Genomic DNA, 66,962 nt, shown 5'->3' with positions numbered 1-66,962 from the left:
AAGGCAAGCGTGTTTATTCACATTCCTGAGAGTGAAAGCTGGTGACTAGATGACTTGGGTTCCTTAAATGCCTCTCTTCACCTTGCTCTCCTCTCAGTTTTAGCTGGGGTGTTTCCAACCAATCAGTTTTTATTTCTCCATTGTGGCTGTGCAGTAATAGCATGGACACATATGAGAATTCACAGGTTGGTATTTTCTCTTTTCCTAGTGGAGGGTGCCTGGAAAATGAAGCAGCTCTATAAGAGCAAGGTTAGATCTGTACCCCTTTCACTGGAGTTTTGATTTTGTTCTGTATTACCCTCTTATTTCTGGAATGACTGTCTTTCAAAGTGGCTTATGACTAACACAAATGTATATTATTTCCACTGTGCTAAAAGACTAGAAGCACAATAGAAACAATTTCCATATTTACATTTTAGTCTAGTGTTACTTGTTAAAGTGACTGCATCAAAATCTGTCCATTTAATTTTCTTTGACATCTTTATCAAAAACTGCCATTTGCAAGAAGATTTTTTTTTTCCACATGAAAGTGAACTTCAATCAATTGCTTCAGTGAGTTAAAGGTTATAATGAGCAGATTACAAGTAGGCTAAATATGAGCTCTGGCGCCACTGTCATTAGAATGGCCCCAGCCTTTTCAGACTGCTGCTAAGTATTCTGAAGAGCAAGAGTGTATACACTTAGCAATAGATATGCCTCGATTTCAATTGATCAGTAAAGTAGGAAGGAATGACCCTTTTGGCAACCTGGGGATGACAAAGAGCATTCAGGAGGGTAGTGGGGTACATGACCACTATGAAAGGTCAGGCTATCTTGTGGAAATGCTCTTGATCTATTGACAAAATAGCTTGGCTTCATTTGTTCTTTGTTCCAAGACAGACACTGTTATGCCAGGCAATAAACAGAAATCTGCTGAGAGGCAGCATGTCTCCCAGGGGTTTCCAAGGCATTTACCTTCTTGCCCAACAACCCTTATTGCCTAATACATAGCATTTCTCACACACTCTCAAACAAATGAGATCAGTGTCATTATCTCTGTCATTATCCTTTATCAAGGGGAAAAGGGGCTTTGACTCCTCCAGGGTCAAGTTGAAGACAGTGATCAAGCAGCAGCCAGAATCTAGTATTTGGTTGACTGAACATTTCCTTTCAGATGGGCAACTTTTAGCATCACCTACCAACCCTGATCCCTGGTCTTGAGCTTGGAGAAGAAAATCTGCAATTCCCCATTATTGCTCACAATGGACACCTGAGCTACTGGGAAAAAAAAAAAAAAAAAAAAAAAGCCAACAAGAGAGAGAGAAACTTATACAAAATCTGTGGGCCCAGTCCTGCACAGCAATCTGGCTGCCACCAAGCCAGTGTACCAAGTACATCATGAAGATAGCATGGAGCCTGGATCTCTAGCCTGAGGCTTGCCCAGGGGTCCTGCAATGCAGCGAGCCACCTTTCACACAGCCCACCTGTGGGATCTGCCTTCCCAGCTCACTGAGCTGCCACATCTCAGACACACGGTCCGGGGCACGTTTTGTTAGGCAGGTTGGACAGGACACAGCTTGTGTCACTGTTCCACAAGCACTGCCCAGTGAGCACATTCATGAGTTCCCCTACAGTTCTCATTGCTCCCTTCTGGTACCTTGGTGTAGGTTCCAGACATCACTGATTTGTAGCAGTGCCCTTTTAGCCCTGCACCACAGAATGAGCACTTCCTTCTTTGCCATTCCATTCTATTTGACTGACACTGAGAATATGTCAAAACCCTCTAAGCACTCAGCTGAACACCCACAAATCCTCTGACTTGATGATATCATGCCTTTTCCTCCTTCAATCTACCTTTGCAATTGTTTCCCACAGAAATGTCTCATTTGTTTTATTTTTTTAATCACTTAGAATCTAGCAAGTACGTACTCAGTTATTTTAAGCTTATTTAGGAACAAACCATTATCTTTAGTCAGCCTAAGACTGGAGTCTGTGTATCACCTGTTTCATTATAAGCCCTCCCCGTTGTCATGGGTGAAATGTGCGTAGTACAACCTGCCTAGATACATAAATGACCTCAGGCACTGTAGTACATGATTCACTACATCCAAGAAAAGTGGGATGGGATGTTTTTCCCACAATGCAGGTGGGAACAGCAGAGGAACAGAGACACAGGCAAGGAAAATGTCTTAGCCAGAATCACACAAAGGAGTTCTCACAAAGTTGTTTCAGACATTGGTTTCTCGTACCTCAAGCAAATACCCTAAGCAGGGGAGAACTCAGAACTGGAATCACTGTCTCTTAACTCTCAAGACTGTTTATTCCATGCTGCTGAAGAAAATGATGGCTGGCACAAGGCTTATGCTCTGTCTGTCCTTTCTATGCCACTCTGCAGTTTGCTGAAGAAGACTGGCATGTGGCTTACCCTGACAAAAAACCTTTGGTCAGAATAAATGTTGACATTGAGTAGTGGTATGTGGGACTGGAAAAAAACAATTCTGGTATGGCCCTGAGTCCTGGGGACTTGAAACAGCTGGAGCACAACTGCTATTACCTCACTGCCAGAAACAGAATGCCTTATGAGGAAATGAGAACTTGAACGTGACTGCAAGTACTGAAACAACTCAGGGAGATTCAGGGAGATGCAGCAGTGGCTGGAAAGAGATGGTATGTAAAGGCTGCATAATTTGAAGAAATGCTGTTTTCCTCACAGGATAAGGGGATCTGATGGCCTCTGACTGCCAGTCCATGATAGTCCATGATGGCAGTTTTCTTCCTCTGTGGAGTGGGAGGTGATACAGCATATCTTTCATCTTGAAAGCCCTTTGTGTGTTTTTGTTTTGTTTTGTTGTTTGTTTGTTTGTTTCAGGGGGTTTTGTTTTGGTTTTTTTGGGGGGGGTTTGTTTGTTTGTTTTTGGGGTTTTGTTTGTTTGGGGTTTTTTTTGTGTGGTTTTTTTTGTTTGTTTGTTTGTTTGTTTTTTGTGGGGTGAAGGGGTAAGTATCTGGAAACAGGAAGTATAAGATGAAACATGGCCACTCAACTAAACTAACAGTGGCCACCCAGGTCTGGGCACAAAATGAATGGTTCCATGCTGGTCCTTCAAATTCAAAGACTATCTGAAAAGGTTAATTCTCAAAGTACCAGCTGAAGAAATGACCCACAATCCTTCTGTTACAGGCATTTGGATGTAATGAGGCAGTAAATTCAGCTATGCTTGGCAGTCATATGTGTTGTCAAGGCTTTCTTTATTCATGTGGTCAATAGAGACATGGGAGAAATTGTCAACAACTTTGAAGGCTTCTCCAGAGACCTTACCAACAATAGGCAACTCTGCTGCAAGACACATTTTAAGGTGCCGCTGTGAAAAGGATGGTAACAAACATGTAAGTTGTGAATTTTCACAAAATAATTCAATTTGCATTCTTAGAAATTGGGAACATGTATGGTTCTCAGCAAGCCAGTGTGAAAGTGACTGGTCAGAATTCCAGGGGCGTATCTGATGCAAGTTGAACATTTCTGCACTTTCTCTTTTTTTGGAATTTTTAACCAATATGATTTGTTCCTTTTTTTTTTTTTTCATAGTGACTTTTCTGCTTGCTGTGCTATTAACAGTGCAGTCTTTTAAATTGTGGGGAACAAAATATCATTTAACAGAAACTGAGACACTAGTGAGTATCAAACCACTGTGGATGACACTTGAAGGCTCTACATTTTTTTACTTAGTAGATTGGACCAGAGAAGGGCACTGTCCCCTTGACTTTAGCTTCTGTCCAGAAAATTCTGTGGGCCAAAGAAGAGGGAAAGGTGACGCCCATGGGACCTCAATGTAAGAATGCTCATTAACTCAGAGAGATCCTGGTTGTATGTGGTCTTGATTTTGAAATAATCTATACATACGATTGGCTTTAAAGTATCAAATAAAATAGAGTTATTGCTGAGTTCTTGGAGACTCTGCCCATGCTTAATTTTTGCAGGATGGAAAATTGTAGCCACTGCACAGTGCTTAGTGCTGGAATTGGTTGGAACATTACAGTTTTGTGGAACTCTGGCATTTATGAAAGAAAATATTTTTGATGAGTCCTGTTTCTTTGTATACCTTTCTCTTGATTTCATCTTTTTTATTCACATATTTTTATCTGAGATATTCACTTTTTAGCCACTACCCTACTGAATATGCTGTTGATCTGGGAGCCAAATCTTGCATACTTAACATGTTAGCATTTATTTAAAATAGTCTTTTTAGGCAGTGATGTGCCATAAAGGCAGCCTGGTTAGAAAGGAAAATTAGTGAACAAAAGACACATCTGCACAAAAAAAAAAACTGACATAGAAAGAGCTGCCTGGAATTGTGAGCCTGGGGACCAGCCCTGTGAACTAGAGAAAAACATCCTTGAAAAGGGCAGCTGGCCTCTTTGAAGTGCAGCTGAGGTACCTAGAAACCAGAAACATCCACAGATACCACTGATAAGCACCAAACAAGGAGACTGTAACAACAATTTGCCATGTGAAGATGGAAAACAGTCTGAAAAAATAATAGCTCTGAAAGAACTGAAAACAGCATCCCCAGTTGTCTGTGAAAAATAGAAATTAAACAGGATCTATTGGTTGCTCAATGCCCCACTTCCTTTTACGACTATGTGTTATTAAAACACTTTATGTTTATCCAAAAATGAACCTGAGAACTTCTTGGTTAAATCCCATACAACCTTTCTATGAACATTTGGGCTCCCCTCAGGGACACCTGGCTAAAAAAGTCTGTGATACACATCTTTTTGGAAATGGGATGCTACCAGCTCTATTACTGTTTAAGTCTGTCCTCCTCTCTTTCAGGAAGGGTTGGTCCCCCAGGCTGTTCCCACCTTTTGAGATGGATTTGCTGATTTTGGAATCTGGTGAGTTCACTTCATATGAATAACATAAATATTAATATAAGTAAACATAAAAAAATCTGCTGTTATATCATTGACAAATTTGCTTCATTCATTATAAACAGTAATCTAAAATATTCGATAACTACTTGGCTGCTGCTGTCATTGGTTGTACCATAATACTGATTCACATTATTATTAATTGATACCATGCTCTTGTTTGATAATATATATTATTGATGGCAGATATTAATTTGAAATAACTTGATAGCTATTCATTCATATTCATTTTACTAACAACAGATATATTTTCTAGTGGCAACTTTTGTTGTATTTGTGGTAATCTGTAATAAAGAAAAGAAATTCAGTGGGCAAAGCTTTCACATCCTCATGTATTACAGACTCCCACAAACCACAGCTATTATCTCTCCACACCTTTTTAAATAATCACTCTACCAATACTGCTTCCATAATGAAACCAGGTTAATATGGATGCTCAGTCCTTAATGATTTTCAGGAGAAAGTGTCAAATGTTCTTGCTTGGTGTTGAGAATGATTTTGCTTTGGTGTGAGGAATTAATTTTACATGCCAAATGTAAATGTTACTTGCATTTTGTGACATTTCATCATAAAGAAAAAAACATCTGTGTGTTATGGCATCACTGTGGTTCAAGTTATTTAATTTGGATTTTTTTCTAGTTTATGTGAAAGTTAAAGGTCAACATGGTCAGAAAGTCTAAAGGAACTGGGCTCCATTAGAAGAGTACATGTTTTACCTGGAGTCCAAACTAAAATGGTTTTACAGCTCATTTCAGACAGAAGCTGTGTCACTGGCAGGGAGTGTTGCTTTCTGCCCAGAGGAGTCCTTCCCTTCCAACATGCCCTCTTCCAGTGTGTGTTCTTGAGCAGAGATGCAAACTGGCTCCTCTCCCATTGGAGCTCTACAGCTTCTCTTTGCCTTTCTCAGGTCACAGCCAGCAGCGGAGACTGATGTCTGTGTTCTTAAAGAAGGTGCTTTAATCTGTAGGTCTTTGCTTAGGGTTTGGACAAGAAGCTGCTTTTATTTAAGTCTGGATAATTGGGAGTTTGTTTTCTTTTTTTTTTTTAATGGCTGAGGGCTTTTTCACAAAAACAACTCCTTACTGAAATCTACCGACTTGGTAATTTAATTGCCTGTGCTACCGCTGTCTGCTAGTAAACATTTGACCTTCATGTGTTGATCTGTTTGCTAAAGTGAGCAGTCAATTATGGGGAGGAATTCCCTTCAGTATTAAGATCTAAAAGATCTTAATATAAGTTATATATATATATAAATTTATTTATTTATTTATTTATTTATCTTAAAATAACTAGGTATTTCCTTTTCTGAGAGCAGAAGGTATGAGAATAGGGGTGCTTCTCTGTTTTAATTTGACAGCTAAAATAGTGTGACTTGGCTTTCCTCTTTAATATTTTACTCCTTCTTGGATAGGGTTTAAAAAGAAGCTGAAAAGGGCTTATTATCAGCCACTCACAACCATGAAATTAGGCAAACACACATTTGGCAGTGCAACACACACTGATGAGGGAACGGTTGTGAGGTTTAGAATATCTGCTGTTTCAATTCCCTGATTGCTTCAGAAAAATGGGGAAAATATTGACAGGCAATCCTCAACTGACTAGCATTACTTAATCTTTTTTTCACCATGCTGTTTTTTCATGCTATGTTTTTTATTTATTTATTTATTTTATATGTCATGCTTGAAGCAGGCTGCCAAGCATTTGCTATCTGCATGGAATACAGATACATTACTGGTGTGCTACCAGAGGAGGAAACTTGTGGTAAGTCATCTTTCATTCAAAGCTGGAGTTTTGGTACCCTCCATTTTTCTAATCCTGGACTTGTCTCATCAGTGTTGATGGGAGTAACTCTGTCAAGAACACACTATCAGCCTGTGAGACTGACAGGATGGAGGAACAATGGTAGTGATGAAACCTGGGATGTGAGGAGAATTTGATCCAGTTCCGTGTAATTTGATATTCATTCTTGTTCCCCTACAGAAATACTCACTCCAAAATGGACTGCTTGGGAAAAAAGAAAGGTGTGATCTTAAGTACATCTCTGCCTGATGAAATCAGTTACTTCACATCTCTTAGAGTGGGAAGGGGATTGTGTGAGATGAAACTTGTTGTTTGCTTGCATCTTCTTGTGTGCCCCAGAAGTGCAATGTCAAACATCAGGCTTGTGTGACAGTGGTGTGTTTTGCCATGTAACTCGTTGCATTGGGCTAACAAGGAGCTTGTGCCCATCTCTGCTTCTTCCAAGGATTTATCTGCTTTGCAGTTCTTTTGCAAAAATAGAAATAAAAAAGCTAGGGAGAAGAGGGAAGGGCTTATTTGGCCAAATTTATCTATTTGATTAAAATGCCAGGTTTTGGGAAAAAATAAAGAAGTAAAGAAATGAAAACATCCTTCAGTTTTCCCAGATAATGTATTTTGATGCATTATTTAACAAAATAACATGCTGTTGACTAAAACACAGCCTGACTTCTAATTATTCTTATCTGCTTCAGAACAGAAAATGTTAAAGTACGGACATCTGACTTGTTCAGGATCCTATTCCTGTCTGGGCTACTCTGACCAGCAGTTAAAACAGGTTTGAATGTTCAATTTTACAGCTTTTTAAGTAAGATTTTTAATAGTATGTGGAATGGGAAATGATAACAGATGACGATCAATTCTCACTGCTTACTCCTAAACACTTACAAGTTTTGCTGGATTGACTGAAAATCTATCATTACCTTTTGGGGAGGTAAAAAAGTGGGCTTAATAGCATTTCAGTGATTTTCCTAGTTAGGCAGAGTTTATGAATGAATATATATCCATGGAACTAACATAGAAATGGAAATTTCTTTGTTGGTATATTGTGTGTAACAGTGAGTTTGCATGGGTACAGCTGTTATTGGTTTATGCAAGAGGCTTATGCACATGGGCATTCTCAGGGGAGTGCTATGAATTAACCAAAAGTATGATCATTAGGAGTGTTAGTGAAAGTACATAAAGTCTGTGCTTCAATAGCTACACTGAGAAGCACAGTACTCTTATCCTGTGTTAACTTAATGGATGAGAAATGGGGATGCCTTCTTCAGAGTCAACATGAACCTCAAAATTTGATAAATGCTGGTTTAATCTAGAAATTCTGGTTCCCATCACTTTGAGGGATACTCTGGAACTGTCAGTAGTAGAGTGCCCTTGGCTTTCTTCATAAAGAGCACACCTATTGCCAGAGAGAGCTGCATGTGCTTGACTTTCTCAGTTTATTGGTGTCAGATCAAGTTAATACTGGTATTTTTATGAAAGAAAAATACCTTGATATACCTAGCAATACTGTTGCAAAGTTATGGGATGTTCATACCTGGATTAGAAAAATGTATTATTTGTTACAGTTAGCTGGGATGAGGAGTTTGGTTCAGCTGTATGTTACTGATATATCTGATCTCATTTTCTGATGGTTTCTTCTAGCTACTTGTGAGGAAAAAATAAAAAGCTTATTCAAATTACATGTAAATTAATATTATTCTAGATGCAGTGTGATGGAGTTATTTGGAGATGTATAATTAATTGATCTAACTTTGCTTGCAGTTGCACACATAGGCCTTGAGAGAAGGCTGGATAATGTGTAGTAAACTCTTGAAGTGAGTGTTCTGCTTCTGTATTTTGTGCTTTGAAAGGACAAAGTGGGCTTAATCTGACTCTTGCAGGTCTGTGCCATGGGCAGTGATGACTTTGTTTCCATATCTCTCCCAGACACTCCCCCTCTCACTACTGCATAATACTGCATTGCAGGAAAGCAGGAGAGCTGAGGGCTGAGCACAAGTGAAGATAAACCTGTTTCCCCTGACTTATAAAACACCATCACCACATTATTTTCAGGGTAGGATGAAGTTTACTCACAAGGGAGGAGAAGTAACAAAGAACTTCTTTCTGTAAGACAGTCATGCTAAAATTGTAAAATCTAGTTTATGGATTCCAGTTTATGACCCCATTAATCATTCAGAAGTGATCTATTTCATGTTCCAAGTATGCATATAAGTTCAAAGTAAAAGTGGGTGCTTATCTACAGGATATTTACAGATTGAGATCTATACAAGAAATGATTGGCCAGACAAAATAATTGTGAATATAATTTTTTGCTATTACTATGTTATTTTCTATTTAAAAATAGTGAAATATAGTGAAATATTAACCTAAAATTAGGTGAAATATTTCTTATATGCATTTATTGACAAATATTGGCTTTTTAAAATCCTGAATAATGATATCAACAAATGCTGATATATTTCAACAAATAGCAGTATTGGATATAGCTGAAGTAGATTTATTACTAAGAATTTTAACCTGTATTTCTGAGCCAGAAATTTGAGCCTCTGGGGGAGCCCCACTACCAGGATTGTCTTCTAGAAGATTTAAAGTGCCTTTTATATCCAGAGAGGCTTTCTGTTAATAATTTTTAATGGATATTTGGCCAAAAATAAGCTGGAAAATAAGTTACTCAAACTAAAATATTTGAGTGAAAATGAAAAAGTAGATGGAAGTCACTCATTTTTATTTTGAAAGGTTACTCTGTTGACTGCTGTGGGTCAGATTCTTTGCCCCATATGTTCACTGACACACTACAGCTGCTGACCTACTCTGGGTGCCGCAGTGCAGCACAAAGCTTTCATGGGATGCCAAAAATCATGGAATGCTGAACCTGGAATTGTGTCAATATAGGATGGCAAGAACCTGAAGAGCCTGCAGAGGAATTATGATGTAATTTTCAGATGATTCATTTTTTTTTGAAAAAAATTTTCCTTGTGTGGGAGAGAAATGCTGCTTCAAAAACTCATCTTATTTAAACTACTGCACTTTTTTTTTTTTTTTTTTTGGCCAGGAAGCTTTTCTACTGAAAATTTCAGTCAGCCATGTCCAGGTTTTAGGGTGCTTTACTTACATATATGCTGCCAAAGATATACCCATTCCCACAGAAGACTGCCCTACTTCCTACAGGTCCTGATCTGCTTAGTTTGAACCTAGTCTGGATATTGACATAGTCATTGCAACGCTGCATAAGCGCAGCTAAAAGTACAATACAGACAGAACAGCAATTCCAGCTTTTCATTTGCTTTCTATTTCCTGAACTTCTAACTCCATAAAAATTTTGTAGTTTGTCAGGAAAAACAACTCTCTAGAAAGCGTCACTGTATTTGACTCTTATTTTTCTTATCCCAGACGCTGAATGCAAGGCAAAAATGGGAAATAAAGGAAGCAATACAGTGGGTCACTGAACCATCTGGGTTTAAAGCCTCATGTATTAAGGAGCCAACTTTTCCAGATGAGGATATACATATCCAGATGGGACATGCAACTGTTTCAAAGCTTGGAGATTTAATATTTTATTTCAATAATACTACAGTGACTCCAGTACTGATGTAATGTTGATACTGTTCCTTCACATATTCAGAGTTCAGTTTGAGCTAGAGATTCAGAATACTATTAAATGTATTTGCTACAGGATCTTAATACATATTCTGCACCTGTATTCCCTTAAGATTAATAAATAGTTTCTTTCTAAAAAAATATGTAAAAGGACTGCAGTGTTTGGATAAGGAAAGCAGCCAACATTTACTATGAAATGGGAATGGACTTCTTTTTTTTTAATGTATGATTTCATGTGAAATTGGAAGTTTGGTTCAGAATTTGTGTTCTCAACATGCTATACTTAGCAGCACTGTTAAAACCCCAGACCTACTGCATGCATATTTCTTTACCGCTGCACACACTCTGTTATTTAATGCTTTTCATTGCTTATGGACAAGAGAAAGCAAAAAAAAAATCAATAAAAAGTTTTATAACATGTTATGTTTTCTATAAAACACATAGAAAACAGTGTGCTGTTATTCCATCCTTTGTGCTACTGAGTAACTCCACTGGGAATTTGGAAAACCAGAAGCAAACCTTGAATGTTTGTTATTTCCTTGAAGACCTTAACGGTGCTAGGAATTAGTGCTGCAACCAGAGAACATGTGAGTATATGTATAAATACTTTGGGCTTTTTCCTAATTACTGTTTGTTTAATGAATCTACTGCATAACCTTTGGAGCAGGTGCCAAAACTATTTTGCATGAAGTTAAACACTAAAGCTGAAAATTACTTGGTCTCTATTTCAGCAATTCCCTACCAAGGTTGCCTCTCTTCATCTTATCTCCCTGGCTCATTTGTCCCTACACAATTTCTGTGAACAACCAGGAAATATCTGGGGTTTTTTTTGTTGGTTTTTTTTTCACTAGTATTATGAAAGTAATTGCTAAAATTTCATATTCCTACATCAGTGAGAAATATGAAAGAATGCATCCTGTGATTGCTTATATGAAGGGTAGAGAAGAAAGGTACAGAGATGAAATCCATGCTGCTCCATGGAGCACACTGCAGGTCCATGAGACAGCCTGGATAATGCCTGTGCAGAAGAGTTCAGGCTGGACAATGTGGTCTGTAGAGCACTGAAGGGCTGTAGCCCAAGGATGATTATCCAGCTCTCATTTTCATTTTGCTCAGTGGGTTTCACACTTCAGCCAGTGTTTTGCTGAAGCAAAACACTGCACAGCAGTGCATGTGTAGACATTCAGTGGCTGTATGAAGGAGTGGAGTTTAGAGGGGAGAGGTTCAAGGCTCCTCCAATTGCACCAACTCTATTTGAGCTGCCCTAACTCAGCTGTAAATATCAGCATTCCAGGAAATCATGCTGTTAACAAGCTGCAAGTCATCCCTGGAGCTCCCTCTCACCCAGCAGAGAAGTAAGTGGGCTCTGATGGGATTCCTCTGAAGGGGAGTTTAGTCGCCATGGGGTCTAGGGGGCATTTCAGGGGGCACAGAACCAGGGCAGGGACATGGAAATGGGAAAGGGACAAGGATTGTTGGAGCCAGGTAGAAGGCTCAGGCAGACCCTGCATAGCCCCAGAGCCCTGGCAGGGTTATGTGTGGGGGCCAAGTGGCCCCTGGAGATCATCAAGTCCCCCCTGTGAGGGGCTTAGTCAGACTCAGCATTTAGGCAAGGTCCATGCTGTGGGAGGTTGTGCTGGTTTTGGCAGGGCTAGAGTTCATTTTTTCACAGTGGCTAGGGAAGGGATATGTTTTGGATTTGTGCTGAACACAGCATTGATAATATAGAAATGTTTTTGTTATTGCTGAGCAGGGCTTGTGCAAAGCCAAGGCCTTTTCTGCTTTTCATACTGTCATGCTGGCAAGGAAGTTGGGAGTGCCTGGGAGTTTGGGAGGAGACACAGCTGGGACAGGTGACCCAAACTGACCAAAGGGATATTCCAGACCATGTGGTGTCATGTTCATTGTATAAAGAGGTGTGTGGGGGGGAATATTTAGAGTGGTAACAATTGTCTTTTCAAGTAATCATTATGTGTAATGGGGCCCTCCTGGGGGTGTGTCTCTCATGGAGATGGCTGGACACCTACCTGCCCATGGGAAGCAGTGAATTCATTCATTGTTTTGCTTTGTTTGTGTACACAGCTTTTGCTTTCCCTATTAAACTGCCTATATCTCAACCCATGAATTTTCCAGCTTTTTCCCATCCAATCCCACCCCCGACCCCGATGGTGGGGAATGAGTGATCGGCTGCTCAGGGCTGGGCTGCTGGCTGGGGTTAAACCACGGCAGAGGGTCAGAGCCCAGAGTCATGCCAGCTTTGTAGGGCAAGGTCTTGTGCAGCTGCAGGCCTGGCTCTGCACTGCTGGCTATGGGCTTGAGGCAGCCTGAGATACCTGGCAGGCAGGATGCCATGGGTGCCAGCTGCTCCCAAGGACTGGGAGCTCTCGGGGAGCCCCATGGGCACATCAGGGCAGAGTCCTCCCAGCCAAGCTTATCCCACCTCCAGGGGTTGCAGGGGGCAGTGAGGTGGCCCCAGCCTCATCTCCCTGGGGATGGGGATGAGCAGAGGCCGGGAGTGAGGAGAACCACGGTCAGACACAGCCCAGGGTGTGCCCAGCCAGGATGGGGTGCTGTGCCATGGCCAGACACACCCACAGCTGTAGCACAGCTGGAGGCAGGTACACCTGCCATGCAACCCAGGTAGAAACTAAGGCCCGTGGGCAGAAGGTGTGAGCCCCAGGTGAGACTGGTCATGGTGAGATGTGTCAGTGCACTCAGTGCCCTGTCTGGCCCTAGGAGGAATTTACCTGAATCATTTGAAGCTATTTAAAAAAGGTGACACCTCTCTTTTCCCCCAAGGAACCTCATTGCTAGCATTAGTAGTAAGTCACTGCCATCAGCTGTATTCAAAAACTTTTTGCATGAAATATTTTTAATGAGTCCAAAGACCAGAACTAACTCCCAGATATATAGCAAGGTGTCAGCAGACAGGCTGATACTTCTTAGAATACCAGTCTCCAGATTAAAATAAATTGATTTTTATTGCACCCATCTTTTTGCCAAGTATTGACACCAAATCTACAGAGCCAAACAATGTGAATTAACAAATTCTTGGTTCTCTGCAGCAACTGGAAACAACAGTGATGACATTAGCATAATTTCTCTGCTGCCAGTTTCTCATGCCAAGTCCTGCTATAAAAATATTTTACTTCTCACTCAGCTGTTGTCTACCAGTAGATAGGACACTTTATTTGCAACAGGGGGTGTTTTATAATGAATATCTAGTAGTATGAGTTTGAATTACCCATTAGTATAGCCTTGCTTTACAAATTAAAGGCCAGTCCTGAATTTTGGCTTTATTGGATGTTTTATATAACCTTTCTCTTCTTTTCACCATAGCATCTGAGAACCATATAAGCATTTAATGCATTTATTCGCAGAATTCCCATGTGAATAAGGGGAATACAATTGTCTGTACTAGAAACACAGGAAATTAATATGAGGCCTGAAATGACAGTACAATTTAGTCTAGCTCCAGACAGGAAATCTGTAGCACAGCTAGAAACTGAATCCTGACTCTTATCCAAGTGTATCTCAGCTACAAGACCATCTCTCATCTGGCTGGACTGGTCTCCAGGAGGAAGGATGATTTCCTACAGCAGAATCACTACTATTTTCACTTTAGCTGCCTCAAAATGGAAAGAGCTGCTCATTCATGTAGGCAAGCACATCCCAAAACGGTGCCAAGCATGCTGAATCCTGTCCTCAGCGTGCCCCTAGCTCCTGCCTGTGGTCACAGTTAGCTGACCAGAGGGGTGTGAGCTGGCTCCCAAAGCAGCCTACATGCTAAAAAGATTTTGAGGGAGTGTGTGAGGCAGTTATCTGGCAGAGCTGCCCATCAGTTTGTGTGTGCATTACATAATAGTCTCACTACAAACTCGCCGTGCCTTTGTGCACATTAAGCCCTTGGCCTGGAATGGAGCAGCCATTTTCACTTGGCATTTTCACTTCACTATCACTTATGGGATTAAGTGGCAGTAATTTCCAAACTTAATCCAGTACAACTATGCCCTTTGGCACACACTGATTTTTATTCAGTGCACCTCAGTTCATTGTGTCAGGTGTAGTGTTCTTGACATTACAAGTATAAGCTGATTTTTAATACTGATAACATCTTGAAGTTAATTCAAATTCTCATGTGATCTCTCATTTAAATTTAAATTATTTGGATTTATAGAGACACACACAGGAGGGACACTGTACAAATGCTTTTGTATGAGTTGCCAGCAGCTCTTATAATATGTTAATTTGGGAGTCTCCTGGTCTTAACTTTCCTTTTTCTCCCTTACACTGCCACAACAGAGTGATATTTAAACATCTTCTACAAGCCAAGGCCTTGAGTTGTTTCCAAATTGACAGCTGCAGGCTGGGAAGTGTGAATGAAAGCTTGTCTGTGCTGCTGATGGCCAAAAAGTTCCAGAGAAAGGCTCTGCAAATGCAGCAGAAATGAGAAAATCTTTCTCTCCCCATCCTTTGAGGCAGTCTGATTAGTTTCTTCAGCTGTCATGATTGTGATTTCTGAGCATAAGCTTGCATGCACTGCTGTAATTTTTCTTTCATGTTATGCACCAAAAGGTTTTGCATGTCCCAGTGTGGCAGTCATCTCTAGTATGGATTTTGGGGCCTCTGTCAATTAGTCCAGCACTTGATCTGTTTGATCATATCCAAGTATCTGAAAGGCTTGAAAACAGGTTAGTTATATAAAAAAATTCCAGTAACAGCTCACTATGGTAATTGCTCTTTTTTTTTTCCTTAAAAGTCATGTTGCTACATGGTGGTCACAGCATGTATTTGTGTTGTTACCCTACAAGCTCACCTTCCTGTGGGTTGCAAAGGGAAGTTAGAAGTGTGGGTTGAACTTCAAGCAGGTGGATATGAACTGTTTTAATAAAGGCATTTGAAACCTGGGCTGCATTCCACATTCAGACACTTCACAGGTGCTAGTCACTATGGTGACAAACTCACCAAGTCAGGCTCAGTAGAAGACTTGGTTCTGATGGTTGATGAGATGGATGTTTGTCTCAAAAATTCAGCAGTTCTTTCTTTTCTGATCCTTCATCTACCATAATCAGATAATATTCTTTGTGTGATAATCAATATTCTGCAAGGCAAGTAAGGCAAATTTTGCAACATATCATAAGATGTCAGAAATAGTATGGGTTACAAGTTGTCTAAGAAGGTAGAATACAGAAGTTGATATTTGACCAAAGGGTTACAAAATTTCATTGCTATCTCTAAGTGGTTGAATGGCCCTTGGAAAATGGAGAAATGATACAAAGATACATCTCTTGAAAGTATCAAGCAATGTCCCATGTTTTGTCTAAAATACTGCACTGAATATGGCTTGCAATTATAGTAGTCATCTTTGCAGCATGAGCAGTGTTCATATTCTGCACATCAAAATTCCTTGAGTACCTCCTGTTTAGCTCTATATATTAATATCCTTCAAATATTCATATTTTGGCTGAAAGCTCCTAGAATTCTCATACCTACAAATTTTTAAATGTATTTTTAATTTTACTCACTTTAAAGTGTGCTGTTAAAATGCTTTTTTTATCTTTCTGGATAAAAAAAGATATCTTTCTTTATCTGAGCACCATAAACCTTCTTGGTCTTCAAGGTACAAGCTTCACTTCAACTGCTATTGGTAGTAAATTGTGCTGATAAAGGGAAACAGTGAAGTTGTAATTAATTCCTACACTTAAATAGCTCTATAGCTCTTCCAGAGCTATAGAGACTGGTCTGCTTATGTATGCTATGTATGTCCATCCACCTAACTCCTCTGTAATTTATGAAGAGAAGCAAATGATTTCCATTCTGAATTCTTCTCTGGGATAGGTATTCCTGTCCTGGATAACCACTGAGTCTGCTAATTCCCACTAGTAAAGCCTTGAGGCCAGTTTTATTTCACATCCTCTCTGGCTGCATTTCCTAAAATGTCCTGCAGAATCCACCTTATCTGCAGTGTTACATAAAGTGGATTCCAGCAAAAGGAATTTTACTTGCTAAGTGTAGGCAGAACTGTTAAGTGAATGTGCAGCTTAATCTGTTTCCTTGTAGAGGACTGTAGGAACACTCAAGAACCTTTAGCTTAAAAAAGTATACACATGGTAAGAAGTGGCTGACAACCTACAGCTGGGACCTACCATTAATGAAAAGGTAACACCTGGACCATCTGAGCTAGAATAGACTAGTCTGACTTTAGATTATCAGACTAGTAGAGGTGAGATGAAGTTTATTAGGAGGAGCATGTGATAAAGCTCTCAGGCTGCTGCTACCTCTGAGTTCAGTAATTTGAGAGAAGAACCAGGTGACTTTTGACTACAGGTTGGCTACTGAGCATCCATTTAATGCAGCTTCAGAAAAGGATGAGGTTTGACCATTCCAAGCTTCTCACAGGATCTAAGCTGAAAGAGCTCAGTTTGATAATCTCTCTTCAAGAATGATGCACTACAGTGTATTACTAAGAAACTTTCTAATAAGCAATGGTCTCTTTACATTTGGTGTGTTTACAACAGGCAGAGATGTTTTTTTGTGCAGTCTTCTTGTGTTGGGCTAAATGTCAGGACAAGAGAACAAATTACATAAAAAAATCAAAAATATTAGTCTCAATATCAGTGATCAATATAAGGAAAATCAGCCTAATAACATGCAAACAATTTTTATACAAAGTAAGATTTTCAAAGTTATGATCAGTTTGGTTTAAGAAAGATTCAGTGATCCTCTTATGCAGGACCCTGAATGAAAGTACACTGATTGTTAAATTCTTTGAATTATCTGAAATTGTGCACTTTTCCAATCCTAACCAGTTTACTGACTTTAAAATTTAATTTACTATGCATTTTTCTACATGTTCAAATATGTGTTGCCTATCCTATGAATATTAATGACATATCTACTCACAATTAAACTGCTGAAGAGGAATTTTATGAGTTACTGCAGAAGGTACAAGGATAAGAAGACTTGAAAGCTGAATTCTGCTAGAATTTAATTAATGAACTCCATTCCTAAAAATACTATGATCTCTAGGTTTTACTGCTCCAGACTGCAAAATTAGTCCATGTTTGTGTGATCTGGTTTTAAATGGGGACAGACAGCTGATTACTAATATTATCTGCTAACCTCTGTTTAACTGCAACTTTTCTTGATTTACATCAAATCAGTAATTTTTGTAGGGTTGGGGAATAAAGTAATAATTGCTGCTACAGAGACATTATGCAGAGATTGCATTTCCAGCAAGATTCCATTAAAATCTTTTGCCTTCCTGATGGTTCATCTGTGAAGACCATGGGAAGTTTGTTTTGCCAGATGTTACCCTCCAAGATATTTTGCTTTCCAACCCTTTTTTACTACTAACTATAAAAAAACACACCAGAATTAAATATGCATAATGCCTTCCAGAAGATTTTTTTAAAAAAAGCTTTATTAAACATACACTCTTTAGACTATATTTTACGATTTCTCCCACATTACAGGAATCCTCTATCAACAGACAAGTTCTTATTTTCAGTACCTAATCAAGCATGTGAGCCTGTGCTATTCACACAGAGTAACTGAATGCTAACAGAAATGGCCACTGGTAACTGAAACAATGTGTAGAAAAGCAGTTCTCTAACAACTTAAAACTGGGTTAACATCTGCATTCCATATCAGAAATAATCATCTGTCCTGTACAACCACAGTGTAGGAGCACTGAAGACCAATCTGGCCTGTGGCTATTTAACAATAAAAAAAATACCTTTTGAAGCACATAAAAGCCACACTACTTTAGAGAACTAAGTAGCTTAGGTGCATTTCCACGTTAATATTTACTGCTGGTTTATAGCATTAGACAGCCATCTCCATTTTAATAGGTGGATGAGGATTATAATCTTCAATCTGAAAGTCTTCTGCCTTGAAGTTGCTGATGTCTTTAATCTCACGAAGAATTTTGAGTTTGGGGAAAGGTCTTGGCTCCCTCTGAAGCTGAAATAAAAGCAAGCTTACTATATAAAGCTAATACTTGAAAGCAGAGACTCTGTTCTCAATCTCAAATCAGATTACACCATGTAGGTTTTCCCTTCCCACCAAGAATACTTACACTAAGAAAAAATATTGAAGAGAATTCCAAGACAGGTAGAATCTGCCTTAGTATTTTCACTGATATATTAGAAAGACATTTTCTTTTGTGTTATTTGGATTAGGTGGAATTGTTTTCAAAGTTAAAAGTGCAGATTTTGGCTCTCTAATTTGGTTTTAGAGTAGTACACAGATGTACACTTCAATTATGCTTGTATTGTATTTCTGTTTGCAACCTGGACTGGTGTTAATGCAGTTATTAGGATAGAAAAGAGGTAAAAAAACCCACAAAAATTAATATCTGCAAAAGGATATAAAGGATATATAAAATATCGAGGTAATTCTGCATTGAATAAGCACTGTGGAAGATAAAAGGATAGAGTACAGAATAAGTACTTACTTGGACTTTTAGAGGTTCCACATGGTTCAGATATATGTGAGCATCCCCCAAGGTGTGTATGAACTCTCCAGGCTGAAAAGAATGAAGAATACATGTGGTTTTCAAACAGACAGGTTCTAAGGAAGCAAAACATTACAGTGCTTACAGTATTGATTCTCAGCATCTGGCTAGTGTGGAATTGCCACTTCTGTACAGGATTGTATCCTTGAAAGCTGTGAAGGGCACAAGCTTCTCTGACTAATGCATAATTAATGGAAAATATAATGAAATTTCCACTAGCTTACCAAAAAATTTATCTTTCAAATCCTGCTATGACAGCAGCTTTGGTAAATGAATGGAGCAACACTGATCTGCACACTGAGACAGAACCAGGTGCAGCAGTGACATCCAGCCTTTCCACTCCACTTCTAGTGAGTACAACTCACCAAAGCTGGCTTCAGAGCAGCTGCCTCAGCCACTACTAAACTGCAGTGGAGGTGCCAGGCACAGGCAAGCACCCAGAGCTTGCAGGCTCTGTGACTTAGCAGCTCCTGAGCAATGGAATTTCACATGGGGAAGTTTCATCAGCTTTTACTGGCCTGTGACCAGCACTGATCAGCCCTCAGATGTGTTACACGGAAAACCACCAAAGCCATGAGAGGAAGTAGCTGAGAGGCAACAGCTGGACATAATGTTAAACCTTACTTTTTTAGTACCTTGGACTAATTTCTGTGGTTGCTGTGAAGTCTGATTCTTCCCTATTGCCCTGTTTTAAGAAGTTCACCTTAGTGTTGCTGGTGGCAGGAGGATTAGGCACTGAAGGCCTTTCTACTATAATTTTTACATGCTCTAAAGAAAAGGGGTTTTCCCTTGCACAAGACTGTTGTGCCTTTAAGTTTCTCTGCCAAATTACAAAATACAGCTCTGAAGTCAGGGCAAGAGCTACTTGAGCACACACTACCACTCAACATAATAATCTACAGTAGGAAATCAAAGAAATACACAGCTGAAATTATACCTGGAAGTTTGATAGGCAAAATATCCAAATTAGAACCTTGACAGCAACTGCTGAGCTACTGTTCACTTCCAATAAACACATGTTACAAAATCTAATCACTTGAATATTACTATCCCATCAGGACAAGCACTCAGTTCAGATTTCTACGACTAGTGAACAGGTCAGTCTTGACATATTCAAGGCATGAAAGAATCTTCTGCTTAACCTGAATTTAAAATTCTTACATTGCTGATTTTAACTGTCCATACAAACCAAAAGCAATTAACATCAAATTCACAGGGCCTTTTTTTACACATATATCAGCAAGATTTCAAACAGTATGCTTATTCCAGTTTTCCTTGGATGTGACATAAAGAGCCTTAACTCTTAGTCCTTCATTTCTCAGACAAGAATAAATAAAATGATTAAATAGCCTACCTTCAGCCCTGTGACATGGGCAATCATGTACGTGAGCAGTGAATAGCTGGCAATATTAAAAGGCACTCCTAGACCCATGTCTCCAGACCTCTGATAGAGTTGGCAAGACAATTCACCATTTAGAACATAGAACTGGCAAAGGGCATGGCACGGAGGCAAAGCCATCAAGGAAATATCTAGGAATTGAGGTACAGAAGGTGGAGGGGGGAGAAAACATTAAGAGCATTAGTGTGTTATGAATGTAGAAGATGCAAAACCTAAACAAGCATGTAATGAGATACAGGAGAGAGCCAACTGCACTGTCATTCTGTTGCCTTTTCTCTTGTTTCTTCTAAGCACATGCTGCCCAAGCAATTAAGTCCAGGTCATGACAAGCTGTCTCCTGGGTTGTATGACCAGAAAGTCATAAACAGATATTCCACAGAACAGACTTATGCCATAATGTTGCACAGCAGTTTATTTCTACACACCTTGGTGAGACAGCTGAATTCCCTAAAGGAAGACATTAAGAGTAAAATTAAGCATATACCCTAAAGCAAATTCCAACTGCTTCATCTTACTCTCTTCCCATTGCAACGTACTTGTTGAGATATAAAAGTAATGATTATTTTTAAAAAATCAGAAACCAGAAGATCTTTTGAGTGTTTTTCTATGCTTAAAAAGTGCAGAGTAAAATTACAGCTTGGCAAAGAAAACTTTCACCAGATATTTTCTGAGAATACATGCCAGTGACGGATCAGCAGATTTCACCTGGCAATGTTTACCCTTGAAAATAACAGCAATAGCATGTGGCATACCCTTTCAGACAACAGTGGAAAATGCTATGTGATTTTTTTGGAGCACAGATTTATCACTGGTGAAAGTTAAACATTCTCTTACAGTAGCTCTTGTTTAGAAGTTGCCTTACAGTGTGAATGGATATCTATGTATAAACAGACCCTATCATTCAGTATGATATGATACAGGTTCATCATATGAACCCATGTTCAAGGAGAAGATTACAACACAAATAATATTTTTGTTCTCTAGTTTTAAGGGTTAAGTTTACAATAGATTACATGGCTAAAAGCCAGACACATTGCTTTAATATAGTTTTTATGGTTTGGGCTTTTTACCTTTTTAAAATAAGAGTTACTGTCTTTGAATAGACTGTATGCCAAAGACACTGGTATATCCCTCACTTTAACATGGAGAGAAAAACTTTGAAGCAACAGTTCATGATTTTTTAGGTCTGAACATGAGGATAAAGTAGAAAGAGAATCAAGATTATAACCCCTGGCCATTTTTACTGCACTCCTGGTAGTTTTATAAAGAATGAACAAGGACACCAAATGGAACTGACTGTTGACACAGGAACAGAACACAATTTAACACACAGCAATATAATGTGCAACCACGTTCACTTTATGCCAGCTGTTCAATACCTTTGGGATTCCAAGCACACATAATGATTCTTCTGTCATCTGGATTGGTTTTGATCGTTTCAATCACCTTTTGCAACTGATCGACTCCTTGGTTGGAGTAATCTGAAGAAATATAACAAGTAAGATCTAAATCAGACAGATTCAATTTTTTTAACACCCAGCCCATCTCCCACTGAAAAGTGACACCCAAATGACAACCCCTGAAAATTTAATTGCAGCTTTGAAATTGATTAATAAGTTAGCACCATCCAAACATGTTCTCGGTCTTTCTTAGGATGCTCCAGAGCTTTTAAAGCTCTCATGATTATATTTCTGTATGTCCCCCCAATTCTTTTGTGTGTTTTGAGTACCTTTAGCACCCACAGAAATAGGACCATTCCTATTTATTCCATTTTCAACCACTTGATTTATTTTAAGACCAACTAAAAAGTCTGTCTAATCACTAAACCCCAAGAAACAGAAGTTGTAATACAAAAAGCTAGCTGGACAAAGATGATATTTTATCACTCATGATGACTTTTTACCTAAACAAGACAAGAGCTGTACTGGAAAGGACAAGATACTACCACCTAGTCAGTCATGGTATTTAGACTGATTTGCTTATTGCATTTCTGAATTAAAATGCCTTTCAAATATTCAATTTGCATGCCACAGTGCTCCTTCTTATATAGAAAACAAAACAAAAAAAAAAATTATGGCCAGACCCGTGTGCCAGCCTTCTTTACACACTCAAAAGTAGAAAGTTTTTGACAGATGAATAAATACATCCATCTAGTACTCTCAAGGTCATGTATGAAAACTAAATTTCCTAAACTAAACAGCATTTCGTTCCACAAAAGAACTTTAATCATGTGTAGCACAGGATATTACATTTCACCCAATGACACTCACAGGCTGACTTTTAGGCTCAATACCAGTTAAGTAAGAAATTTTCTGAAATGAACTGACCATTAGAATGGATTTCAGAATAATGAAGTCATTAGTTGTTAATAATTGTTCTGACAATCAGCATGGCTGGTAACTACTTTTTTCTAATAACTCTTACTGCAGCAACACCAAATTATGGTTAGAGGGAGACCCAAGCTGACAAACAAGGTAGTAATACACAATTAGCCTCTCAAGGAACTCTTCTGCCAGCAATCCGTGCCAGAAGCCTTGTCAAATGGTTATGTTAGCTCCTGAAGCTACTTACCTATACATTAGTAATGGAACTTAAGGAAATCTATTTGTAAGGAAAACTATGGGAATTTATCTTGTTCTTTTTTTTCCATGCTATATTGTGCCTTAGACTTTTTAAGATGAGAAACTCTAAGTTTTCAGATATGTCAGTTCATAATTTGCATCATTTGTATTACCATACAACTGTATTCTGCTAGTGGCCAACATGCCAATACTAAATCTAATATCAGTAATTAATGAAAGCTGCAATTTCAAGCTGTTTTGAAAACAAACAAACAAACAAAAAACCCAAACAAGAAAACCCATGTAGAAAAATAACCATGTTGTTATTCCAAGTTAAAAAAAAATTATACCAGATAGTGACAATGTGGTTTTTGACCCCTTTTCTCCCTTTTTCTTAATGACAGTCCTCTAAGCATTTTCTGTAACCTCTCCTTCAGAGACTTGGAAAAGAGGAATAAATACATTCGAGGGTCAGTTTAATAAACAAGTTCCACTGAAAATACCAACAGGTACTGTATCACATCAGAACCTGTCACAGCTGTTCTGTCCACAGCATCATCAGCTGTGGAAACAGCCCACTTTGTTCCAGATGCAGAATGGGAAAATCTTTCTCTTCACTGCCTCCAGTGAATGTAGCGTACTGATGCCAGTTCTTTCCAGCACAACAATTTAATGGACCCTGCACTGGTATAGAGAGATGGCAGCCTGTGTTCTGTTATCAAATTGAGCTAGCTCAGGTTTCTGGACTGCAGCACACACATCATTCCAGCTATCAGCAACCACATCTGCTCTAGGTAAAAGAGTGTGTGCCTTATGACTCATCTGTTCCACAAATACCAAACTATAGTATACAAAGCTACATCTTTCAGGATAATTGAGTAAGGAAAAAAAGTTAACTCTCTCAAACACTCTTTATTCTGGCTATCAGCTTGCTGTAAATGGTTTTTTAAGAACATTCCATTCCACACACCGTTCTGGAAATGATGTGTCACTGAGCACTCAAGACTGTATTTGGATGTGATTACCTGTATGCATATCTTTGTATTCTGCTCCAAAATGCCTCCACTGGAAACCATACACTGGTCCCAAATCACCCTCCTCTCTGGTGCTGAAACCTTGCTTATCCAGGAACTCACGCGACCCATTAGCATCCCAAATCTTCACACCTTTTGCAGAGAGCTCTTTGGCATTTGTAGAACCCTACAAAACATAGTGAGAAGTCTGCATCCTAATTCCAACACAGAGGGCATGATTTAGAACAGTTGTATTAAGCTTTGCTAGTCCACGGCATTTCTCCACTCATAAAGGATGAACAGTGTAATTAATGTTCTGGATTATGTTCTTGCACATGGAGACAGAACAAAATTTGTGAGCAACACCCTGGGATGGAGTTTGAGGTGCCACGCTGCTGTTGTTTAACTCAGGATTCTCACACTGTGAAGGCACAAACAGCCTCAAGGTCAACTGTGGAATGTCATTTCGTATTTGCAGAGAACAAGATGTTACTTTACAGATTGATGAAAATAGACTAACAAAAAATATATGGCCTAGGCATGGTCTTTTCCAAGTCACCTATAATAAGCTTAAGGTCTTAAAAATCCTTTTGTTAAAATGACAAAAATTAGAAAATAACACAGAAAAATGTCACTGAATCCTGCAAGATGTCCAAATCTGCACACTCAAAAATCCAACACAGAAACTATGCTGTTTTGGGGAGTGTCTAGTCTTTTACATTAAAAAAAAAAAAAAAAAAAAACCAAAAATAAAAACCACCAAAAAAACCAAAACCAAATCAAAAATCAAACAAAACTGAAAGCTTTTAAAAAAATAAGTTTGCATTTGAGTCCTGCTATCTAGCAAATGCTTATGTGGATTACATTACATTGTAATGAACTAACTATAGTTGAATTTTATTTAGTATAATAAATAAAATTTAGGTACCACTATTAGGTCTGTTAGATCTCATTTTTTTGTTACTAAAACTAAAAATTCTAGCATTTACATCAGTCTTACTTCACCCGTGGTTCCACACTGCTTTTTCTGTTCAAATCAATCTGTCTAAATATTAAAAAGCAGATCATTAAATTACCTATTATCTGTCTCATATTATTATTTCTGATTTAAAAACAAAGATAAGAGACTGCATTAGGCTTTATAGCTGTGGAGTATACTCAAATTAGTACAAGCTCTCACTATTTCAAATTTTCTCCCTTAAAAGTAAATAGAAGAAAAACTGTTCTGATTGCACTGGTAGCAATAGTCTGCACTAAAATGCAAAATGTCTTAAAGATAATGGCCTTCCATGTGTGGTTACAGTGTTAGGGGGTTGCACTTCTGTAATAAGAACAGACGCATCTGCAGTTATCCAAATGCCTTAAGCCACTGCCCAGCAGCTGGTTCTGTTTATGCCACTCTCGGGCCCACCACCCACAGAGACACCCAAATGCCGAACCTTGATGAACCACAGCAGCTCCTCCAGCACTCCCTTCCAGAACACCCTCTTCGTTGTGAGCAGTGGAAACTGATCTGGAAAAGAGGTCCAGAGTGTCAGCGGGGACCAGTCATCTGACAGGGTGAACAGACTTCGGCTTTTCTCCACATAGACAGCAATGCAACCACCTGACATTGTGAGGCTGGGATATGAACTAGGAGTTGGGAGAGGATGTGTAACTCCCATGGTCAGACCCCTCGGGTGGGGGGAGCGGGACAGCCCGGGCGTGTGAGACCCCCACACTCATCCCGGCTCAGTGCGGGGGCAGGAGCAGGGACAGGGAGCAGGAGCAGGGAGCAGGGGCAGGGAGCAAGCGCAGGGGGCCGGGGGTCCCGGCGGTGCCCACCTCTCAGGCTGTACCGCGCCTGCATGCCGAACACGGAGATGGTGCCGGTGCCGGTGCGATCCTCCCGGCGGTGGCCGTGCTGCAGGATGTGCCGCACCTGCTGCAGGTACTGCTGCTCGCCGGGCTCCGGGCGGGCGGCGGGGCCGCCCAGCAGCTCCCCGTCGGCGGGCATGGCGAGCGAGCGGCTCCGGCTGCGCGCCTCTCCCGGCCCGCCAGAGCCCGACTTCCCGCCAGAGCCCGACTTCCCGCCAGAGCCCGACTTCCCGCCAGAGCCCGATTTCCCGCCAAACGGCGCCGAGGGGCGGGCGGGGCGGAGCGGCGCCACCGCCACCGCCTCCCTCACCCATCGCCTTCCCTTTCCCCGTCCCTTTCCTCCTCCAGTACCCTGAGGTGCTCAGCGCCTCTCGCTGAACAGCTGCCCGCTGTGGTCCTGCACGGAGCTGCTCCTCCTGAGGGAGGGCTGGCCCGAGCCAGTGCCCCGAACCACGCCGGCTCGTTTGGGTTGGATGTTAGGAGGAGTTTCTTCACAGTAAGGTTAATCACATATCAGAATGGGCTGCCCAGTGGGTGCTCCAGGGAGCCACCGTCCCTGGAGGTGTTTGAGGAAAGACGAGGTGGCACGTAGTGCCATATTCTAGCAGATGTGGTGGTGTTCTGTCAAAGGTTGCACCCAATGAGCTCCGAGGTCTTATCGTACTTGATTGATTGTGTGATTCTGTCACTTCGTTCTGCTCCGGTGGCACCATAAGCGCTCTCCTGGTTCATCCCGTGCTGGAACGTGCTGTTGACATTAGTCATCCTTCTCCTTCTCTTTGCAGCCTCAGGCATCACATTTTGGAGCTGAACAAGACCAAAGCGTTCAGCTGGGCCTGGCAGGCCACATGGATTTGCCACTAGATCCTCCCAGCTGGGATGTCCCAAATGGCCAAAGCCCCTGTGCCAGCCTCCCTTGTCTCCCCTGCTGTGGTGGCCCTGCACTGCCATGCCCCATTCACAGCTCACCTTCCACAGTGACACAGTCCAGCAGTGTCACCCTGACCTAAGCTTCCAAAGCCAGGTTCTTTTCATGCCATATCACCAGGTACCTGCTTCATATTTTATTGGCCCATTTGCTGCTCACTAAGGGTAGTACTCATTGCTTGGGTTTATTTGGTCTCATCGTGTTGATCTCAGCTTCGACCATGTCCCAGTGTCATTTTGCATCCCAACTCGTGTCTGACTGCAGCTGTTCCCAGCATGGAGTCCTCTGAAAATTTTCTAGGTGTGATCTCTGCTAGTCAGAAGAGACTGATTCTTCTCTGAATATTTCTTCATTAGTATCTCTTGGAAGTCAAGAATTTTGTAAGAGTCACTTATCTCTGAGATAAAGGCCAGCTTTCTGACAAGTGATGTGTTTACAGGAGTTATGAGTGATAATTCATGATTAGGGGCCTGAAATACAAATATATATGATGGAAATTAAGGAGCACAGAGGACTGTAGATTAGAAAATGCTACTTTTCTTTGCAGCAGGCAGAAAAACATCTTTTCCACTACTTAAAACAGTGAAATATCTTTTTTCTTGTATACTTCATGTATATGTATAGAAGAAAAGGAAAACAGAAAATGTAAATAGGGTGTGGATATTTTTCTCTGCTCAATCTGATAAAGACATTTTTGTACACTTTGAAATTAGCAGGCTTCATTTAGCAGAGCTACAGATGGAAATGGTGCAATACCTGTGTGCAAAAAATGCTTAGAACAGCTTTGCATAGCAAATTATACCAAATCACCTAGAGCTCTGCTTCTAGCTGAGAGCTATGTCAGTTCTTAACCTTTATTATAATTTACAAATACGATTGAAAGCTGATGTGTATAATTTAAGGAGAAACAAAGTTCTTTACTGATAAAGGATTTTAATTAATTAAGACATTAACTCCAGAGCCAGACACTACTGTTTGTAAGAAATGCCAAAGGCAGAAGACTTACTCATTAGTGCATATTCAGATAAGTAATTTAATGTACACAATAAGCTTCAAAAGCCACTAGAAGAAAAATTTAATATTTTCATTGCAAAATAATATACTACATGCAGATGGAAATCTGGTTCCTTCAAACTTAGCTTAATGTGCAGCAGCTGTAGTGATCAGTCTTGAAAAGGCTTAAGAATGTGCTTGAATGTAAGTATGCAAATAGAAATTACTTTTATGCTTACAGCTGATTATGTCCTTAAATCTTTGCATAATCAGAGCCATAGCTTGTTATCAAAGATTACCTTATTGATAACATAAATAACATTTTATTTAAATAAATTTATATTGAAATTAATTTGGTTTTGGGCTTGAGTTTAAAGATTTCTACAGTCTTTGGTTGATAGCTTATATGTCACAGTATTTAATAAGCAACATTTTATTTATATGCAACTATTTTAACCACAGTAATTTAACAGTTAGCTATGTTGAGCATAGGGGTTGTTCAACTAAGGAGCATATACTTTATTTCAGGAAGAAAGAATTCACACTCTTCTTTCCTAGGAGGAGGAGGAAAAAAAAAAGAAAAAAAGAAAGATTATATATTTTGGTTTCAAATGGAGAAAAATATGTTGGAAAAGTAAGTATATGTAAGCATAACATAAAAACCAGACAGAAACTTTTCTTTTTCCCTCCCTTTCTGTTCTTATAGATCTGTCCAGTTTTCTTGTACAGTTTTAAATATTTTTTTATCCATTACATTTTCATATACTCTAAGCCTAGTGCAAACTGAATGGTGGTGTGATTTTGAAATCAACACTGCTTACTTTTCCCAGGTATGAAGTGGCTACACAAGATATGTCCACAGGAAAATCAGGCTAAGATTCTGGCTAAAAGTCATCATCAAACTACAGAAATAATTATTGACATCATTAGGGCCTGAAAATTAGTAGTCCATAATCTGAAAGAGTATTTATCATTTATATTTATAACTGCATTTAAGTTACAGAGAATTTTGAAGAAAAATTGTAGAGAAAGTGTTGGAGCATTTTATTTCATATGTTTACAAATATCAACATGTAATTTCACCATTTACCTAAGCAAAGTACATGGTTTATTCTAGTATGTCTAAATCCTGCAGCCCACCTCAGCCTCTCTAGTGGGAGTGATTTCCTTCATCAACTCAAAAAGTGTGCCTCTGACCTCAAAAGAAAAAGCAGATTTAATACAAAATGCTGAAATCTTCATCTATCTTGTTAACATTGAACGCTCTTTTCCTGCCTCCTGAGTCTTGTCTTTGTGAGCAGGTCGTTTCACACATCTCTTTGTGTGCAGCTTCAATTGTTCAGTTGAGGAAATCAGCTATGACCTAAACAGAAACAATGTCCAAATCTGGTCCTTCTCAGAAGATTTGGGGACGCTGCAGTGATTTGCCTGAAAGTCTCATGTGTCTTGTGGCTCTATTCCCTGGAAGAGACAACTCTGAGAGTCAGAAGCCACTAAAGCTGTGCATCCCAGAGTCCCCTTGGGTGGTTTACAAGTTTCACAGTAGTGTGATGCCACCTAAAACCATTCCATCTTTCCTGGGGATTCCCTGTGGGATTAGAAAATATAAAGCATTTGTCCTCCCTGCCTCTCTGCCCAGTTCTTCCTTCCTCTTCTTGAAATGTCTTAAACAAGGAGAGAGCCTTCTTATGTGTCCTTTTTACAAAAATGGTTGAATCCCATGACAAGGATCTTTCTGTGCATGATCCTGCAAGTTGAACTGCAGCCTCTATTAATAAACACTGTTAATCTGAGCAGTGTGCTGCTAATGCAAAAATGTTATGGCAAGACAGCTCTTCCAAGTCCTGGTGCTGATTCTCACTTTGCCCTCCTTTATAATCAAAAATAATATGAACATGCTCTCAAACACTACTGGAAATAAAATTAAAAAAAAAACAACAACATTATGAATAGTGATAATTCCAGTCCATGAATGGACACAAAGAGATGGTTTTTGATGCCAAGACACTGGACTGTGGTTGTGAGGCAATTCTTTTGTGAAGAAATATTTATCATCACATTACCTCATCCCAGCTGTTACTTAAGGATTGGGGGTTTCACAGATGTATAAGTGAAATCATTTAGTATCATGGTGTCTGTGTTTTGCAGGCTAGAACATTGAGTGTTTGTCTGCGTTTTCCATAATGCTTGTGTTTTTCTCAATGTGTCCTTTCTGAGAAGGCAGTCTTGTATACACCATGACTGAATCTGGTTCCAACTTAAGTTCATTGCAATGTAAACTGCTTTCATGAGGAAATGTGTTCTCTGTGAAAGCAGAAAGAATGAACTTACCATTTAAAAATTCTGCTTATACAATTGAAGTGCTTTCCCAGCTATGTATTCAATGAACTCAGGACTCTTGGGATCTAAGTTGGGAGGAACTTTAATGGTGAAAGTAGGTGAAGTCAGAACGTTCACATCTACCACAGTTTCGTCTTTACTGGAGGGATCCCCGGGTACCACCTAGAAGAGATCAGTAGTTGAGACACCACAAACTGCTGTGTGCTTTCAGTTTTGTTTATATCTGCTGTGCCCACTGTCTTTAATAGGGGAACATTTGAGACTTGTCTACTTTCTTCTGAAAAGAAATCACTTTCTTCTGAAAAGACTGTGGTTGTCTGAATTTGTGTAGGGGGTGGAAAGAGCTGACATGGCACTGCCAAGACCATATTAAAGAACTGCATGTTAATGTTTATATCATGAGCTAAATCTATAAAGAGCTTCTGTTCTCCTAATTAAAATTTCTGAACTGTCCCACTAAGTTCAATCCAACATTTGTGTGATTGAATTTATTCATTCCTGTGTGTTTTTCTAAATCAGACTTAGTTCTGTAGCTTTATTTTCCTAGACCAGGTATCTCAGACTCAGTTGGGAAAGTGTACCTGTCTCCTGTTCCTATTTTTTGCTTTTTTTTTTTTTTTTTTTTTTTTTTTTGGTGGACTGTACCATCATTTTGTATAAATTTCTGGCAGTAATAGTAGTAATTCACTACATATAAGTGGATTTCTGAGTTAGGAGAGAGAATAAGATCTGTCCCTTGCCCAGGATAATGGATAGAATTTACCTTGGATGTGTCTTTGTGTGTACAGATATGCATTTACTGAAATATTGACCAATGCTGTCAAGCATGTGCTGTTTCCATTGCAAAAATCTGTATAACATTTGCCTTCTTTGAACTTTAGAATATATAAGTACAGACACAGAGAGATAGACATTCATTGATCCAATGGAGGTGTGTTAGTGACTGGTGCAGTGCAATTTATCTGTGCAGGTAATCTGGGGCCAGTCAAAGCTGCTAGTGTCAATTTACTCTTATCAGACAGTGATTCAGGCTAGCCTGTCAACCATCCATCAGACTAAAAGGATTTAGAGGAAAATAGTTTCTAATCTCAGGAGTTTCAGCTCATTGAGGGATTACCAAGCACACACAAATTCAAGATGAGTAGGGAAGTCATGCTGTAAAGCCAAACATTACACATGTATCAACAGCCACAGGTCCCAGGAGCGTAAACATGAGCAAAATGCAGTTTAAAGGCAGCAATAGTTCCCTTCAGAAGACAACCCTTACCTTAACTATGTTGAAAATATTTTCTGGTCCAATGGTCATGTTGGATAACTCAGACACCCACCCAAACGTTTCTTTCATTTTATTCAGCAAGTAGGAAGTGTCCTCCGTGTGATGCCGAACCACCTGGAGAATCTGCTCATACTGCTCCCCTGAGAGATTAACCAGCTTAAAGGCTTCATCAAACTTTATGTGCAGCTCAGGAACGTTTGGGCAATCTGTTAGAAAAGACAGTGTTATGTCTTGTACTTTGTCTTTTCTGCCTGAAGAAATGAAGACTGTAAAAAAGCCTAGCAAGGGGGCATGGTTTGGATGGGTCTTCAAATAATGCTGAAAAAAGGAGAATAATTTTCTTACTCATTATAGTAGATTGAGTTTAGACTCATTAACTAAATGAATGCATTATCCCATTTGTTGTATTAAAGTCATTTAGCAAGTTTATATCATATAATATAAGGTTTATATAATATTTCATGGCAATAGGTTTTCTATTAATGCTAAATAAAATCTGGTAAATTTTACGTATAACAACTGCATAGTCTTCTTATACATTATGGGTTCTTTTATTAGCTCATATTCCATTATGAATCTATCCCAGGTATATAAACTGCAAGGCAGGGGCTGAAGGAGCAAAGTTCCTTCCACTGTAAGAGAAGTTTTAAGTCCACGTGAGGAACCTTAACATATCTACGTGTGCAGGACCTGATGAGTCCAGAGGGAATTGGCTGATGTTGCCTCTCTTCATGATATTTGAAAAGTCATGGAAGAGAGGTAAAGACCCTGGTAACTGGGAAAATGGAAATATTTCACTGATTTTTTTTAAAAGTGTTTTATGATGGACCCCGAGGACTACCACTTTGTCAGCCTCACCTCTGTGCCTGGAAAGATTGTGGAACAGATCCTCAAGAAGCTCTGCTTAGGCACGTGGAAGATAGGGAGATGATTTAGGACAGCCAGCACAGTGGCTTCACCAAGGGCAAGTCCTGCCTGACCAGTCAGTGGCCTATGATGGAATGATTCCATCAGTGGAGAAGGAAAGGGTAAGTCATTTATCTGTACTTCTGTAAGGCCATTAACGTGGTTCCCCCGCAACATCCTTCTCCTAACTGGAGAGATAAGGTTTTGATGGGTGGAATGTTTGGTGGATAAGGAATTGTGTGGATGGTCATATCCAGAGGGTAGTGGTCAATTCATGCCCAGACAGACATCATGGGCAAGTGGTGTCCCTTAGGAATCCATACTGGGACCAGTACCGTTTAATGTCTTCATCAATGACATGGGGATCAAGTGCACTCTTGGCAGGTTCACAGAAGACACCAAGCTGACCAGTGTGGTTGACACACAAGGGTTGGGATGCCATGCAGAGGGACCTGGACAAGCTCATGAAGTGGGCCCAGGTGAACCTCATGAGGTTCAGCAAGGCCAAGTGCAAGGTGCTGCACCTGGGTTCTGGCAATTCCTGCTATCAACACAGGCTGGAAGAGGAACAGATTGAGAGCAGCCCTGCCAAGAAGGACTTGGGGGTGCTGGTGGATGAAAAGCTGGGCATGTGCTCTCACAGCCTAGAAAGCCAAACACATCCTGGGCTTCATCAAAAGAATCATGGCCAGCAGGTTGAGGGAGGTGATTTTGTCCCCCTACTTTTCTCTCAAAAGACCCCTGAAGCACTTCATCCAAGTCTGGATTCCTGTATTGGTTTGGCACAGCCTGGTTTTAGGTAGCAGGGGGCCACAAAAATGGTGAGAAGCTGCTGGAAGCTTTCCACCATGTCTGGCAGATAGAATGGTTAATAGTTCCAATGATGGCCAAAACTGGGTCAATGACAGAAGTTGGTGATGCCTCTGTGATGACATATTTAAGAAGAAAATAAAAACAAAGCCACAGGGTTTTGCTTCTAGTCAGAGAAGAGGAGGTGAGAATGTGTGAGGGAAACAACATGGAGACACCAAGGTCAGTGGAGAAGGAGGAGGTGCTCCAGACACTGCAGCTGAGATTCCTCTGCAGACCATGACCATGGTGAGGCAGCTGTGCCCCTGCAGCCTGTGGGGATCCATGGGGGATGCAGAGATCCACCCTCAGCCTGTGGGGATCCACAGAGGATGCAGAGATCCACCCACAGTCCCCAGGGATCCACGGGGGATGCAGAGATCCACCCTCACCCCGTGGGGATCCATGGGGGATGGAGAGATCCACCCTCAGCCCATGGGGGAGGTGCCCATGCTGGGGTGGGTGGATGCCTGGAGGAGGCTGGGATCCATGGAAGACCTGGTGGAGAGAGAAGGCCCCTGCTTGCAGGCTGGAGCAGCCTGTCCCTGGGAAGAGAGCACTGCACCCCATGGGAACAGAGCCACATCACAGCAGTTTTGGGAGGACTGTCTGCCTGTGGGAGAGACTCATGTTGCAGGAAGTGTGGTCTGACTGCTGCTTGTGAGAGTGGAGGCACAGTGGAGAAGTTCACGGAAAACTGTCTCCCGTGGGAGGGACTCCACAGCATCACAGGGGAAGGACTCCTCTCCCGGAGCAATGGAAGAAAATCTCAGTGATGAACTGAACCAAACAAACCCCTATGCCCTGCACTATTGGTGGGAAGGAGGGAGGGGTTGGGAGAAGGTGTTTTAAGGGCTTATTTTACTTCTCATTATCCTCTTCTGTTTCTGTTAGTAATAAATTTCACTTTGCAACTAAAGTTGAGCCATTTTTGCCCTTGAAATATTTATCCTTGTCCTTATCTCACTCATGAAGCCTTCATTAATTTTTCTTTGCCCAGCTGTGGCAGGGGAGGGTGAGCAAGTGACTCTCGTGGGTGCCTGGCATTGTGCCAGTGTCAAACCACAACAACTCCTCAGCACAGAATGGCATGGACCTGTTGGACCAAGTGCAGAGGAGAGTCACAAAAAGTGTTAGAGTGTGGAAGCACCTCTCCTATTTATTAGGACAGGCTGAGAGAGCTGGGGTTATTCAGCGTGGAGAAGAGAAGATTCTGGGGACAATTATTGTGGCCTTTGAATATAATTTGTGACCATCAGCCTGTAAGAAAGATGGGGACAAGAGGTAATGATATTAAACTGAAAGAGGGTGGATTTAGATGGTATGGAAGTTTTTACAATAACGGTATTGAAACACTGAAACAAACTGCACAGAGAGCAGGTAGATGTCCCATCCCTGGAAACATTTAAGGTCAGGTTCTGTGGGGCTCCAAGCAGCATGATCTAGATGAAGATGTCCCTGCTGATTTCTGGGGGTTTGGTCTAGATGACTTGTTAAGGTCCCTTTAACCCCAAATTATTATATGCTGCAGTGGGAGTTATCCCCACTTATCACTTCTAGGTGATGAGTCTGAAGGTTTTTCAGGTGCCTATGGATGGTTTTGACAGAGCTCTGCCATCTCCTTATATACTGACATATAGTCCCCTTTTTCTCCTTCATGTCAGTTCTATTTGCAGACAGGGTTCAACAAAAAGTAATTACAGGCTCTTCAGCACCTGTTTTCATTGTAAGGAGCTGAATGATAGCTGAGGTTACACCTGCTTGGCAGCAGGAGAAGTGACTGTCAGGAGTTTGAGCCTCCCCTCAACTTTCTGCTCAGCGCTGCTGACCCAGGCAGGATCGACGGCTGCCTGGCATCTTTCTTCTCTGCAGGATCGCAGCTCTAACAAAATACCTGTATATTTTGTTATAGGCTGTGGGACGTCTCTTTGGAGTACCAGCGGTATGTTAAGAGCTGGGCTATACTGACACTCTGTGGAGACAGTGGGGAAAGCTAATTGAAATCATCTGGAATGAGGAATGGTTATTTTAGCCGTGGTTACAGTAAAAACTCAATAACTAAATGTTAATTCCAGTAGAAAATGAAAACCTCAAAATCTATAAACCAGTAATCAATGCATTACATAAAGAAAAAGAAAAAGGGAAAATAGTTATTTACCATGCAAAAGATTGTCTTGACATTTCTGGCATCTCTCATGAAACTGTGGGCATCCAGAGGAGTTCTCCCGGAGCTCCCCGCACTGAAGTCTCTGGCGTCCTGACACAATTTTTGAAAACATGCCACTTCTGTCAGGATCTAGAATGAAGTCACAGTATTTTTAGACTGCTGTTAAATTTAGAGTCTTTATAAGTATGCATTCATTACTGAGTCTGAGTGCTAGAATATAATTTCTTGTCCTTAATCCAAAGTATTTTGCATAAATCCCTTTCCCTACCCCTCCACTTCCCCTCCTCCCCACAAAAATATAAGGAATAATTTTTTAAAAAGTAGAAGTCAGGGGAAGATTCAAATCGTGTTTTCTTTCAAGGAATTCATGCTGTAGTATATTCCTTTATAAAGACCTAGGAGTGTATTCCCCAGACATAACCAAACAATTGCTAATACTATTACACATTATTTCTAGTACATGTGAGTTCTGGTAAGATCTTTTTGACCCTTAGAAATCAAGATGTTTCATAATCACATACAGTTACATGAGAGCATTGTAACCAAGTCTGTTTCTGAAGTAATATGGCTTATGATATAGAGAAAAATTAAAAAACACTGTTCAAGAGTCACTTAACTTTGTATTTCCTGATGATCACGTAATGTTTATGTCACCTGCCACTCAGAGTTATGGCATGTGCTCACTGTGATTTCCCTGTAGACAAGGACCAGCACATATTTGTCCTGTTTGCAATAATCAAATATGAGGCTTATTTGTATTCTAAAAGTCGGCCATGGTTCTTTTCCTTCACTGAGTGTCATCACCAACAGTATGCCCAGAATTTTCTGGTCACTGGAAAACCTGATGGCTGGTCTTTGATTGGCTGCTATTTGATTGTCAAATTACATTGCTGCTGTAGCCTGCAACGGGACTTGCAGCTGTCATTTGGCAAGGGCAGGGATATGATTTGACATCTCACAGAATTACCCTAATTTTTTAGAATTGGTGACCATGTCAATAAGAGATTATACAAATCATAATCTGACAAATGCTGAGATTAAATCTGTCAGTCAGCCTTATGAAAACCTGCATCCACCCTGAATTTAAGTGCTCCTGAGAAGCTCCTGCAAATGCTTTGAGAACTGCCATGAAAATCAGGCTGTGTAGGACCCCTAAGTCCCCCTGCAACATTTCTCTGAGATTTCTAGGTGACTTATATTTGTTCATTTAGCTGATAGCTATCCTTGACCCACAGCCTCCAGAGTTTCCCTACATTTCTCACACTCACATACTGGAAACTGAGTCATTCGCTGTAGCTTAGCCATCCCAAGGGGGTTGATGTCATTGACAGTGCAGTCAATTTTCATCTTCTAACACTTGCCTTTGGTTTGTTCTGGCACATCTCTTCTATAATCTCTGTATTCATCAAACACATCGGTGATCACCTCACTGACACCTTCAAACACTGTCCTACTGAAGTCAAAAACTATCTGTAAGAAGCCAGGCACGCCCCAGCCTCTCTGGGAGCCATCGATTCTGGTGGTGACCTCAGGTAAAGCTGGCATACTGGGGGATTCACTCAACTCCAGGTCAGACATGAAATAAGTCTGAAAAGACTGGTCAAATTCTTTTTGCATATGCTTGAAAAAAATGAAACTTCTGTCAAATATTGAGCCTACATCTGATAATAACTGGCTAAATAAATTTTCCATCTTTACTAGCTGGGTATCCTCCTTCTCAGGCTTTTCATTAGACTGGATGTCTCTTCCTTGATCCTCATGAAAAGTAAATATGAGTGGAGGTATTTTCCTCAAAAAATCTTCAACCTGTGTATAAGAAGGAGACAGAGAAGGTATCAGTTTCTCATCTCTGAGGTAAGTGTCTCTAATTTTTCTCTTTCAAATACTCAAAGAAACAATGCCCTCTTAATAACTGCCAACACAGCATATTCTCTGAAATAATTTAAGGCACTAGACCCCAAAAAGGAGACATGCATTCAATCTAAATCATTAGTTCCAAATCAGATATAAAGTAAAAAGTCTGCCAGTTGCCCTTTAATCTGTGGGGGCTCAAAGTTATTTGTCAACATTTGGGTTTCTTCCAACAGGCAGCTTGGACTTTGTGTTGTAAAGATATGAGATGCATTTCTGTCTGCTTATGCGTGGTGTAGCGAGCAGAAGGTGATTATTCTGACCTTGATTTGTAAAAAACCTGCCCTCTCTCACCCCTGGGAAAATCCTCATGTCCTTGTGTGAATGGAAACCAGCAAAATCAATAAATCAGTGGCTCTCAGTCCATGGTTTTATCATGTAAGAGGCCAAGTGTCAGTTATGCTATCACAGAGTCCCAGTTCCTTGGTCTCGGCCACTGGTTCCCTGCTCCCCACTCTAAGGTGCTACTTTGGCCTGAGCCAGTGGAATGGCTTTTTGAGCAATACTCCAGGCATTAGAATATGGGTAAGGGTTAAGGGTTATATGTGTGTTTTAACCTTGTTAAAACACACATATATAGACATAGATAGATATACACAGATATAGAGATATATATAGATAGATAGATATAGATAGATATAGATATAGATATAGATATAGATGATATAGATATAGATATAAATAGATAAAGACAGTAATATATATATATATATATATATTTTTAGTAAACCAAATTATCAGCTTGATCTGAGCACTAGTGCAGCTTAGAGGGAAGGTGAAGTGTGAAACAGCACTGCAGGAGCAGCTTAAGCCAGTATTGCTCTTGCTGTCTGTGTGTTCTCAGAGCTACTTTTCTTTTCTTTTTTTTCTTTTCTTTTCTTTTCTTTTCTTTTCTTTTCTTTTCTTTTCTTTTCTTTTCTTTTCTTTTCTTTTCTTTTCTTTTCTTTTCTTTTCTTTTCTTTTCTTTTCTTTCTTTTTAATGACATAGGTCACAGCAAAATTCTTACTTGGAAGGCTTCAAATAAACTAAATAACTAATGGGGGAAGTTATCAAGAGAGTGAAAAACAATGACAATGCAGTGTATAACTTTTACTGCAGTAATTGCAGCATCCACTGATTCTTGAAAATCCAAAACATTTATATGAGCTACCCACGAGCAATATCTAAAAAGCTTAAAGTATCACAAATAGTTCTAAATTTAATACCTCCCATGTTTTAACCTGAATTATTTTAAGAATATGCACAAATATTAAACACCTGTGCTCTAAGCCCTGCCTGAAACACCACGTTTAATGGTTTTGTATTCTTCAGTACATGGAGGGGTAAAAGCTAAGCTAACATTTGGCTAACATTTTTTTTAGTAGCAGCAATTACAGTTTTACTTCAGAAGTTTGTTGCACTTAAAGCATTTGATCAAACAAACAAAAAAAAAGTGATTTAATTTTGTAGTAATTATGGGCCAGTCATATTTTCTTTCTAGTAGAATTAGGGGAATCTTCTTTGCTGATAGGTTCCTTTATTGTAAGAGTTTAAGCATTTTAAAGTTTTGTTTGTTACTTAGGAATTTATTTAAGATAAATATAGGAAAGAAAGCTGTAATAACTAAGTGATTTTTCCCCCCCATGTAATTTTGCTAACTACATCTACACTTTTAACTTTGCTGATTTTCAGACAGACCATAAAGAATCTATGTGGTATTTTTCACAAACAGTTATTGATCATGTTAATGCAAGTCTCACTGTGAGAGAAAATATTTTATATCTGGAATGAGTCTGTTGGAGTTAGAGGAGTCATCAGTTTCCATGGAATCTTGCCAAGGTGCAATTGAATTCATTTTGGCTTGGCATTCCATGACCATAATCACATGTAATCTCTACCATATAACTTCATATTTCCAGATCTCCAAATAAAATTAATTTTAGTAAGCTGATATAACTGGCAGACCTAGGTATTGAGAAAATAAGATGTGCTGTCTCTTTGGGTGAACTCAAGAGTATTCTCCAGGTGCAAATTTTCTTCCTACCTTTCTCTTAAAGGTTGATACACCATGTTTGCAAGTTGTATAATATCTCATGCAGGTACTTTCTAAACAAGATTCACATTCATCCCATAGATTTTTCAAGGATACTTGACACTGTCTTTCCTCTTCTTCCAGTCTTGCCTTTACTTCATCCATAAGTCGCAAGGCTTGCTAAGTAAAGAAAAAAGATTCAGTTCAGGGCACTTTTCAGATTAGTATTCTAAGTGCTTACCCCAGTGTTCATCACTCATTTTAGTTATTTATAGCTCCTGTTTTTTTCTAATCCCTAACCACTAGGGTAGGTTGTCTTCTCAGCTGCAGTCACATATGGAGGGAACTGAAAATTGAAAACCTTTTTCTTATAGGATTTTTTTTTGATGTTGTTATCTCAGGGGGCATAGCCTACAGGAACAAATGGATCTCTACAGTCTACCGGGATTTTTGATGTTAAAAAAAAACCTCACACATCATTCTGTGTAAGAATTTAGCCTCCCCCATGGTCATGTGTTCAACTCGTGTTATTTTTGCTCCATATCATCTGAACAGTATTCATCTGTCCCACAAATAGTCTTTTTCTGTTGCTTTTCTCTACCTTTAAGGGTTTGATATTTCATGAGGGTAGGTTCTTGTCATAAAGTCTGCCTAATGCAGAAATATAAAAGTATAGCATCTCTGCTGTTTGTGAGTGTACTAATCAAAAGGCTGTGGTAAGGGGATTTTTTCCTGCTCTTGTGGAAGTGTGAGGAACTCCTTCCATACTGAAGGGCAACGAGATGCATTTTACAATGCTGCTTCTATTTACTTCCATCAGTTAGGGCACAAAGCTGAGCAGATCAGAGCCAGCACTTTTGGAATAGACTTTACAATGGAAAAAGTTCTTCCTACTGAAGTAGATTGCATTCTACTATATCAATTGTAATCTACATCATCAATTTCTCTCTCCAATTAAAATATATTTCAATAGTTTTGGTTTCCAAACAATGTTCCAAGTTATCTCTAATTATGACAGAAACCTTTTAATTGATGGAGTTTATTCCTTTTTGTCAGCATTCCAATAGGGAAGAGACTCGCATAAAAGAAAACTTCCGTCAGAATGTGCTTGATGGAGACAGTGACTACAGTTTTCATAGTCTATGTTTAGTTATCTTCTGATCTTTCTAATACATTTATTCAGTGTTTTATGAACTCTCACTGTGGATGTAACTCCTATGTAAATGAAATCATCCAGTAAGATCTAACAAGAGTGTTGATTGTGGGAGTGCACTGGTGTTCCTTAAGATGTTAGAAAGCTATCAGGTACTTTTTTAGTTTAAGCTAACTACCAGATGTTGGGCCAGGAGGGAATTTTCCTTCAACTTTGTTGAAACAAAGTTAGGATATTTGTGTTTTTTTAAATATAGAGTAAACCTCTGTTTCTTCAGATCATCTGAGCACATGGCTCTGAGCCTAGGCATTGCACTAAGACATTGGAAATTTCCCTGATTCACTGTACTTTTTTTAGAGCACATTATCATTTGTGGCTTTGATATTCTCCTGCAGGTCTGAAGTTTGCAAAGCAAGCTGGAAAACATCTTGTGGCCCCAGGAGTATAGAAACATGGAGGGCAGAGCTGCTGGACCTTCTGCACAAAACACTGTTCTGCAGCAGCCTGCAGCTGCCTTGGTGTGAATTCAGTGAAGCAGGGGTTTTAGAAACAAGCAGTATGTGCAATTTTCCTCTGCTCCTGAGACAGAGGGGCAGAAGCAGATTTTCTCTCAGTCCTGTGACTGCATGAAAAGATGTACACTGCTTTTGTACATACAGTTTGGTTTACACTATTCCCGGAATAAACATAAAATCCCCACAGATGCATTTATGTTACCTGTTTTTCTTCACTGCTCTTCTTCAAGGTTTTCATCAGATCTATGTGCTTATCTTCATTTCTTTCCATCATAATTTTCATCTGCTTAATACCAATCAAAGCTTTCTTTACCTCTTCATCTACATACTTCTCTCCAACTTCAGATAATTCTAAAAAAAAAGCCAAATTATACAGTGACTTAATCAGATTTTAACACTATTGCAAATTGTCATGCACTGTTGACAGAGAATGAAATAGTTTTATGTTTCCTTACAGAAGCAGAGCCAAATCTGAGATGGCGAATGCTGAATGAAACTGAGCCAAGATAATTTCCATCAGATAAGAATCTGGCCCAGAGCTTTTGCAAGGATCAGCTGTATGTAACTCAAAAGATACAGTCAACTGTCCTACTGCTGAATACTCAATCCCACAACAACTGAGGCTGGTACCTTTGGAGATCATTGAGTCTGCCCCCACCCCCCTCAAAGCAGGGTCAACTACATCAGGTTACATCATCCTGGGTTTTGAATATCTCCAAGGATCACTCATCAGTTTTCTAATGACATAACCTTTATATTTATCTTTGATCTGGTAGAATCCTGTGACAGCTTCCCTCTACATTTTGAAAATGTAGAATACAAGTGCCTTCAATCTGTTTTCATAAAAATACAATTTCTAGACTTCCTATGAAGTAATAACCTTAGAGCTTTGGTGAAAACCTGGACTGGCCCATGGGTTGCACCTTGAACCTCTGCATGGTTGCCTATCTTTTATCTGTATTGTTTGTGGAAACATCCTGACTATCATTGGAACGATAAGAAAAGAGTAGAACCATATCACCTTGAGAGTGCCAAAAACACATTGATCACTTTTTCCTTTACATCTTTCTTCCTCACCCCTAACTACTTGTTTCTTTATTACAGAAATCTTGTCTATTGTAAATGCAGGCGAACCCAATGGGAAGAAATGACAATGTCTGACTCAATTCATTATAAGTATGCTAAAATACATTAATATATTAATATAAAAGGAGGATACTAAAACTACATACTACTTTCTCTGACTCTAACTCCAACACAACTCGTGACCCTCTCTCGAGAGTCCAGACACAGGTGGATTGGATTGGCCATTGGGCTAAACAATCCTCACCATAATCCAATTAAGCATTCACTTCAGGTAAACAATTCTCCAAACACATTCCACATAGGAAAAACAAGGAGCAGAAATAGAAATTGTTTTCTCTTTCATTTCTCTCTGTGCACCTCTATGAAAAATCCTGAGAGTGAGAGAAATGTGCTTGCCACATCTTGTCAACATAGACCAAAGTACAGGATTGTTTAATGGCTGATCCTCTTTCTCACCACCCAATAAAGCTGTGCTTAGAGCTGTGTGTGTGTGTCCGTGTGTGCATGTGTGCAGAATAGCTGGTATTTTCTAAATTAAGTAATTTTTTTCAGTTATTTGTAAAAGCTACCTTTTTCAGTGAAGTATGTAAATGTAGAGGAAATATTTTCAAAGATTATTTGAACAAACAAAACAGTTCCATATCTGTTGAATTTTGGGATTGTTTGCTATTCTGATGATCTACAAGGAACCAAATAACCTATAAAAATCCTGTAAATACTTTTTTCTTTTGTCAGGTGATGCTTATCTGTTAATCCCTTTACTTTCTCATCCTGCTTGTTCTTATTTTCTATTGTGTGTGTGTGTGTGTGTGTGTGTGTGTAGGCATGCAATCAACTTTATTATGGTGAGTGTGGAAGTCAAGATGCCCTACCCAGCTGGAGACCTGGGCCCAGGGAAAAGCATACGTACGTTTGAGGTTGTCCCGGAGATCCATCTCCTCCTGCTTCGTGGGTGCACACTGGTGGCCGCTCAGACACAGCACATGTATTATAAATATCCAAGAGAACCTCATGTTCTTTCTGATAGAGAAAAACAGTGCAGTGCAGTTGCATGTAAACATTGTCAGGAAGCTCAGATGTCTAGGTATACTAAGTAAATATAAACACTGACGATAATACCAAGTGTCTTACAAGATCCCGTTAATTTTGTCTCTAACGATGGTTTATGATATGTATAGGATGCACCTAGGTGAAAATACATGAGTAAGAAGCTTGACCTCATTTGTAATCTCTATTTAGATTAATTAGATAAATTCCACTGAGTTTGCACAGTGGTTAACAGAATCAGGACATGTATATATAAAATCAAAAGCTTATGCTGCTCAGTCTGTCCCTTTTTTACTTTGTGAAACACACTAATTGCTGATCTCATATCCTTAGTTCATATTATAAATACATCCATATTAAACACTATTAACAGTTTTAAAGATGGAAGTCTCTGGAATGTTGTTCCCTTTCTTGTGTCCAAGCATGCAATTCCTTTCAGTGTCCTTCAGAACAAGACTTAATATAAGAGATGCAACAATAGGTGTGCCACAAAACCAGCAATTAGATCAATTTTGTAAACAAACAGATCACCAAATGAAAGAAATCCATACAAAACAAGGGGGGAAATGCCGTTTCTTTTATTTCCCTCCTGAGAGCAGAGGCAAAAGGTTTATTTTTCAGAAACTATGCAAATTCACTTTATGATTCTCATCTGATTAAGTGAACACAGTATTCAGATGCCTTGTAGTTAGCCAATATAACCTTCTTGGAGATGCAATTACCAGCCACAAAAGCATATGTAAACTAAAAGTCTGGATTTGTTTACAGCCTGTATTTACTTCTATAGTTACTTGCATATTGTACCTTCACATTTACAGCAAAAGACCAATTAACTGCAAAGAAATACAAATGCACAACCAAATAAAATTTTAAAAACGTATATTTACCATTAATATTTTGCACCTCTTCTGTAAAATTGCTCCCTGTGTCAGGAGGGGGCTGAGCTGTGTTCTGAACGTATTTCTGGGAGTGTCAGGGATTTTGCCATGTTCTACTTATCTGATGAGAAGGCACTTAATCCTATTAACGGGACATTTAGTCACTAGGCTGGAGGATTCTGCGTGTATGCGACTTCACGTTCATCTCTGTGGGCAAAACCACCAGGGGGAGTGTTGGGCAGAATTGCCTGATTTAATGTAATTTGGAACTGCTACTTTTCTGTACTCAGTAGCCTTTTGTTGTGCTAGGTTTTCTATCGTCTTACTTCTTACTTTAGGAGACACCTGGAGCTTATTCTATTAGTGAAATTGATACCATTAGTTTGGTTAAAAATAGCTTTCAACATTTAATCTCTCCAACATGGTTTTAGCTTGCTATAAAAACCACTTCATTATGTAAATACCTTCTTTGTACACCTTCTGAAGGTACAGGAGTTTTAAAAATTAGGAACCCACACGCAGGCTGGCATATGAGCAGATTCTAGACCTAGATAAGCAATTTTTGGCATTTTGTACATCGTTGTACTTGCCAGTGTTTTGGGGGTTTGCCCACTTAATGCTATTTCCTTCAATTTCTCCATGTCTGTGAAATATGTCTGAGATCTGACTTGTACAAGGTTTTGGATACTTTGAAATGAGATATTTAAATACTAACAGGTGCTTAATATAACATATGGACAGGTACTCCTAGCAAATAATATCCCACCTTGTGTTATTCAGCAATATTACTCCCTTGTAGTCAAAGAGGAGATGGGGAGAGTGGATGTTTGTAGCCCACAGTCTGTAGCAGCAACTTTAAGACATTCTATTCTATTTTGTTTACCTAATCATTCAAAAAGGCCAACTGATGATTGATGGCTAAGATCTAGCATGGTTAATGCTGCTTAGACAGGAGATTTCAGGGGTTTAGCTTTGAACACATTAGCAGCAAGAGTGGAGAATCTATTAGCTCTAATGGGAACCGCAAGTCCTCAGTTTGCATTAAAAATTAGGGTAACTTCACTTTTTTTCTGAAAATTATGGATGGAATGGAATGTGTATTTTGTTGTAATCTATAGGAATTGCTGTCTCATTGGTTTTCTGCTTACTCCTTGACCAAGACTCATCACTACCCAAAACATTTCAAGTTCTCTTCTGTGGAAAAACCAAGCAGGCACCTTTGCAGACCTTGCAATGCCCTGGTGACTGTTTGTTAAAGATCCCTGGGTCTTGGACTGAAGCAGAAGGGGCAGTCTCTCTCTCCCCTTGTGAACCTCACACTCAGCTCAGGAGAGAGTGAAACTGGAAAATACATTTGCACAGAGGAAGACAATCAAAGGCACTTGTGAAACATGTGCTATCAGCCTACATGTATAATGAATCCTAACAAAGACTTTTATTTTTCAGTGCAAGGGTTTGTCCACTCATTTTTAACATCTCTCTTTGCTAATATTAGTTTACTATCAGCATTCATTTTCTGGTCTTTCTGAGTCTGACTCTGTATAGAGAAAGCTTTACACAATCTAGACTTAAAAAGGATGATTTTAACACATCACTTGCAGTTCACAGGAGTTTGTGAGAAAGGAGGTAGCCCCATCCCTGTGGAGAGGGAGAGCTGCACTCCTGCCCCAGGGGAAGAGGCTGGAGAATGCCTCAGGCACAGGTCCCACCACTTACTCCCAGAATTGTCTGTTTTCTGAAGCTCTCCTTGGGAGTCTCTGGTCAAGCACACACTTGCACCATGCAAAGCCAGTCCTTAAGCTGATGCTGAGACAGAGTCCTGGTGTGTGTTGAGCTCCTGTTCTCAATTCAGTTGATTTTGAACATTGCCAAGTGTCTTGCATCATCTTAGGTGTTACTCCTCATACTTTATTATAACCATTATGTAACCACATGGAAATAGCCACTATGCATCTATTTCTTTTTACAAAACCACAAAATCCTAGTTCTTTGCTTTCATGTTCTTTCATGTATATGTAATGGCTGAAAGAGGAGGTGCAAGGAACCCAAGGACAAAATTGATAGAGCTAGTATGTCTGTTAAATTTAATCTTGGGCTTAGACTGAATCTTAGAAGTGCACTTAAGAAACCAACACCCTGTTCCTGAAAGGCAGCTCTTAATTGTGCTTACTCTGAAAAGCTTTTCCTCTCTCATTTCTGTTTTGAATTTAATTAAACAAAAATCTCATCAATAATACCTTCAGGTTTCATGTGAAATATCCACTCTCTTTTCTTTTAACATTCTGAATCTGATTTGCAATGACCTATTGTGGTTTTTCATCTCATCTGCCATGTTCAGTTTCCTCTTAATATTTTATTTTCCTCTGAATTTGAGTGCTTTGATCAGCCATAGGATAGCATGTCATGTCATGACATTATGCTGACATTTTCAATTTTTCCCGCTCTTATACAAGCAGATGATTCAATGCTGCTGAAATAAATAAGGTACTCTTCTAATATTGAATCATACTAGAGACAGTCTGAAGAAGCTGTTGGGAGCTAATTGTAGAAAGTGTCTTTTTTCCTACCTCAACTTCCTACCCCTGTTATTCCACTACTATATATTAATTGAAATAATATTTATTTATTTTTAAAAATGGAAAATAGCTTGAAAAGGAGTTTCACTTAAAATAGATTTTATTTGCAAGATACTGATAAATTGAAAAGTAAATAATTGTAACAAGATATATAGACATTTAGGTTGAACAAGCTCTCATTGATCAATGAGAGTTGTAGCTGCTTTGTGGATTTTTCTTAGGTCCTGCTGGATGACCTCCATAAATGTGTAACATTTTTTCACCATGTACTGTGACTTCTCCCTTTTTGTTGATCCATTCCACTTGGCAGGATTAAGCATCAAGAAATATGTTGAAATGGAATTTCCTGTGTTGTACATCAGTTATAAGATTTTTTTCCAGATAGATATTTACACAATTATTTTCTGTTTGTAAGAGTTGTTTCCTACTATGCTACACAATTCCTAAGCATTTATTTCTGAGCTAGGCCAGGCATATAATAATCAGGCTGAAAATACCTGTACGTATTTATAGACTATGAGTCATGGAAAGGGCTATATACTGACATTAAATCTCTTGGTATTTGTATGAAATAGTCCCTAGTTCTACAAATTCTTAATTAGCTTTATTTGTAAGCACACTATTAGTTCTACTGCTTTCAATTGAAATTAAATCCTTGTGGGGGTTTGTGGTGTAATTACATGGCTAACCTAAAGCATGCACAAAGCTTTGCTAAAAGTTATTACAGGTTTTAGGGTTATAGAATTGAACTTCTGTGCTGTAAAAGATTGTTTTGTTTTGTTTTGTTTTGTTTTGTTTTGCTTTGCTTTGTTTTGCTTTGCTTTGTTTTTTGTTTTGTTTTGTTTTGTTTTGTTTTGATCCTTCCCAGTGTTTCAGAAGCCCCTGAGTAGCTTCTGCTTTCTCCTGTATTTCAAAGGCTCTCGCAGTTCTCCTGAAGTTCTGTATTCAGTCTTTGAGCTCTACCTGGTTACCTGAAGTTAGGAACCAAGGCTCCTTCTTTAGCCCAGGGGGACAGTCAAGCTCCTGAAGTGCTCTCAGTCATGCTGGAAGGGCTCAGACAGAGGAGCTGAGGCTGCATGAAGCTGAATAGCTACAGTCAGTCTAAGAGACACATCTTGCAAAAATACCAACTTAGGCCCCCAGCGTAGCACAGCTGTGTTAGCATGACAGGATCCCAAAGCTCACAAGCCCTGAAGCTCAGAGTCAGGCTGACACAATTACCCTGTCTGGAGGGGGGTCAGGCAATGCCAGGTCAGGACACTGCGCTGTGCTCAGCACAAACATGAAACCAGCAGAAGACAGAAATCAGCCTGCAAACCTCTCAGTGCATCACATTGAGAGTTAATGTGGCTTTAGCTGGAATTATTAAGATACAGCTTTTGGGGTCAGCAAGAACAACCTCACAAGGTTTATCATGCTTTAAAATGCATGAGCCTTTTCTGATTTCCTTTTGCTCATCTATCCATGGACGATAAGGATGACAATTTGGTGCGGGGAAAAAAATTTTCTACTTCACTGCTGAAATTTTTTGTTTCCCAAGCCCTTCAGGACTTTGACACAAAGTTCTGAATACCAGTCCCAGCAGTAACATGACAGCTGTTGTTTCACAGGGCCATGCAAAGTTTCTTTCCACCTTATCCAGAGGCATTGTGGAAGGGACCTATGGTGACACCAAAGACTATGTTTGGGAAGGCAGAACTGTAACAAAAATTTAATTCTCTTCACAAAGCAAAAGTTTAAACCTTAGAGTTGAATGAAAGACAATATAAAGCTGAAAGCTAAAAACTATGGAGTTGTCTTCAGAATCTGTGCTTAGGATATCAGCTATTAAAGTTGGAGAAGTACTATTACTGACATTATATTATCAGCAGGAGATATCAAAGTCAGTGCAAGGATAACAAAATGAGCTAGAAACAATTTATTAGAAAGCTATGAAGTAAACCTGCATGGTACAGTTACACAAACAGATTTCAGGAAGCATTTCATATTAAAATGCTGAAGTTTTGAACCAGATGTTTTGCAAGGGTTTAGTTTCAAGCTTCCCTAGGAACATAAAACACAAAAAAGTTTTATTGCATGCAGACATGTAATATATCAGCTTTCAGCCTGCAACTGAAGAGAACAGGGTTCCTTCTGTGTATTCATCTGGTTTGCTTAAGCATATCTTTGTCATTCAGCATGTGTCACCTAGTTAAAAGAGTGACTGATTATTGAAAACAACTCCAGAGTTTATTGAAATTGGGAGGACTGAGTTACCAGTTTGTGAGGTGCAGAACAACTCCTGAAGATGGTAGCTGCCCTAACCTGCTGGAAATGGATTGAAGGCAGTCAAGATAGGGCCTTGATAATATTCAATGAAGAAACTGGAAATAGCTTAGCTTGGCCTCTTGTTTCTGCTGCATTTAAAGTGGACAATGCTCCAGTGCCTATGGGACAGCAAATCCATAGAAGGATGTCTGAATATAAAGCTTCCTCATGTAGTTGATAATCAGACACACACTCCTTGCTTGCAGTAGCACAGAAGTGGATTCCAGCAAAGTTGGAATGCTGCCTGAAGCTGACATTTTCTCCATTTCAAATATTAAGAACAATTTCTAAGAAGACCCTTATTGCAATTACGATTAATGATCTCATGCTTCTAAGAGTTCTTGCTTAATTGCTGTTGCACATGTTTTTACAGCTGTCCTTTTATATAACTGGTACCCTGCCCCGTGCATTTGCCTCAATACTCAAAGCTTTTTAAAGCACTGTGAAAAAAGACAGTAGTTACAGAGACCTGACAAATGGAAGGAGAATTTAAAAAAAAAAAAAAAAAAGAAGAAAAATTGTGTTCAGACCAAATGAGAATTAGGAATGAAAGAAAACAGGCAGAAAGGAAAAGGAAGGTGGAATAGGAAAGACCACAAAGTAAAAAATGTCAGGGGAGACACAGACAAGAACAATGTTTCCTATTAGAAGTATATAAATTCATATCCATATCCTCTACCAGCAGCCAAATTGTTATTGCATGCAAAAATAATGTAGGAATCCCGTGAAGATGTGCATGTGGCAGAACAGGATAACTCTTGAAATCTTTTATTGTTCCTCATATTTCCTTCAGCTCTGGTATGAAGCCATTCTGGAAAAGATGGGGAGATTTGCCCACACTTCAATACATTTTCAGGTACTGTGAAATGCTAAACACCAAGAAAATAATTGTGGAATTCACCAGCCCAGATTTGTGTGTGCACAGTGAGTGTGTGCACCTCAGCTAGCAGGAAGCAACCTGATCTATAGGAAGATATCCCCTACCTGTGACTGGGAGGTTCAATTAAATATTATTTAGGGTCCCTTCCAACCCAAACCATTCTGTGATTTGATTATTCTGTGATTTGATTATTCTGTGACATGTATGATATAGGCCAAAATGGGAGAAGTCAATATCCTGTTGAATATGGATTTGTGCCACATCTATCATGCAGCTGGCAGGGTCAGATCATTCATGCTTACAGCACAACAAATTTAGAAATTATTTCAAGTTGTAAAAAATCCAGTCTGCCATTTTCTAGCACAACTTGCAGTCAGATGAGATGGCAGCTACCACATTTAAATCATCATCTTTTTTAAAACATAAAGTGTTATACTCATAAAAGATGAAGGCAACTCCTACAAAGCACAATCATATACTTAGCATTAGGCTCTTAACACTTCAAAGTCATGAATTCAAAGTCATGCTAGATTTTCACTTGGGTCAGCTACATTATAGTGTCCAGCACAGTATCAAACATCCTACTTTGTGGACAGTGGTTTGTAGGGATTCCTTGTTCCTTATTCCTTATGTTTTAATTTTATTTCTGCAGACAAAGTGTGTTTTTAAAAATCCTAGAAGATAGGGTCATTGTGAACATTTAGCACAATGGACAAAATGCTCTCAATGGATAAAATGCTTCTCAAATGAAGAAATCCATGAAATTTCACCTGCTGGAAGGATATTTGGGGTATGCAAATCTGGAGTATTGGGATAGTACTGTATTTTAAGGAGTAATTTCACTGTATATTCTCACTACCTTATAGCAGGGGTTTGGCCCTGCATCTCATCCAAAGACCAGATACAGAAACCTTCAGAAAATAATTGAAACCATGAGCTGGGTAATACTTAGCTTCCTGACTGATCGGAAATGGTTGCTTCACAATGTTTGCAAAGGCAGACAGAACCCCATGTCATGTGTATGTAGGGCACAAGAATGATCAGTGACTATTACTAACAACTCATCAATAATGCAGACACATTTGAAACACCTTAGGTGCTAGAAAACTTTCAAATATCCATGGAACAGGCATAATTATGTTTCAAATATTATTCAGAAGTATTTTGCTATTGGTACTGGGGGGGGGCAATACCACATTATGCATTTCCATACCTGACCACGGGAAGAAATGAACTTTCATTTCAGCCTTTGCCCTTGTGCCTCCAACATTATACCTCATATCCCAAGAGCAAATGGTTGACGGCTTGTTCCTCTGCTTGGGTCTTACATATTTAACTGTACATATAGACACATTTATATATAAAAACAGTAGGCAACAGGTCAGATTGTTAGCTGATGTAAATAAGCAAAGCTCCCTTGTCTCTGCAGACAGCTCTGATTCATACCAGCTGAAGACCAGTGCATTTTCACTAGGTCTGGATTCATTAAACCACACACACACAGAGTGCAAAGCAGCCTATTGTTTGAAGGAAACCTTTCTTGTTTAGGGCACTGCTGAACAAATAAACTAGGCAGCAGAGGGAATTAGCAGGAATGAAGAGCATTAGATCCTCAGAGAAAATAACATCAAGAAAAGCCCTTGGTATCCATCAGTCAGAATTCCTTCAGTCCTAGACAAAAGCTGCAATGGAAATTGCTCTGTTGTAACCTGTGTGATCCCATACTGAATAATTTACTTGAAACACAATGCTTCCAACACTGTGCAGATCAAGTAGCATGAGCAAGGAAAGAAAGTAAAGGAGAAATTAGACAGAACTTAAATACTGTTCAAGCAAAGCACTTAACCATGCATTTAACTTTTAACCTGAGAGCAGTCCCATGGAAGTCAATGGGATTACTTATGTACTTAAGCAAATCATGCGATTAAGTGGTCCGGTGGATCGGGATTTTAAAAATCTGCATGGCTGTTACTTTAAAATAGATACAGTATAAGAGATGAAGAAAAGGAGAAAAATCTCTTTTCCATCCTCAGTTTCAAGTGTACTGACAAAGGCATGATAAGATCTAGCACTAGGAAGTTAGAGTTGGAAAAACCAGTCTTGAAATAAGACATTTCCTGGTAGCTGTGAGGAAAATATCGAGGCAGATTATGAGAAGGGAGTGGATTTACCCTCACACAGAGTTTTTACAATGGGGATAAACATATTAAAATAAAAAGGAGATTAATCCAGATTCTGAGAGAAAACTCAAGGAGTTAAAAAAAAAATAAATTGCACAGTTCCTGGAGAAGAGACACCTCCACTGGTTAATTGCAGCATACTGGTCCACATCCAACCTCCAGCTCAAAAGATTCCTAAACCACTGATTATGAGACAGATGATTTTATATTGCTCTGCCTTTTGTATCTCTTGTAAGCATCTGCTGCTTTTGGAAGTACACTTGGCTGGACATATTTCTGATTTAACCTAGTACAATCATATTTCTTTTCAATACTGTACTATACATACACACACATCACGAGAGGATTAAGCTGGCTGGTATTTGCAGTCTTTTCTGGCCCTATAGTATGTCAGCCTGACTTGTGCTTACCCCATTTGTTCATGAGTTTGATAGGAAACAGCATTGATTAAATTTCCTGGCGCTGTTTGACAATCCTGTGCTTCCTTCAGGATTTGGGAAGGAAGTGGGTACTGCACTGCACAGGCGTCTGTCACTCAGTGGCCGTCCATGGAGCTGGAGACATCCAGGAGCTTCTCTCCTGAGCAAGTCCCAGCAGCCAGGGTGCCACACTGTGACAGAAGGACCTCCATTTCTCCTCTCCATGGCACACGCTTTCTAATCTCCTAAGGAAAAAAAAAATGTTATTTCAATACTGTCATATCTGGATTAAACTTGCATATCCTGTAGTTAACTAGAGACCAGACCAGATGACCTCACTCGGTTTTTTCTGGCTCCAAATGCTGTAAACTCTTGTCCTGGGCTAGGGCCCATCAAAGCCCATCTGAGCCCCTGAAAATAGTTGTATTGACTTCACTCTGCATGAACAAGACTTCAGCTCAGTGTACAGACTATGCCCAAGCCAAAGGGGGTCCAAAAAGAATGTGGCTCAGCTTGCAGTAAATACATGCACTTAAATGACCACAAGCAGAGCTATTCAGAAAGAACTAGTAACAGCATCGTCACAGAAATTTAATGTGTGAAAGCTCAATTAGCTATAGATATCAGCAGGAGATTTTCTTCTCAGCTTTCTATATGAAAGGTCTGCGGAAGTTAAGAGAATTTATAGTTACTTATGGGGCAAAAATTTAGGATGGACTATAGTACCCTACAGGATTCAGCCACTGGAGAAAAGCTGTTTCACCACTGTTTGTCCATTTCCCAAAATGAAACCGACATCAGTCCACATAATTTAAGGGTTCTAAATGAGAAAAGACTCATGCTTTTTAGGCCAGAAGCACATCTGGTATAGCCCTAAGGATCTAGTTCATAGCAGTAATATTTTTATGCAGTTTTAAGCCAGAATTTCTGCAAGTTTCAGTATGAAAGCTTTAGACCTAAGACATGGCAGAGTGCTGGGAGCAATTAACTGTGCATTTTTACCCTAAATACCAAACTTAAACATGCCTTCATCTGTCGTTGTAGAGAAGTGATCCCAGTTTAAATGTTGGGCTTTTTGTTAAATGCTGAGCTGTGATTTTCCTGTTCTTTATGCAGTGATATAGAACCATTGAGAGATAGATGCACCTTTGCATATAATATAAGGAAGGTATTTATAAAGCAGCTATCTGTGTGCCATTAAAATAACCCCATTTATATGATTTATATATTTAGGAGTGTTAGTTGGGTAATAAGGAATATTTCACTTTGTACCAGTTACAATAACACACCTCTTCAGCTTGGCATTATTATTATTATCTTTATGGAGAGTCACAGTAAGAGAGATTTGCATACGGTGGGTTTGTGTCTTTGTGGGTAGATTTGCGTTCTACACCTTCCATCTCTGGAATATAAAAGCTCAGGACTTGAAGAGGCAAAGGTAATGTGAGACATAACCCTGTTCTACTCGGCAATTCAAAATTCCCACATGAGACCAAAAATTTTAAAGAGTTTAAAGATTAGGGTCTGTTTTCTCAAAGTGAGTATATTAAATTAAGGAGGTAGATGGTTAACCAGGCATGATAACAAAGACCCCTTGCAGAGCACAAGTGAGAGCCCAAGGTCTGGCTCAGCCTCAAGCACTGTCAAGCAGAGGAGATTACATTCCTGGACACTGGGTGTGATAGAGAAGCGTTAGAAAACATGGACCACTAATTATGTACATATGAGCAAAAAATGTGGTAGCAGTCAGACAGCAGGACTGTGTGTGTTTGAGAGAGATGACTAACCTGGAAAATTTACTTGTGGCTGATAAAATAACCTGTTTTCATAAGACAGGGATTTTTTTTTTCCTCTGCTTGTTTGTCAGTTATGCTGTGTTGGCATTTGTTTTCAAATCTGTTATTTGTAATTGTTGCATTTTCCTGAAAAGATAACTTTGGCACATACAGTGGAAAACCAGTTTTCATCTATGCAAGAGTATGCACTCAAGACAATTAAAAGTGATGTGTTTGCTTTTTAATAAGAAATTAGCTGTCACAGAAAATTATCTTGCAAAAAAAAAAAAAAAAAAAAAATCCAGTGAAGGCTGCCTTTGCTATATGGTATATTTTAGAAATGCCTTAGAATTCTCTAAACTGCAAAAATGCTGTCTGTAATTTCACAACACTCTGGGGAAAGACAGCTGAATCCCACTTTTAATTGTGAAATTATAGGCACAGTTTCATGCATTTGAAGGAATGTAAAATATTTCCATTATCATTTCTTGGTTTTCTGCTTATCCCTGACTCCTCTGTCTTTCCTTTCCCCCTCACTACTCAAAGTAACATTTGGGAGGGGAGAGACATTTATCAGGAATTCACAAGCATTCTCATGGAGTTTCATAGGAAATAGATATTGATTAGAGGAACAGGGGGAACAGGCTTTTTCAAGAACAGGCTTAGCAGGGGAAATTGAGCATTTGATACTGGAGTGTGGAGAGAAATGCTGGACCATCGCCATAGGAGCTGGCAGCCAAGGAGAGAGCAGAACAGTGTGGGGTACCAAAAAGAGGTCAAAATAACAATAAAATAGCCTAAACATAATATCCTGGCACTGATGGACTGGACTAGAATCCAAAGGGCAGGTTTGGTGTTTGAAGACAGAGACTGGACATAGAATCTGAAAATGCTTCCTGGGCAAGAACACTGCACTGACAGAGAAATGGGTGCATGTCCATCAGCTCAAATACCAGAACCAGAGACACAGGACTGGTCATGAGCTAGCAGCTTCCACACGGTGATACCACAAGGCTGCAGCACTCACACTGCCTGTCACAAACCCCTGTGAAGGAGCAGGGTACCCAAGAAAGATGAAAAAGATGTTTAGCACATGGACAGAGAGACTGGAGATATGACTTCCATATATCTCAATACCACATCCTTCCTGATTGCTTTATTTGCTCAGATGCTGAGTTTCCTCTGGAGACAGTTAGTTCCAGGGAGGCATCTCAATTATGTAGATCAGCAAATCACAGCTGTTTCTCGATCCAGATGTTAGAAACTGCCTCCAGGAAGCTTCTTGCAGGAGCTGAGCTGCCGGTGGGTGATTGCACAGACAGCTCCCTCCTCCCTGTACCACCAGACCTGAAAGCTGGTCAGTGCCACCCCCTATTCCTCTGTGCCACCTCACAGGGGATTATTATAAGCCAGGACAGATAAGATTCAGTCTGACAGTTCAGAGCTGTGGATGAAAGAGAACTGGATCATTAAGGAGCTGTGTTTCTCTCAGACTAATAAGCAATGATTTCATTGCAGATGAGGATGAGGCAATGTGTAAGTTATCAGAGCTGTCTTCACTTGCAGTTTCTGGGTCCAGGCTGTGGTCTCTTTCCAGATTGATGATGTGCACCAGCCAGCCATCTACCCTGTCCACCCAACCCTGACATGCCTGCACAACCTACTCAGCCTACACAGCCAAGGCACTGGCTCTGAGGATCCAGGCATAGGTGGAACCTCAAACACACATGGGGAAGCATGGCTTGATGTATCTTTCACTAATTGGGTGATGAGACCAAGAGAGATGAGGAACAGCTGTAGGAGCTGTACAGGAACTCATCTGCAGCTTTGTAAGAGCTACAGCTCCAGGGGAGCTGTTGTTCTGCCAGCCACTGTTATGCATTACCAAATAAAAGGGCTCCTGTCCTTGACATTCCTCCATTAAGGGCTTAATTGTCTCCTTGGCTGTCACTGTCTGTGGGAGTGGGATATGCCAGTGAAAGGGTTGTAGGAAAACTGGTGGAAAACAAAGTATCTAGTCAATAAATTTAATTCAGTAGGTAAATTCAGTAGGGTCAGATTTCTTAAATGTCTTCTGTGCATCTGACCTGGGCTAACATTTGGACTTTCAGTTTCTTCAAGATCAATTTAATTGAATTTACTATCTAGAATTTAATTAAGTTTACAATATGGAGTTGGAACTCATAGTTTCCTAGTAGTAATGCAGCTTCTTCCATAAAATTGCATTTCTAAGACTAAATAACACCCATGTTTTTACCTATAAATATATAAAATAGTATTTCTTGCTCACTTGCAACAAAGGAATTTAATTCTGGATTGTCTCCTGTTATTAAATGGGTTGAATATTTTCACAACATCTGAGGAAACAAACCAAACAGGGATCACCTGCTTTGCGAAGTATACTTTATAAAGTTTATTTTGCTCCTTTGAACTATTTATTTCTTTTCACTGCTATTACAGAAAAATACAGGTTCATACTTAATAAATTCAGTGAGAATCTTTCTGTGCTTGTTTAAACAGAAGTAAACTTGAAGACCTTGTCAGAACAAGTAGGTTAAGCTTGACTAATCAGATGAACTCATTCTATTAATAGCCAAGGTAGCATCATTATTCCATTAGACTTTGTCTGGAATATTGGGGGCAGGTACATATATCCATGCAGAATACATTAAATCAGATTAATCTTTCCAAAATGAAAATACAGTAACAGTCATTTACTCTCTATTTCTTCAGTCTGGGAAGGAGTAAGGAGTATTGTGCCTGGTTAAAAAAAAGTAAGGATCAATGAAATTGAGACTTTTTCAGTAAACTTCATTATGGATTGATTAGGTGGAATTTGAAGTGATATTGACATTCTCATGGAATATGGCCACAACTGTAGATAAACTATCTGCCAGTGGAGACATTAAATGAAATCTGATGCAACTAAGATTATTAGGAAACACAGATGCACTTTTGATTTCTGTTAGTCCTGTGGTAGGATATAAAATTGCAAAGGAGGTAAAATCAGGTGTTACATTAACAAGACTAACTAAATGCAAATTTATCAGCCTCATCCAAACCATGATTGATGGAAGCTCACACTTTGCCATTATTCACCATTTCCTGCAGCCATAAGATGACTCTCTTAATCTTACAGTGCCTTGTGTAAAGAAGCTAAGTCCACTTAAGGCACCCACTGACAACATTTGCCTATAATTTTATTTTTTTGGGATGGATTCCTCTCCAGCTCTAATGGATGTTTGTCCATGGTGATGCCTTAAGTTTTAGCTTTTATATTTTTCAAATTCTATACTGCTCTAGTGTGTAGTTCTGAGCTTCGTATTAGGGGATAGTAAGCTCTTTTCACAGAGTAGGTGGACAAAACAATTCCTTTTCTAGCTTGGGACCAAGGACAGCTGGTCCAAATTTCAGCCCCAAGAGCTTAAACTATGTCAGCTGAAGAGAGTAAGAGAAGGATGGGACTTCATAACCTAAAGCTGTAATTGGACAATTAACTCCAATATGCTAATAGACATAAAAGTGAGAAACCTCGGGACCAGTCGTCCATTTTGTGACCATTTTGAGTTCATCTTGGGTGTAACCCTGGCTGGGCTCTTGTATTGTCCAAGATGTATCCATTGAGGCCTTTTAATAAATGCCTACTTTATTCTTTAACCCCATGTAGCCTCTGCTCTAGGTCAGCCTTCACAAGGCATCAATGGCTCCAAGAGGGAGTCAGTTTAGATATTTCTGCATGTACTTTCTCTAGGTGATAGTCAGCAGTACTGAGAAATCCAGGCATTTATTCATGAAAACTTCCCTAGCAGAAGTTTCTACCTCTGACCTCTCCTAAGAAACTGTTTTCCATCTCTGAATCTTTAGCCCAACAAACAAAAATACAACAAAATCTTTACCTAAGAGAAAAGGCCTAACACTAATTTTAGACCTTGCTTTTAGCCACCAACTAAGGCAACAAACTGCAACTGAAAACTGCTATCTGTATCCTGCTGGAACCATACAGATAAGCAACTAGGAGAAGCATTCCCAAGGTCCCAAGTATCTGGATTTTAGATAAGAGCTGTGTGAGCCACCCAGAGTACAAGGGTCTAAGAGAAAAAACTGTGGTTTAGCTTGCATACCTCTGAAATATTAACAATATCACTGAAACATTTTTCTCATGTTAAGAATGTGGAAGCAGCAAATGGACAAATGATCACTATTTCCTCAACAACTGTCATAATACTGTGAAGCTGTAGGGCACTCAGATCTCACTGTTTCAATAAAATCATTTAATAGAGTTGCCACAGTCCTTTGTTGCCATCTCATGGCATTTATACTTTCTCACTAGAAGTATAATCTTATGCTGCAATGGTTTCTTACAGGTGTAAATAGCCATGACTTGAGACCTGGAGAAAATCAAATCTGTCTCATAATTTATGGAGGCATTAATGAGAAAAAAAATACACTGCAATTCCCCATCTTCCTGAAATGTGTGTGTTAAAAGAGCTGCATGTGAAAGGGCACAGCAGATTAATAAAATGCTCTCATGTAAGTAAGTAGCAGGGGCCCCCTACTTTTCTTATAGGTCATTGTGTTAACAAAGGGCTTACACTACTGCAATCACAGCTAATCTCTGTTCTTGCTACACATGACAAGGATTGTGATGTCTAAGTCAGGCTTCAGTTCTCACATATGCAAACAGATCAGGACCTTTTGTCACTTGGGAAGTGCACACAGTCCCATGTAACTCAGAATGTAACAGCTTCCAAAGAAATGATGATAAAAAGTCCTGTTCTGTGACACAGCAGCATTAAAAAATCGTGGTTGTTTTAATTGTCAGATTGTGTCCAAAACCCACTTCAAGTTTTCTTGAAGAACAGAAGAGGGTTTGGAAATGAAAGGTATGTGCTTAATTTTGCTGATAGCTACTGTCTTTATTCACTCCTTGTAATTTCACATGGGGAAGTTTTCTTTCCATTCATTTCAGCTCAAGGAAGAGCTTCCTTTTTGTTCTAGTTTCAGAGATAGTACATCATATTTCCTTTTATTTTTTTTTCAGAGACACGAGTATAGATACATTTCAACTGAAACTTCTTCAATGAAATGCTTTAACTTCTGCTGTGAGGAACCAATGTGAGTGGTTGCCAGAAGAATCTTCACATGTGTAACTTCATCAGAAGCATCCTCTTCTGGCAATCCAGCAAGTTTTCAAGGACTAAAATAGCCATGTAAAGTGCTCTCTTATCCCTCATATATCTTGACTTACACCTGCTCTGTTGTCAGAGCAGGAAGCAGTTTAGAGAATAAAGCCTTACCATCTACTCATTTCAACACTAGCCAATATTAAAGAGAAACATATAGCAACAGTCTTCCAAGTGGGAGCAACAAAGGAGTTGTATTCACGCTGTTATGTGCACTTAAGGTAGTTGCTCTTTGCACAAAAAAAAAAACCAAACCAAACCAAAACAAACAAACAAAAAAAACCCACAACCAAAAAAAAACCAAACAAACAAAGCAGTATTCTCAATGTTTGTATTGTTTGCTTGTGATTTAAAGAGAGTTTGCTATCCTTGGTGTTAGGATTTACTGTAGAAATAGAAAAGGGATTTTTTCATGTCATGGATAAAACAGAAAAAATTGCTTTCATCAACAACTCACAACACTTATTCATATCATGTGAAAAGTCCACTTAAATGAGGACAGAAATACCAAGTCTATATCCTTAGCACATAATTTTTCTATTTCTTACTTGGTAACTGGATCCTCCAAGGTCTTGTTCTTCCATTTCTTATTTATTGTGTTCCAAGCAGCCAAGAAACTGATGGTAAAAGGAAAAAGAATTATTGACAGACAGCTCCCATTTTGTGATTATATGAAAACCCTATTTGCATATGCAGCTGAGGCAGTTATGTGGCTGGTTTTTTTCACTCCAAATTTTCCAAGATATGCCCAGAGCCTCTCCAATCAAGAGCTTTTTACAAACGTTTTCTATAAATCATTTTGCAGTTTCACTCGCAGGATTTTTCACCCCAAGAACTGCAGCTAACCCCTCCATGCCAAAGGAAGCAGTACTGGCTCTGTCTGTATGGCAAAGATGGAACTGCCCAGGGAGGAAGACTTTCCTGGGGAAATCCTAGGGTTGGGGGAAGTGCTCATGAGATTTCCTACCTTTTCTATCTCTTTTAGAGTGCTTTGTGTCAAGGTGGCAGCGTGGTATTGAATGGCATTGGGCTGCAATAGCAACATTACCCACTGCTGACAGACTGTTGTGCTCCCACCCATGAAGGAGCACTCTGTCTTCACACAGGGCAAAGAGTTTTGACCATATGACATTATAGAGGTAAATCTATCCATCTTGCTTAGCTCTTTGGGTTTCTTTCACAAAACAGTGTGTTTTGTTCACCAGCCTGTCTTTAAATTTGTTTGTGCTGATAATTAACTGCAGTCAATGTCTGCATAGTGCCAGTGCAATCACAATATGGTAGATGCTTTATATTCCTTGAGACCACTTGGTATATGGTGCATTATCTTGCATTTTAGTTTTATTAAATCCTACACCATCAAAACACCAAGCACAACAAATCTGAAAAAGGACTAGAGGAATTTACCCCACCAGCAAGTGCCTATTCTAAGTAAATGCCTCCTCCTATCTGATGACATACCAAGCCTAAACTGGAGAAGAACAGAGACATTCACTGTATTCTCTGGTTTCTTCTTAAAGTAACCCAGAATATTTGCAGAGATGAGGCCCGCTCTGCTTTGCCTGGAGTATTGGCTCTAATACAGCAAAAACTGCTTGGTACACCCAGCTCACACTTAATTTTAGCCTCTTCCCAGTTAGTCAGGACAGGAAAATTTACTTTGCCTAACATGCCAGAAATAAAGGTATTTCTGCTTATTGTCCCATTTTCCATAACTCCAAGTCTAAGGCCACCTGCTTCACTGCTTTCCTCATCATATTTTCTGAATGGGCTTTCTTTCTATCTGTTTAGGTCATGGAGGTAATATCCATTTTCTGAAAGCTTTGGGCTGCTTTTCCAAAAACTAGGATCTGCTTTTCCATTTTTTGCAGTGTATGTCTTATTAACTAGAGCAACTTCTTAGGGAAGTCTCAGGGACTTTAATCCTGCTGCCTCTGTAACCAGTTGCACAAAAGGGAGTGTTTAGAGATGGGAAGTGCCCATTCTCCAGGCTCAGGCTTGGATTTCAATATATTGAGCAATGAATGTTATTAGTTCAGTGTCTGGGGAATCTCCTGGTGGAGATTTCTGTGGGATTTGTCTGAAACCAGAGTTGCACAAAAGTAGCCCTGCTGTAAAAGGGCAGGTGTTTGCAGAGTGATGGCTTGCCTGCTGACAGATAACTGCTTTGCTAGGGGAGATAGTACTTCTGCCCACTAAGGGATCCTAGGAAAAATCAAATGTGGTAAGTTCCATCTGTTTTTGGATTATTTGGGTGGTATTTCTACTGAGGAATGCAAGCAGTCCCACTGACAAGCCTTGGGGAGAAAACTTGGCTTGCGGAGTACATCCTGTAGGAGCACCTGATCCCAGGCAGTGGCCTCTCAAAGAAACCTGAGATGCTGCTCTTAAGTTTGGTCACAAACTATGTGGTGTTTTCCCTGGACAACTGCTCCTTTTTTTTTTTTTTTTTTTTTTTTTTTTTTTTTTTTTAATCCCTGCCTGAGAATTTTGCATGATTTTGCTAATTCTTTTTTATCCACCAAACAATTGTCAAAACTACTTGGTGTGTCTGAGCTTTTTGTTCTGTACATGGGGATGGAAGTGAGCAGGATTGCTTTGCTGCTGTCCCAAGCAGTCCTTGCAAAAACAGCCACTGTGATGTCAAAAGAAACAGTAAATCTCTGGCATAACAAAAGAGAATCAAAGTGACTTACAAATAAATGTTAAAGCAGTGTTTTTTCCCCAACACACACGCCCCTCAGTATTGTAGAAAATTCCTTAAGTAACAAAAGTGGAAAGAGAAACAAAGTTTAATATTTCAGTGTCTTACTCAGCGAAGTTTTCTAGGAAAACAGATCAGTTGAAATAGTAACCTTTGTTAGTTTTTCCATATACTTTATTCAAATAGAGATATGCAAGCTACATGTGTTCCTGTTTAATCCAAAGACTTTATTCTAAATGTCTTGGATTGCGCATTAACTTGGTAATTTTATTTATTAGTTATTGAAAAGAGTGGCACACAGGAATAATGTTGAATGTGCTGTAAATCAGTGTAGTATTTATCTTGTAGAGATTTTATCAGAAAAGTTAGGTTTGTAGAGGGAGGAAGTAAGTATATTTTATTAGCCTACCTGCCAGAGTGGAAAAAAAAATGAGAGAAATCTAAATGTTCTGCCCATTTTTCTAATTACGTCCTTCGGTCTAATAAAATAAAACCATACCCTTAAACCACAAAAGTTACAGCAACACCAGTATGATCATACAAAAGAAGAATAATTTGTGCAGACATGGCACAAACCTCTGTAACCTCATTGTCCATATCCTCCCTTCTATCCAAATATAAAATATGGTTATCACACTCAGAGCTAATAATTTTGTTCAAAAAAGGAAGGCTGTATTTGATGTTTTTCATGAGAGAAATGAGTTCAGGTTTATAAGAGTAGCCTGTCTCAGCCCATGGAGCAGGCAGGAGGATGGTGTGTTCAGGACAGCTGCAGTGTGACACAGACTTACGACCAGGAGCAAACTCTGCATTTCAAACCCTGAACACTTGCAAAAAAAAAAAAAAAAAAAAATAAAGACCAACTCTGTGATCCTTGTTTGAGTATTGCTCAGGCTGATCAAAAGATGTAGGATGGAGTTTGAGTGACAAGTTTAACCTCCTCTTAGGGCAAAGGTTCGAAATTCCTTTACTTAATGAGTAATTGTATCATACAATGCCTGCTGAGCTGCTAATAGCAAATGAGAGACATTTTGGAAAAGAAGGAAGCTAGGAGTCCTTTCTAATTAAGTGTGCCTCTTTCTGAGTCTTTAGATAAATTCCACAATATTTTTCAGTCCATGCTTGCATACTACACCTTTTTCTTCTTTCCCTGTTTTTTCTGTGTGCTCTGTCCACTGCTCTGCAGGCAGAAAATTCCTCTTGAATTCCTTTTGTGTCTGGTCATTCCATAGATTAAATCAGAGCCCCCTGGTTTATGATAAGGAATGCAACCCTCACTGCTATCACCATGTCTCTAGACCCTTCCTATTACTATTTCCAATCTGAAGGTTTCTTTGGGTCCTTTGTTATATCAAAAGTCCTGTTTCCTAAGTCTTGAACTATGATCTGTGAATTTATGCATGATCTTCTTTATCACCAGTGCGCTGTCCAGGCCACTTTGACACAAAATAGTAAAAAATATGCTCAGTTCTGCTCTGGAGGTATCGCCACTTGTCTCACACTTGAGCTGGATGTGTGCCAGGCCGTGTTGAGCCCAGGAGCCATGGGAAGACTGAGATGCTCTGTAGGGAGCCTCACCTCAGATTTGCACAGTCTGGAAGTGCCTCAATTCAGATTTGCATCTCATAGCCTCTATGCCTCTTGGTGAATCACCCCAATTCCTCTTTGTGTCTTCATGAACAGGACATTTCCATTCCCCTCACATCCCACATAGTTCCACCACTGCAATAGGGATACCCCCTCCAGCATGTTTCAGTGTCCCTAAGTCTTCTGGGCAGCAGAAGTTGTGGCTGGCTGGGACGTGCCTGCATGCCAGCTGGGCAGCCTAACATGCATGTGGGCATGGGTCGGATGGCCACCTCCAGGCTGAACAAAGGCTGAGCTCTGTCTGCATTCCCATCAGGAACAGATGCTCCTCTGCCTCTTGTTTTCCTATGTGGACAAATGGTTTAATCAAATGTTTGAGAGCTGAGCGACTTTGAGCCTGTGTCTTTTAGCTAAACCTGATTGAAATGGGTGAATTGCAGGGCAAAGTTCTAAGAAAAGATGACACACTGGTCTTGAGAGTTGACACACAGATTCTTGTACAAACAGGCTGCAAAAGTCACGTAGGAATCGGTCTCTTAAGAAATAAGGCTAACAATGTAATAGCCTGGGTGGAGAATGATATCAGGGAAGATGGATTTGGCTTCCTGATTCTGAGACTCAGCCTGTGCAGTCCCATAAATAATGTTGCTGACAGGCAGTTTTAAATTGCACAACAAATGGACCAGGGCAGGGCTACCCGATGGAGCAGTGCAAAACACATCCTCTGTTCTTTCCTGCTTTTCTGCTCCTTGCTGCCTGCTGCCTCCTTCTCCCCCTTCCCTTACACAACCAAGCATAAAGAAGAGATCTGCACTAACAGGATTCTCTTTTCCTGAAGGGAAAATAAGTTCTGATGATTATTGTACCCCCTGATCTCCTCATGTGAAATAAAGCTGGCTCATGTGAGTGGATCTCAGGCAGCAGTGTTGAACCCCTCTCATCTACAGCCAGCTCTGGTGCTGGTCTGGGTCTGGTTTGGTTGTGGTTCATGCACCTGAGCACCTGAGCACCTGAAATTTCACACGCTCAAGGTAATAGACAATGTCTACTTGCAAATTCTGAAGAATAGATAATGAAGTAGTGGAGGCACAAATTGCATAAATGGGGAAGACTAGAAAGGGAAGGAGTATGCTGGTAAATCAAAGTTCACAGCACATGGGCTCTTTGCAAAAAGCTTAACAGAAACTAGGAGAAATTCTCTTTGGCCTTTGTTATATTCCATTTTCCTGAAACCTCCTCTGTGATGGGAAATGAAGCTGTTTTGGCTTTGGAATCTTGTCATTCTTCAGATATTCTAATTATCTGCCCTAACAGGAGCCTGGTTTCCTAGTTCACTATTTCTTTTTCCTCCCTTGAGACTATTTCTGGCATGTGTTTCCACATCATTATGAGAACACAGAGTGCAAAAAATGTCTTTAATGTTTCAGCAAGACTGTACCTAGCTTAGCAAGTGAATTCAAATGTGTAAATCTGTAAGAAAATCTGCTGTCTTTTTCACCAACCCTTTTACCCTTTAGGATCAACTTGAAAAGTGCTTTGTAACATACATGAAAAAATTCTGATTTCCTCTCCCTTGTGTACTTCCTTACCTGACACACCTGATATGAAGCATTGCTGTCTGATATATTCATCTGCGCTTCTCCATTTGGATCCAAGTCCTCACTGATTGTGATGGATATAGAAAAGGAAGGAATGTGGTTCTTCACAGAATTCATCACTAAGAGGTAAATGAAAAATAGTGAAGCTATCTTGAAGTTAGATTTTAAGTGTCAGGCAAATTTTGAAAAGACCAAGTAAAACTTACTGGGATATAGTAATCAGACTTGGGGGATTTCAAGGAGTATTTTTAATGAAGCTGAAAAATAGAAAATAGTTGCAATGCCCAGAATATTGCTTATATATGGAGCCTCTCATACAACAAATACACATTCCTGACTCTGCAGAGAAAATCAAAGAATGGTGGTATGGATAGATAAGCAGAGGCTCTGAGGGATTTGCAAGACTGCTACAAAAATGAGGCCAGGGATGGTCTCAAAGAGGAGGCAGGAGAAGCAGGGCTACTGTAGGGAGCAAGGGGACAGCAGAGCAGAGGCAGGCAGGGACAAAGGTCTCACCAGGTGTCCCTGGGAAGGTTGGCCCTGCCAAAACTGCTGCTCTGAAGGCTGTAGCAGAAGCAGCAGCGAGTCTGTGTGTCCTGAGCAGCGACCCAGGCAAGGGAGGCAGCCATTCACTGTCATTTTCCCATGCAGATGCTCTGCCCCAGTAGCTCTCCATTTGCTGTCTGCTGCTCTCCCTGGCACTGAAAAAGAGCTCTCCATGTCTGCTTTGCCTTTGCTCTTTTGGGTTGTGTTAAATCAAAAGCCAGCCCGTCAATGTGTGTCTAAAAGATGTCCAAACACCCATTTTTTAACTCCCAAGTGTGCTTTCCAGCTTCTCTGCTGTCCCTGCCCTTCTTTACAAGTATGTGCTGAACTACACTGTGTCCACAAAGGCAAACATGCCAGTTTAGCAAGGAAGATAATTAAAATTTTATTGAAAACATACACCAGAAAGAATGTCTGCTTAAAAGCTGCCTCCCTGCATGTAACTATAGGCTCTACCTTTTGTTTTCAGCTCAGGAATGAACAAACCACACAGCTAGGATTTACAAGGAATGCTTATTAAGAAAAAGCAGTTTCAAAGAAGAGTCTGAACAGCGAGATGCAAAATTACAAGTGGTGACCTGAAGCAGGTTGGAGCTGCAAACAGTCTGTCCGTTCATGTTTAGTAATTTCACTCCTGGCAACTGCTACAGCTACAGCTGATTCCCTGTTCTGCCTGCCCTGCCCTGCCCAAGAGTTGTGTAGGTGTATACATACACATATGTTAAAGGGAAAAAAAAAGAAGGATGGAAAATACTTTGTTCTTAGTGAGAAAATATCCATCTCACAAGGCTTAAAATGGACAGCTTTTTTCCTCACAAAATGGAAAACCTTTAAAATGTAGATATGTGTAAAATAGCCTCACCCAAAAAACTCTGAAGAACAAATTGGCTGGTTCTGTGGCATCTCACCAGGCTGTGGAATTTATGAAAACCACATTCCTTGGATTCTAAAACACTGGCTATCCCGCTGCTCTTTCAAATAATGTTGATTTTGCTGACTAGTCTCTCTGAGAGCCAGCACAGTTGTCTAATTGTAAGTAAATAATCTCGGAACAAATCCATGTTTGACATATTGTCATACTAGCATTTACTGTTTTGCAAAAGGGATTTACTTCAAGGATATTGAAAAATTCCATTGGTGTTTAAGGGGAGTAACAACTGTGACCCACTATAAATTAAAATGCTTGACCCTGCTATATGATATAGAAGATCCAAAGTATTTCACGAGTTCAGGTCAGTGAAGGCAGAAAACAAGCCCTGCTCCTAAAGGTGCGGTATTGTGTTCGCACAAACATCCACCAGGACCATGAAGGTTTACAAGGGTGAGATATTTCAAGTTCAGACTCTTAGGCTCATGTGCAGTCCCCCATACCTTCTCTGGGAATGTCTAAGGTTGATTATAAAGGTCTACCATTACAGATCATGTTGCCAGGAAAGGACATGCTGGCCACATTCAGAGCTGCTGTAAAGTGCTAAAGAGGGACACTGGTGCCA

The 66,962-nt window shown here is 39.7% G+C and overlaps 2 protein-coding genes across 2 annotated transcripts; both read right to left on the bottom strand.

Annotated features, from left to right (window-relative positions):
* Nucleotides 1-18,075: 18,075 nt before the first annotated feature.
* Nucleotides 18,076-25,826, bottom strand: TYMS (thymidylate synthetase). Its single transcript, XM_021551516.3, has 7 exons — nucleotides 25,621-25,826; nucleotides 25,236-25,309; nucleotides 23,809-23,983; nucleotides 21,602-21,703; nucleotides 20,178-20,353; nucleotides 18,764-18,835; nucleotides 18,076-18,270 (listed from the first exon to the last, which is right to left on the bottom strand). Exons 1-7 carry the CDS (start codon nucleotides 25,790-25,792, stop codon nucleotides 18,133-18,135), a joined length of 909 nt encoding a protein of 302 aa, XP_021407191.3. The 5' UTR covers nucleotides 25,793-25,826; the 3' UTR covers nucleotides 18,076-18,132.
* Nucleotides 25,827-27,991: 2,165 nt separating this feature from the next.
* CLUL1 (clusterin like 1) lies at nucleotides 27,992-43,844 on the bottom strand. Its single transcript, XM_077787737.1, has 9 exons — nucleotides 43,724-43,844; nucleotides 42,700-42,809; nucleotides 40,906-41,054; nucleotides 39,048-39,215; nucleotides 36,468-36,918; nucleotides 35,104-35,241; nucleotides 31,182-31,396; nucleotides 29,906-30,076; nucleotides 27,992-28,128 (listed from the first exon to the last, which is right to left on the bottom strand). Exons 2-8 carry the CDS (start codon nucleotides 42,800-42,802, stop codon nucleotides 29,909-29,911), a joined length of 1,392 nt encoding a protein of 463 aa, XP_077643863.1. The 5' UTR covers nucleotides 42,803-42,809; nucleotides 43,724-43,844; the 3' UTR covers nucleotides 27,992-28,128; nucleotides 29,906-29,908.
* Between the last annotated feature and the right edge of the window lie 23,118 nt (nucleotides 43,845-66,962).

Source organism: Lonchura striata, chromosome 1 (assembly GCF_046129695.1).
Source record: "Lonchura striata isolate bLonStr1 chromosome 1, bLonStr1.mat, whole genome shotgun sequence".
Taxonomy (NCBI): domain Eukaryota; kingdom Metazoa; phylum Chordata; class Aves; order Passeriformes; family Estrildidae; genus Lonchura; species Lonchura striata.
Note: the sequence above shows the minus strand (reverse complement) of the source record. Positions and strands in the feature narration are given on the sequence as shown.

Bases quoted from the DNA above. Each gene is read 5' to 3' on its own strand.
- CLUL1 (XM_077787737.1), bottom strand. From the start codon at position 42,802: ATGAGGTTCTCTTGGATATTTATAATACATGTGCTGTGTCTGAGCGGC. The intron at 36,919-39,047 runs GTAGGAAGAAAA...TCTTATACACAG, and splicing joins TATCAACCTTTAAGAGAAAG to GTTGAAGATTTTTTGAGGAA. The intron at 35,242-36,467 runs GTTAGAAGATGA...ACTTCATTCTAG, and splicing joins AGAACAAACCAAAGGCAAGT to ATCCTGACAGAAGTGGCATG.
- TYMS (XM_021551516.3), bottom strand. From the start codon at position 25,792: ATGCCCGCCGACGGGGAGCTGCTGGGCGGCCCCGCCGCCCGCCCGGAG. The intron at 23,984-25,235 runs GTTCGGCATTTG...TATGTTTTGTAG, and splicing joins AGCTGCTGTGGTTCATCAAG to GGTTCTACAAATGCCAAAGA. The intron at 18,836-20,177 runs GTAGGCTATTTA...CATTCTTTTCAG, and splicing joins CCCATGTCACAGGGCTGAAG to CCTGGAGAGTTCATACACAC.